The 72,089-nt window shown below is 42.9% G+C and overlaps 1 protein-coding gene, 1 non-coding gene and 1 pseudogene across 3 annotated transcripts; 1 reads left to right on the top strand and 2 right to left on the bottom strand.

The window, feature by feature from the left end:
- Positions 1 to 14,016: 14,016 nt before the first annotated feature.
- NRN1 (neuritin 1) lies at positions 14,017 to 22,129 on the bottom strand. Of its 2 annotated transcripts, XR_006202200.1 has the most exons (5): positions 21,896 to 22,129; positions 17,636 to 17,780; positions 16,349 to 16,449; positions 15,588 to 15,764; positions 14,299 to 14,383 (listed from the first exon to the last, which is right to left on the bottom strand). XR_006202200.1 is itself a non-coding variant. In XM_042937242.1 (3 exons), exons 1-3 carry the CDS (start codon positions 21,948 to 21,950, stop codon positions 14,155 to 14,157), a joined length of 429 nt encoding a protein of 142 aa, XP_042793176.1. In that variant the 5' UTR covers positions 21,951 to 22,129; the 3' UTR covers positions 14,017 to 14,154. The 2 variants fall into 2 exon arrangements, 1 of the variants encoding a protein (XP_042793176.1); XM_042937242.1 differs by lacking the exons at positions 15,588 to 15,764; positions 16,349 to 16,449 and having other exon boundaries at positions 14,017 to 14,383.
- A 4,204-nt stretch (positions 22,130 to 26,333) lies between these two features.
- LOC122220880 lies at positions 26,334 to 26,496 on the top strand. Its single transcript, XR_006203044.1, has one exon. It is a non-coding gene; the product is annotated as a U1 spliceosomal RNA (small nuclear RNA).
- A 10,506-nt stretch (positions 26,497 to 37,002) lies between these two features.
- On the bottom strand, positions 37,003 to 37,434 carry LOC122219118 (annotated as a pseudogene).
- Between the last annotated feature and the right edge of the window lie 34,655 nt (positions 37,435 to 72,089).

Genomic DNA, 72,089 nt, shown 5'->3' with positions numbered 1-72,089 from the left:
TTTCTCCTCTGGCCATGAGTGAGGCAAAAGGAAAATGATTCATTTATTATATGAGTCTGTACATGAGATGACTAAAAAACAATAAACAGCTTTCTCCATAAATTGCATGGAAACTCGTCTCTTAAGTTATAATCACAGCTGTGGAATCCTTTCTAAGTTTCCATGTCAATGTTCTGTTTCAGATGCCCCTCCTGGAGGTCAGGGATTGGGTCCACTTTGGCTAACCAAACACACAAGAATACTCTTAATGGGCCTGGAGACAGCTCTGGGCCATGTGAATCCTGCCCTTCTGCCCTGATAGGCCAATCACATTATTTCAGAAGAAGCATTAATTCTTCTGCAATTAGACTCAGTGGCACTAGGTACTCCGGGTCTGCCATCTAAAATTACTGGAGGGGGCTCCTGGATGGCTCAGTCAGTTGAGCATCTGACTTTGGCTGAGGTCATGATCTTGCATCATGAGTTCATGAGCCCCACATTGGGCTCTGTGCTGACAGCTCTGAGCCTGGAACCTACTTTGGATTCTGTGTCACCCTGTCTCTCTGCCCCTCCCCCACTCGTGCTCTGCCCCTCTGTCTGTCAAAAATAAATAAACATTAAAACATAAATTGTTGGAGAATTATGTCACTACTGTCCTTCTGCTCCTTTTCAAACCTAACAGGCAGGACCCACGTGTGGTCTCCAAGAAAAAAGTAACATCTTCAGAAAATAAGGGTGGTTGGCAGGAGGGTCTGATGCTATTATACAATGAGTCCCATTCCCCCACCCCCTGCCACGTCTCCTTTCTCTTTAGCTTAGTCTCTTTCAAGGTACAACGAGGATGTCACTGATGATTTCTGGGTAATGCAAATCACTGGCTCTTTGAAAACAACATATCATAGACAATAGGGTGCAATTTCTAAAGTACCAATCTCTTCCTCCTCTGTGCCTCTCTACTGAAGGAAAGAACTGAGGCGAGCTTGTCGACATGACCATCTCTAGGTTTTTGTGTGGGTACAGGGGGCAAGAAGCAGCACCACACTTGTGGTGTTCTGCATGGAGTTTCATTAGTGTCCAAGCACACAGCTTTCCCTCTCACAGGCCCACCCAGGATGCCAGTTATCAATCTTCCTCCATACTTGGGTGTGGTATTTCCAGACTAAGAATGCTTTTATAGAGAGCTCCAGATAATTTAGGAACCATGGCCTTTCTAATTCTGAAAGAATTAATAGGTCACATTCTAATAGAGTCAACATTTGGACAAACTGAGTCAAAATTAACCCCATGGCTCAGGGGTTGGGTTTCCGCTGGCTTTGTCTTTCATCCCTTTGAATATTATTAATCTTTTGGAATATTCTAGGCAGAGTTGTAACCAGTGATTAGCTCTCCCTTTCAGGTGGGGTGAGAAGAACACAAGCGGCAGTACAGTGGAGGGGTCAAGCATATGACCTCTGAAGCCAGGCTACTACGTTGGGACCCTGACTTTGCTAGTCACCATCTACGTGACTTAATTCCTCTGGGATTGAATTTGCTCACCTGTAAAATGGATCCCAATAGGACTGACTTCATAGAGATGTGTGAGAGGTAAAGAGTTAATAATTGAAAAGCAGTTACTATAGTGCTGGGTCTATATTGCATGCTTAATGTGTTAGCTCTTCTTATTCCATATGTTCTTCCACAATTAATAACAAGGCCTTTGGTGTGGCAGCTCTTTTGAAGAATTTAGTTTTGAACGTATTGCTACTGAAATGTGTCTTAAAAGATGGATGTGGGGATATTTGAATTTCTCTGACTTTCTCTAATAGCAAATGACTACCTTATGTTGGATATTTTATTTTTGAATAGAACCTCATCAAACATGCACACACTTGTTTCCGTTATCTCTGTTGTTGTTCCCAGTGATAAGTAATGTCTATTGGCTCTCAGCTCCTCAACTGAGATAGGAAAACTTTCTATTGATATCTTTTCTCTAGTACCCATGCGGGAAGCTTGAGAACTACACTTCCCAGACTCCATTGTCTACTGATGTCTCTTAGTTTCTGCCAATGGGAGGCTTTGGCAGGAGACTGGGGGGGGGGGGAAGAAAATTGAAACCAGCTTTTTCCCTCTAACTTCTGGGGTGTCTCCAGCTGTACAACAGCAGCCTTGATGTTGAAGTGGCCATGGGCTCTGGTTAATGCCATTTTCCCTTTTATTCCTTCAGAACTAAGTATTGTGGTGTTTTCCTACTACTAATCTTTGGGTAGCATGACTACTTTTTACTCTTTAAGTTTTTCTTTTTAAAAAAATTTTTTTAATTTAAAAATTTTAATTAAAAATGTTTTTAAACATTTATTTATTTAAAAAATTTTTAAATGTTTATTCATTTTTTGAGAGAGAGAGAGAGACAGAGAGAGCACACAAGTGAGGGAGGGGTAGAGATAGAGGAAGACACAGAATTTGAAGCAGGCTCCAGGCTCTGAGCTGTCAGTACAGAATCCAACATGGGGCTTGAACTCACGAACTGTGAGATCATGACCTGAGCTGAAGCAACCCAGGTATCCCTAATGTTTTATTTTTGAGAGAGGGAGAGAGAGAGAGGAAGAGGGAGAGAGGGAGTGAGAGATGGAGCATGAGTGGGGGAGGGGCAGAGAGAGACGGAGACACAAAATCTGAGCTGTCAGCACAGAGTCTAACATAGGGCTCGAACCCACAAGCAGCGAGATCATGACCTGAGCTGAAGTCAGACGCTTAACCGACTGAGCTACCCAGGTTCTTTCAGTCTTTCTAACACTTTTTAACCAATCTTTTATATTAAGTCACCTCTCTTTGAGATACCTAGATTGTTTTCTGTTTTCCTTTTTGGACATTTCTTGATACATTCCCAAACTGCTTTATGGTACCACAGTCACTCGGCCAAGAATCACTATTTGAAGTATTTAGATACTCAACCCCCCCCCTAAAGTATGTTCCTATTCACTATACAACAGTTCAAAGATAATGTCCTTTCTTTTTTGGGTCCCACCAAAAAGAAGTCTTCCAAAATTCACTTGGATATATGGACAAATGAGCAAACACTGAAGAATAAAATGAAAGGAAATACCAGATGCATTTTATTGGCCATCTAGCGCATCCTCAAACATTGGCTTGACAACAGTAATCATCTGTTATCTCTCCTGGTTTCTGTGCACAAGGAATTTAGAGCAGCTTGACATGCATGGTCCTGGATTCAGGTCTTCGTGAGGTTACAGTCAGATATCAGCTAGGGCTGCAGTCATCTGAGGTTCTAACTATGGCTAGAGAATCTATTTTTCAAGGCGGCTCGCTCACATGGCTGGGAGGTCAGTGACGCTATTGGCAGGTGGATACAGTTCCTTTCTGTTTGGACTTATCCTCAGGACTGCTAAAGCATCCTTATGGCTGGGAAACTGGCTTCCGCTCAAAAAAGTCATCTAAGAAACTAAAGAGGAAGCTGCAATACCTTTTATGACCTAGCTTTGAAACTCACACATCATTACTTCATTTGTATTCTATTGGTCACATGGGGCCAACCCTGGTTTGTTATGCAAAGTGACTTCACACAGGCATGTAGTCATGAGTCAAGGATCATTGGAGGCCATCTTGGAGGCTGGCTACCACATGCATAGTCATTGTGTATATGTGAGGTGCTAAGTGTATAATCCAAGTGAAAATGAGGCATGGAAAGTTCTCTTCTTTAAACAAAAGAGCAGGAAAGTGGTCGATTTCAAGAGTTATTTATTTGTTGAAGTTTATTTACTTATTTTGAGAGAGAGAGAGAGAGAGAATCCCTGCACTAACAGTGCAGAGCCCGATGCGGGGCTCAAACTCACAAACCCTGAGATCATTACCTGAGCTGAAATCAAGTCGGATGCTTAACTGACTGAGCCACCGAGGCACCCCAAGAGTTCTTTAGATAAGAGGGGATGAAGGTCTTCCAGGTTTCTGGGTAGCCTACAAAAAAATACAACAAGCTGATAAAACACTGAGTAAGTTGTTCTGAGAGGCACAGAAAGGGTGTACCAAGGAGTTGCTTCTTTTCTCTTTCCACCCTGTTGTTGTAGCTACCATTCATTAATTCTCTTTTACCCACAGTGCTATGGGCACATCTATTCCTTTGCTTCTAACCACTGGATGGTACAATACTCCATGGCTTACATCCAACAATTTTATGCCTCCCCTCTTCTGGGGGTAAACACCCAGGCCACCACGGAGGAGTTTCTAAGGGAGAAAAGGGATGAATGAGAAGCAGCGTTAACATCAGCAATACTTCTTCCTTTCCTCTCAAAATTAGAATGAACAACTACATATGTGTGAGGCAAGAGGAGCTGGAAATGTTCTTCATTCTGTAAACATCTGTGCTGGCACAGTGCTAAGCATTGTGGGAGATTCAGAGATTAATGAGGCATACTTCCTGACCTGAAGGAACTTATGGTTTTAAGACAAAACAGACCAGTAGACAGCTAATTATAATACAAAATTAAGAACAAGGGGCAACTCAGTAATTCTGACTCAGGGATCAGAGAAGGACTCATGAATGGTTGAGTCTGAACAGAGTCTTGAGGAAGGAGGAGGGTATCCCCAGGTGGAGGGAAGAGAGTAGAAAGAAGTAACAGTGTATTTCATAGCGGAAGAGCTAAATGAGCAAAGATGTGGAGTGGGGGAGAGGATGTGACAGTAAGAGCATGGCTGCTGTGTATGTGGGGCCTGGAGGGCTATGGATGGGGTCGGGGTGGGGAGTCTGGCAAGGTGAGGGGGACCAGATCCTGATAAGTCGTCATTGCCATGCAGGGAGCCTGAATCACTCAGCAATGATTCAGCAATGGGAAGGAAGGGGAACTTCTTGGAAAAGGAAATGACATTATCACACCTATGTAGGAAGGAGAGAATTAATACAAGAGACACAGAGACCAACACGCATACTGCTGGCTGAAGAACTTAGGGCTATCTAAATTTTTCCCTTTTTGGCTCATTACCTTTGATTGATAATTTTCCTACAGTGAGTGTGGATTATTGACAAATTGTAAAATAAAATACATAAAATAATTTTTATATGGTAAAATAGAAATCATGAATGGGGAGAATGGAGGAAGCCAATGAGGGTGAATGTCTGCAGTGGGTAGGAAAGAACCTGGGTTTCCAGGGGCTCCTGAGGCCAGGGATGGGGCAGTGGAGGGAAAGCTGGCAGAGAAGGGAAAGGGAAAATTTCAATCATGTGTCATTCCAAATTCCCTGAGTATCTGCCCTGGCCTGGGCACTACTGCAAGAGCTTGCTGGAGAAATGGGTCAGTGGAAGGTAGAATGGACAAGGGAAGAGGGTTATCTTTCAAGCTATAAGAGCCCTGAGTGTATTTGTAAGCTGAGGGGATGGAAGGCTTGAATGATGAAACACAAGATAACAATGACAATATAGTAGATGAGAGGCAAGATCCAAGAGCAAAACAGAGGGAATAAGGTCAAGGCTGCAGGCGCAGTGTGTGTGTGTGTGTGTGTGTGTGTGTGTGTGTGTGTATCTTAGGGAGAATATATGAAATAGAGAGTATGTAATTATGAGTATCTATATAAGTGGGTATGCATTCATTCAGAAAGAGGAAAAATATACAAAAATCCCATATACAAAACAATTGAGGAAATCCACACCTCCCTCATTCTGTTCAGAAGAGGAGAAAACAGTGTAAGATGAGGGGCAGAAGAATGGTTACACAGGAAAATACACTGCCAACTGGCTGCTCTGTAAAAGGTGGTAGGTGTGCAGGATACAACATGATAGCCCCATGTACTGAGCAGATATAAAGACTCCAGATTGTCACAGCTCTGGACTTGGTGTTGATGGGCGTGCCTCTGACACGCTCTGATCTTTATCCCCTTCAAAGTTGCCTGTTTTGAAGACTTTGTGTTTGGCCGGAGTTAAATGAACCACTTTGCTTGGCCATGTTTCAGGCAAAAGCCTGAGGAGGTGACTGAAGAACATAAGGGTCCCAGAGGCATTTTTCACAGTGACTCCCCAGTCATCAGAAGACCCCTCTGAGAAAATGGCAAGACAGAAGTCGGACCAGGCACAGGAATCTGTGGCAGCTCAGTCCTTCAGTCGGGCTAAAGCTAATTATCCCTGCTTGCCCTCCCCTGCTCCGCTAGTCGGCTTGCTCAGTCTTGCTTTTGTCTTAATCAGGAAGAGAGACTCCTACAGTGGTGTCTTAATGTAAACAAAGCAATTTGTGACTTGATTAACCCAGATGGACAAGTGTGTCCTTTTCTCCCTTCATCTCTTTACCAAGTTTGGACTATTTTAAGAAGTTTCTCTCCATGTGGAAGGCAGTGCCCGCCTGTGGTTGATCTGGCTTTGCTTTTTCCTGTGTTTCTATTATCCACCTCCCTCCTATCACACCCATAGTGAGGGATTCATTCCAGACAATCCAAGGAGATTGAATCGACTTCCTTCTGTGCTCTGTTCGGGTAATGTACAAAGCCAGGAATGCCACCACCATTAAAAATCTACCTAACATATGATTTGTCCAGGTGATAAGTAAGGTTTGTAGTTAATATTAGCTGCTGTGATTTATCAAGAGAATAACTACCTGGTGGTACATTTCACAAATGTACCACCAAACCATCTATCAATGTGACGATGAACTTTTCATATCTGAGGAGGCCTGTGACTGATACAGAACCAAGGAACTTGCCTGCATGTCTATTAAATTGCTGGAGGTCAAGGAAGCAAGTAAGAGGCTCTGGCAGGTAAAAGCACAAAATGGGGGAGAAAATAATAAAAAAGGTTTTATGCCAAAGCATCAGAAAACATCAACATAAATTTTTTGTTGTTTGTCCTTTGAAATTCATTCCCCAATGTCTTCTCTCTCTCATATATTTTTGCCCTAGGCTGAATTGAAGCTCTCATCCCCTCCCCATCCCACCTCCTCTGGAAAACCCCGTTCAGACAAAGAAGGTTCCCTGAGGAGATCCCAGCAAACATACATCCTAAACACTCAGGCTCTCTGGATATATGTAAATGTATAATCTAATCGGTTTGATGCAAATTAGGATTTGTATTATTTCTCTATTCACAACTGTAATAGATTACCACACACTTGGTGGCTTCAACAATGCAAATTTGTTTTCTTACAGTTAGTTCTATAGGTCAGAAGTCTGACACAAGTTTCACTGGGCTGAAATCACTGGGCTGCGTTCCTTCCTGGAGACTAGGGAAGAATCGTATTCTTGTCTTTTCTAGCTTCTAGAGACTACTGGAATTCTTTGGCTTTTGGGCCCTTTCTTCCCATCAAAGCCAACAATGGTGAGTCCAGTCCTCCCAGCACCCCCTTACTCTGACCTCTTCCACTTTTAAGGATCTCTGTGATTACACTGGGACCCTAGGGGGATCCAGGATAATCTCCTGGATTATTTTATTAAACTCAGCGCATTAGCCACCTATTTCCACCTGCAGCCTTATTACTTCCCCTTTGCCATGTAAATAACACATGTTCAGTTTCCCAGGATTAGGACAAAGCATCTTCAGGAAGCGATTATTCTGTCACAGGATTTAAGTTTTGTGGTTGTTGTTTTTAAACTTGTGCCCTCTCTCCCTCTCTCTCTCTCTCTCTCTCTCTCTCTGGCTCAAAATAGTAACAAATACGCAAAGTGAAGTCTTAAAATAGGTTTCCGAAACAGATTACTACTCAAATTTTCATCCGGCCTCTTAACTACCTGCTGATTCCCGGCAAGTTACTAACCTCTTTTCTAAACCTGTTTCTCATCAGTAAAATAATACAATCTCCTACAGAAATGAATGCAGGAAGTGGGATAATGTTTGCAAAGCTTTAGCATAATGCTAAGCATGTACTATGCTTAATAAAAGTAAATTAATTTTTTTTAAGTTTGGCCAGGATGTGGGCAGAGAAGGGACAGTGAGGTCTCTGTACACCGTATCCCTACTGATGGTTCAGTCCTCCCCCCACTGGCTCCAAGTTGGTCCGTCTGTGGAAGCCTCTCCATCTCACTGGGTAGGGAAAAGAAAAGTTCAGCTGTCATCTTTGCTGTCCTTCCTGAGGTCTGCAATTTTCTTTTCTTTTGCTGCCTTTTCCTTCACCCAACTTTCCACTGCCGTTGGAGGTTTGAAGACTGGGTACTGACCCATAGAGCCGGTTTGACCCGGAGAATAGCTCCTGGTGTAAGTGGCAGGAGCTGTGGGGGAGGGGAAGGATCCAGTGCTGAGCTCAACCTCTGCCGGCCCACAATCACTTGCTGAACCTGCTCGAAGCACCTTTGCCCTCAGTTCCCCAGGCCTGTGGGTTAGATTAGCAGGAGAGAGTCATAATTTTCCAGGAGTAATTACACCTGACTTTGCATGAAAGTCACTACTTGCAGGGCAACATGGCTGCCCTGGGGGTACTCCAAGTCTGGGTGTTTTTCTGGCCAGAGCTCTGGAGATTATCAGGGCCCCAGAGGGGCCCAGGCAACCCAATGCGTGTGCCTAGAAAGGCTGGCCTTCCAGAAAGCCACTAGGTTACCTACCGTGTTGACAAAACCAAAAATGTTTTAACATACAGTATTAATGACGATGGCAAATATTCACTCTACACAGTTTGGGAAGATAATCCAACAGCGGTTTTTTTTTTTTTTTCCCAAATGAAAAAAAATATATATATATATAATAAAAAATAAACACACATACATATCTTTTTGCCCAGCAATCCAACTTTGGCAGAATCTATTCTATAGAAGAAACAAAATACTAGTACATAACATTGTTTGAACAAGAATACTTATAACAATATTTGTAGGACAACAAAAAACTGGGAAAACTTAAATGTCCACCAATAGGCAGAGAATTAAATAAACTGTGGTATGGCCATCTAAGAAATATTGTGTAACTATTTAAAAGCAGGAGTTGTTTGTTTAATTATTGATCTTAAAGGATTTGGTATAAGAATACTATATATCATAATTTTGCCCAAATGAAAAAAAAAAACCCTCTACCTTCTGTATGGGTTCATGTCAATATGTTTTCAGATCATGGAGAAAAGTATGAAAGGATACACATCAGTCTGTTAACAGTGCAGGTGGGTTCATTTGTTTTGTTCTATGTATCAATGTATTGCTTTGATGATTACAATAAATTCTTTATGTTTTAATTTGGAAAGAGGAATTTAATATAAATATTAATTTATAATAAATTAACATAATATAAATGGCAGCAGAGAAGATGGAGAATGGAAGTTGCCGAGAAATCTCCAAGGTGAATCTGGCCAGTTCTGGGAAAACCTAGGGATTCCACATTGGGGAATGAAAGCCCCAGCTGGAGGGGTGTGGCTGTAGGGTCTGGGGGCACAGTCAATGCGGAGCAGCTGACTAATTCAAGGAGCTTATCTACAGCATCCTCTGAGAAGGCCAGTTGGTGGGGTGGAGTGCTAAGTAGCCTGCAGCAAGAAGAGTTTAAGCTGCTAGACTATGAAGGAAAACTTCCCCAAGGTATTACAGGTCATAATGAGGTTTTCTACTAGAGGTTATTTTTGAAGAATTCAGTGAGACTCACTGAATTAAGCTGGCATAGAGGCGGGAAGAAACAAAAATAATAGCTAGTAAGAGGCATGTAGTGGAAAAACGCTTTACCTATGTTATTCCATTTGATACAAAATGCAACCCAACGAGGTAGGTAGGATTATCCCCATTTTACAGAGGAGGAAAACAGAGGGGTGATAGAGGAGTTAAGTAACCCACTCACAGTTATGCAGCTGGTAAACAGGTATTTTGGCTCCTTAGTCCTCACTCTAAAGGCCATGTTCTTCCAGGAGGAGAATCTGGATGGAAACATTAACCTCCTCCTCACCCCATGAGGCACAACTGGGGAGACTGCCAGAGCCCAGGCTGGGCAGGGCTGGGCTGGGTTTTTTTATTCTAGCATTGGGGTTTTCAGCTGAGGTTGCCTGGCCCCAACATCAAGGAATTGTCCCTAGGAGATGCTGTTCTTCTCCTTGGGGGAGAGGGGACAGAATATAGCATTACAAAGTTCCCTGATGACCTGTCTTGCAGTGACTTGAGGGGGCAGGGCTTGCCACAGATGAACCCTGGGTCTTGCTCCATCCAGCCACACAGCTGGCATCCTCACTGCCCGCGCCCCCCCCCCCCCCGCCCCGCGCCACTTTATTTTCACAGTAGAAACAAGGGACAAGGGAAGCTTTGGAGCAGTGAGAACATTTCCTCTGGTCCTATGGGACCAGGCAGTAGACTGTTCCAGAGAGTGGACGCCTCCAGGACCACCCTCACCCAGCCTGGAGCTGCCAAGGGTTCAGAGCCTTATGTGTGCGGGGGAGCAGGAGAAAGAGAGAATGGTTGGAGACCTTCCCAGAAGCAGCTCTGCCCTATCTGAAGGAGTTTCAGGAAGGCGGAGAGGGGATAGGCTTCACCTCTTCTCAGCGGTCTGATTTCCCCAGGGTGTGCTCTGGTATGCGGAGGTGGGGGCTGCTGGTGCTCCAGCCCCACAGACACCTCTCTCAGGCCTGCCCAGACCCCAGGCTCCTTGATGACTGTGGCCCTAGCCCTTGAGGCTCCAGCTGGCGTGGAAGCATCTCTGGGGTCACAGGAGAATCTGCATGGTGGTCCTTGCGGGCGTTTGCTTCTCTGAGAGTCCTGAATGAAAATCAGTCCCAATTTCTTCTCTATCCTCCACCCTTCCTCTGAAACTCAACTATCTCCAGCTTAAAGTTTCTTCATCATCTCCTGTGTTTAAGATGATCCCCCCTCTCCCCTCCGCTGACTATTTCTGGACGTTTTCCCAGTTTTCTCTGAGCCCCCTTTTTCAGGTCCTTGTTCCCTCTAACTCCCCTTCCCAAGGGCTCTGGAGCTGACCTCTCTGACATTTTCACGAGGAAAACCAAACGTTACACTCAAGTGAACTGCTGTGACTTGAATCTACTTGGGCAGGCAGTGGAGTGAAAGAGGGAGCTTCTGCAAGCCCAACAAGTTCTCAAAGGCTCAGAGCCAGCGCTGGTGGGCCACGTGGCAATGGGCTGTGCAAGAGCTGGAGATGCTGCTGGGTGAGGTGGAGGTTGGTCTGACGATCTCCTTGGTGCCGGAAACCCACCCGGTCCCCCGCCCCCATCTGGGCAAGGAGTGCGGGCACCCTGGTTAATATCTCCCCGAGCTGGGAACAGGGCTTACTGCGTTGCTGCTTAAAAACAACATCAGCTAACATACGGAGATGTCATCATGATTAAACAGCAAATTATAGTCGAAGACGGCGCGATAATAATCTAAACAATCACCACAACAAGAAGAAATGTTCTCTAACGAGTCAGATGCGGCAGCCTGGGTTTCCGAGACTCGCGGCCCTGCGTTCCTGCGGCTTCTTCCAAGCGCACGTGCTCGTAGTGCCCGGCCCAGGACAGGGCGGAGGAGCCCCCGACACGGCACCGAGCTTTCTCGAGGCACCTCCAGGACAATCAGGGGCAGGGCGGAGTGGGGGCCTGGAAGGACGTGGCGGTGCGGAGCCCTCTCTCTAGGGAGGCAGTTGGAGCCGCAGGAGGACGGGGTTCCTTGGAGAGAATCTTGTTGGAAGAGCTAGCGAGCCTCGTTCCCAATCCTCCCCGCCCCGTCGCGTCTGTCCCCTCCCTCAGCCTCGCCTCCTCCCCGATCTGGAAGGAGACTGCTGTCTAGGTGGGACAGCCTCGCTGCTAGGGGAGGGGCATCCTCCGTGTGTCGCAGGAGTCTCCCTTCCCGCAAAGCCTGGGGAGCACGGTGCGTGCGTTTCCCTTGCCCAGTGGTGTGCACGGGTTCGCCCCCTGTTTTCCTTGGGAAAGATACCAATAGGAGGCGGCGAGCTCTCCAGGCAAAAACGACAGGAGAAGACCCTCCCTCTTTCTCCACTTCTCCTCCCCCTCATTAAATAGATTCGTATTTAAAATAGGCAGAGACATTTTAATCTGAATTCCAGGGATTGAGCTCGGGTTAGTATCATCCTACTTATACTTGGGCCGAAAATAACCACTGAAACGAAATGATCAAAACCAAACTCTATTTTCCAAAACAACCGCCGTTCCCTGTGGGTGACCACTCTGCGCAGGCAACGAGGATCTCCTTTGCTTTTGGCTGAGAACCGGGGATTCACGGAGGCGGGGCTGGGTAGGGGGTGGCGGGTGAAATTATTCCCAGGAGTGGCCCGGCGCGGCGCGTGCGTGAACTGGCCGCGGTAATATATGCTGCCATTAAGAATCCGGGCAGCTTCAAGCGCTCGGGGCTCCGGGACGCATGTGTTGCTGGAATTCAATCCGTGGGGGGAATGCAGATTGGGCTGCGACCTACTGGGTTTGATTTATGAACTGTTACTCTAGCGATTGTTTACACATTGCATTTCAGAGCCCCCGCGCACCCTCCGGGCGGCGGCCGCTCGCTCCGCTGACGCGGGAACCCGCCGCAGCCTCCAAGGCCTCCCTCCACCAGCCCTCCACCCCCCACCCTGGGGGGAGGAGGCCCGCAGCTCCCTCCCACCTTCACCTTCTCCTAGAAATCATATTTCGATTTCCTTGAACCCAGAGGCGGCGAACATTCGTTTCTGTCGCTCCCCCCCGCCCCCCCCCCCCAGCCTGCTCCAGTTTCCGAGGCCTTGGACCCGGTCTCCTCTGCTCGTGTTTACTCTCGAATGTTTACTTCTCCGTAAGGCCATGCGGGGCCTATAAATAGGAGAGGTGGAAGCAGCTCGCCTGCCGGATCAATAGGGCCCCGTCTCCTCGCCATTTCAGCTGAGCTGTCTTATTAATTATGAAAGGATTCACCTGCTCCCTGCCAGGGACCACAGCCTCTAGGCCCCTCTGCTGGAGCCCTTAATGGCGGTTCGTTCAAGCTGCCTCAGGCCACCGCAGAGGAAAAGGCGAATCGTGGTTAGGGCTCGGCCTGCCGGGATGGTGGTTAGGGCTCCGACCCGCCTGGGGCGGGGTCTGCGTGTGTCCTCTCTCGCGCAAGCCCAGTTCCCCCTAAACCTCACCTAGAAAACATCTCTGCTTTTCACTTATCAAAAATACAACTGCCTCCTTCTCTTCTTTCAGTAAACAGAATTTCGGAAAAGTGACAAAGTGACCTAGTTGAGGAGGGTCTGCCTGAAGGTGGTAGGTTACCAACTGGCTTGTGAACAGGTGCATTTATCATCTGGCATCCCGTGTCCCTACAGGGAATCCCGAGAACTGGACCAAGAAAGCAGGCTTGGGGCAGGAAACAAACGACACCCCCGTTTCAAACAATAACTTTTATTTTATACTTCTCTATACTTTGTAGCAAATCTTTTTTTTTTGCTGAATTTAATTTATAATAAACTTTTTAAATTACATCTCTCTCTTTTTTTTTTAAAATCAAGGCTCTTTTATGTCAAAATCTTTTTTAACTATATTTTAGATTAACATTTAACATCCCCCCCTGTGATCTATACCGTTGGATATTCAGGTATTACCGTATGTGTAACAGCTAAAACGAGAGGGAAAATAAAGGCAGTGGACTTGGAAAGATGCATCAACAACACCAGGTAAAGCTTAACCTCTCAGTGACTTTAGCAACGATTCTTCTGGCAGCCTTTACCTATACCCCCGAGATTTCCTCAATCCTTTCCCTCTCTCCCTCCTATCCTTAAAACACAAAGTCAACGATCTGTCCTTTCACTTTCCTCGAGGAGAAATGTGCAGTGGAAATGATCAAAACAAGATACTGTGGAAGAAAGACGTGAGCGTGAGTTATTCACCATATGCCTTCCTCGCGGACATCTCTCTTGAATTCATTCCCCTGGCCTTCTCCTCTCCTCTCTTTGCTATTAGGAGGAGCCCATCATTTGTCATGTATTAACATGATTAATATAGTAGGTGGCCCAGGGCCGTTCCTGAGATTCTTGTGCCAAAAAAATAAAAATTAAAAAAGAAATGGGGTGGTTTTGCCGTTTTCCTTATTTTTGTGTGAAGACGGACTAAAGCTGAGGTCCGGTTTTGGCTGTGCTTGCTTGCTCACTGATTGGTAACATTTGGCAAATAAAACACAAGAAATCGAACGAAATCAAAAGGAGAATCGGAATTTCCCACAATCCTATATGAGTGTTTTCAGCATCACAGAGAATCACAACGTCCCCAAAGAACGAATGGATCTTCCTCTCGATTTCCGGGAGCATGGAGTGAGTGTGGGTGGGCGCGCGGGGGGGAGCCGGCCCCGCGCTCAGAAGGAAAGCCAAGTCGCTAAAGCTGCCGAGAGAGACACCAGAAGCACTGGGAGCGCCGGGAGCAGGGACCCCGCCGCCCCGTTGCCGCTGCCGCAGAGTTCGAATAAGCTGCCTTGGATGTTGAGGTTTTTGGATTCTTTTCTCAGTTTATCCCACATATCTTTCGCCCCTTCCTGGCAATCCGTAAGGGCTGTGACCGTGCAGCTGTGGAAATCCTCCCAGTATCTGGCGAGGAACAGAACAAAACGGAAGAAGCAGGTTGACTTTGGGCTCGGGGAGGACCCGGGCCTGCGCCCCTGTGCCCCTGCGCCTCCCGGGTCGCGGCCTCTCAAACCTCCCGGGGACGCCCTCCCCCCCGGCCCCCCACGCCACCTCTTCTCCACCATCCCGGCGCCTGAGTCGGTCCAGGCGGGCCCTCGCCAGACCTCGGCCCACCCAGGAAGCCGCCGTCCAAGGACAGAGGCCGCCCCCTTCGGCGTCTGGTTTCCCTTTCCCGCTCCCTGGCAGGGACCCGGCAGCCGGGAGCCGGGCCGCACCGGCTGCGCCGCGCTGGCACCTCGGCCTGCTCAAACAGATTGCTCGTCCTCCTCGGGGAAAGCTAGGAAAACAGTGCTAAGCCTTGCAAGCTGCCGCCCATTAATGCCTCTTAGCTTGCAAGATGGGTTACTTGCTCTGAACACGGCCCTCCCCTCTTGGCTTCTCACTTTCTCCTCCCCCTCGTCCCTTCTGTGTCCCTCCTCCCCCCACTCGCTGCGGTACTCTCTCGCCTTCGCCCGCACTCTCCCTCCTCCCTTCCTTTTGTTTCCCGTTCTCCGATTTTCCCATCCTTTCTTCTTCCCTTCTTTGTCTTCCTCCTTTTCCCTCCCCTCGGTTTTCCTCTGTTCAGTTCCTCACTTCCTCTTCCTCCGCCTCTTCCCCTTCCTCTTCGGCCCTCCGTGGCCCCTGGCCTTGCTCTCCACAGTCCCCCGGCTCTGATTCGGTCCGGAGACGCCTGCCTGCCTCTCCCCTCCCCGGGTCGGTGAGTGTCAGTGCCCTAGGGCCAGCTCCGTAGCCACCTTCTGCTTTCGCAAATCCCGGAGCGCCCGGCCTGGGCGCTCTGTCCCTCCTCTTCTCCCCCTCCGCAGTCTTTCATAGGCTTGGAACCCCACGAAGCCCCCTCCCCACGGTCTGCCGGTGTAGTCACAGCCCCCCAGGCCGGGACTCCGGTGCCGCCGCGGTGCCCACCGCTGCCAGCCTTCTTGGGACCCCGCTCCCTGTCCTCGCTCCCCGCCTCTTCCCGGAGCCCCGCGCCTTCTTCCTCAGCCGCTTCCTCCTCCTCGGCTGAGCTCCTAGCCCCGCCCCCACAACCTTCAACCAACCTGTCCTTTTTTATTGTCCCCCTTTCTTCTGAAAACCCAAAATAGATCCCTAGACTAAATATAATTCCAACCCGTGATCGATTCCTGGGGCGCTGTCTCCTTTCGGTGCTCGGTCGATCTGTGCGTCTCGGTAACTCCGGGCTGGCTCCCACTTAGCCCGGGCCTTTAGTGCCAGGTCACTAGCGACTGCCCTCCACGCAATTTGGTTGTATTTTCTCCTATCTCTTCCTTCTGCTCGCTAGCCTGGACTGTAAGTACATTGAAGGCAAGCACCATGTTTGATTTATCCGTGTTTCCACTCCCACCCCATCCCCTGGCTAATAGAAAAGATATAAATGCTTGTTGGATTGCCTTGAGCTCTGGCTGTTTTGTAATGACCTTTATGAGTCTCTAATTTATGAGGACTGCGGATCCTGAACCACAGGGCTTCCAGGTGCCTCAATTCGTAATAAATAGCAAGATTTAGAGAAACTAAGAGGAGCAGGGACAGCTCTCTGCTGTAATTGCACGTCCCAAAGGATATCTAAATCTCTCCTTTTTTATGCATGCCCAGATGAGGACAGGACCCTCTTGGAAGAAGACTATGGTGGAAAGTGGCTGATGTCCACATGCAACTGAGAGGGGGTGGGCTTCAGCAGAGTGTTGAGCAACCAGTGCCACTAAAGAAGTGAGCCCAGACCGCAGCAGGGGTCCCCCTCACTTCGATTCTCTGGGACCAAGCCCTGCTAAAAAATTAAAATAACTTGGAATAACCAAATTCTGGCAAATAATGGAATATTGGGGAGCTGATCTATATTTAACCTTTCATCCAGCTTTATAGATATACTCTTACCTATCATCAGACATTCGGGATTAAAGTAGGTGGGCATGCAACCCAGATCCCGCCTTTTGTCCTTTTCTGGTAGGAAAGTACCAGCCACCGAACTGCTGTGACTGTTGGGGGACACCAGGGTATTTAGGAAAGTGTGTGGCAAAATTGACCCCCATTTAAGTGCTCATAATTTAAACAAATAAACACCCCCCTCCCCAGGAATTAGAGAGAGGACAAGGACTTCACAGTATAAAAAAGGTGGTGCAGAAAATGGTTTCTTCAACCTACAGGGAACAGGGAACACCTCTTGTCTTGGCATTTTTTGGAAGGGTCATTAATGGGCAGGGGGTGGGAGTTACAGCTCTTTCTGAAAAATAAAGTAAAGTGTGTGTGTGTGTGTGTGTGTGTGTGTGTGTGTGTGTGTTGCAGAGGATGGAGGTACTTCAAGGTCTGCAGCAGCTAAAATGTTGCTGGTCTACCACAGCCGGGCTCTCTACTAGTTACTTCCTTTGCCAGTGGGAGCTGTACTTTCCAGTCAAGCTCTGGGAAAAGTCACCCACCCTACCTGACTGTGAACTGGTTCCTAGCCCTTAGCTGCCCTGGCCTGGGGATACCGAGCAGATGCAGAGAGGAGGGGGTGGAGCAAGGACGGTGGCTATCCTACACCTCTAATCTGCCACAGACTCGGCAGATATGGTCACTGGGTGCCCAGGACTTACTTTCTTCGGGCAAAATCATTGGCCCAAAACAAAACATCCCTTCAGTCTCTCTCTTAGAAAGAGGAAGAGGGACCCACGCTCCCTTGCCTACATCTCAATGTTCTTGCTGTGTATTGGAAGGGGGTTTCATCAGGGGAAATGGACCAAACAGGAGAGTGACTTTTCCTTTATGAAAACCTAGTATTTCCTAAAAAGCTCCTCAAACCAGAACCAAACGTTTTTCGGAGAGTACCCAGCAGTCCACTCATGCAGGCAGAAAAAAGAACGATGAAGACTGCCTCAAAGTAGAGCGAGGAACAGCTAGCAGCTCTCCAGGCCCCTCCGGGTTCCAGTGCGCTGAGTGCGCGCGCCTCTGTGGGTGCCGGTGGAGCTGCGCAGGGCTGGGATTGGCCCCCGCGTGGGAGGATCATCCTCTGCCCATCTCAGGCCACAGGGTCCCCTTGGGTAGTGCAGATCCTGGCCAAGGTCCGAGGGCTAGCCCGCACGGATTAGCGCTGGCGGGGAATTCAGAGCTCAGGCGGGTAGGCCCTCTCCGACCTCAGCAGCGCCCCCCAGAATGGAAACCTAGCATGCCAAAGAGAACACTTACGTGCACACGGTCTTGATGTTCGTCTTGTCGTCCAGGCCCTGCGGGTAGTTGGCCATGCTGTCGCCCAGCTTGAGCAAACAGTCCGAAAAGCCCTTAAAGACCGCATCGCACTTGCCCGCTGCTCTCACGGCCTGCACCAGGTACGCTGCGGGGAGGAGGGGACACCGGTCAGCAGCGCCGCGACCCTGCCCTACGGCCCCGCGGCCCACCAGCCCCGTCGAGCCGCCGCGTCCACTAGCTCCCAGCCTCGCGGGACGCCTGTGTTAAAGGTGAATGAAAGATGTGGCCCAAGAATGACTGACCCGCCCCCAGCTAGTGTCCGGTGCCTACGGTCGGGTGGGTGAGCGTGTGCGGGAGGGGGAGTTGAGTCCATTCCTTTCCTGCAGCTCCCTCCAGCATCTCACTCTGCATCTATCTTTTTCTGTTTCCCTCGCCCCCTCTTCTCACCTCCCCCGTCTCTTTTATTTCTCCCTTTCTCCTCACTCCCTCCTTCGTTTCCCAACACTTCCCCAGCAAGTCCGTCCTGGCTCTCGAAGTGCAATCTTGCATTTCTGAGGTGACAGAGGGGGTCACGACAGCAGAGTGCGGGGGAGAGGAAGAGGTGGGCGAGGCGGCAACGCGTGGGGCCCCGCCGCTGAACCCCAGGCCACGACGTGCGAGAAAGCCTCGGGCCGGCGCGCGGTGCTTGGTGGGTTCTCAGCAAACACTGCTGAATGAATAAATTAATAAAGTCTCTGGAACCCGGCAGCAGCCACCGAGGTGGATTGTTTCATTATAAAACAGATTGCCTACCGTGGAGTTTGTGTTCCGAGGGAGATCCTCGCAGGCACCCTCCCCACCCCACTGAGAGGGAGCAGCCTCGGTGTCCCGAGACAGGGCGGGGGTGACGAGTGGTCGGGGCAGTCAGGACCCAGCAGAGTCACGGCTGTGTTTGCGCGGGTGACCCCGGGTTATCTCCGCGAAGGCCAAATCCGTGAGCCTCTGGTTGTGGCTGAGCTCCCCACACACCCGGAAAAACCGGCCACCACTCCCGCCCGCAGCGGGTGGGACCTTTTCTCTCCAGGCCCCAACTCTGAGGGGCACAGGTGGCAGTCGCCTGGGGCTCTGGGCCTCTAGCTCCCGGTTCCCTCCGGAGGGGCGGGAGCCGGGATAGCGGCTGGGACCGTGGGAGGAGGGGAGCGGGGAGGTAACCCAAGAGGCACCTAAGTCCTCGCTCCTGGCTTCGGGGCGGTCAAACCCCAAGGCGCCGGACTGCCGCTGCGAAGGCCATTTCTGTCCACCCCAAGGCCAACAAATGGCTAAACGTTCGATGGCTCTTGGCCAAAAGCACGCCGGGGGCCAGGAGGGGCGCCAGTAGCGTTGATCCGCGCTGTTGGGGCTGGGGGAGCAGAGGGAAGGGGCGAATCTTAGAATCGAAATCGGCCTCCAGTACCCACGACCCTGAGCGCTCGCCCCCTTCCTGGGCAGTGTTTTGACCGCCACCGCTTGCGTAGGAATGTGTCCGGAGAGGATTTTATACCTCACTGCCCCCACCACCCTCAGCCGCTGGTCCCCGAGAGCTGGGCCAGACGCAGACCAGAGGAAGGTGACCGAACCTGCAGCAGCCTCCGAGAGTGCCCCGTTTGCAAATTGCAGCAGGAAGAGCGAGGCGGGCCTTGCGCTTTCTAATCCGGAACGGGAAGCGCCGGGGAAGGGAAGGGACTAAGGTTAACTTCGACCTCCGCTCGGGCAGAGACGTAAACCTTCATAAATCTCCTTCCCCCCACCTCCGAGAAATATTAAAAGGCCTTGCGACTGCAATATTTAATATAACACGGAGAGAGAATAAACGAATCTTTGTTCTGCTAGAATGCGGTCACAATGAAATGAACCCTACGCGTCCTCTTCTATAATGCATGCCACAAATGCTGCTTTGCAGCGTCGAAACGGAATAAAATCCAGTTCATCCTCCCCTCCCCCACCCAGCTCCCGTCTCTCCTTACCCTTTACCTCCACCCCCAAAACTCAGCGGCGAAAAAGTAGCCCCTAAGATGTACAGACAATATTTTAAAGGGGAATTGGGGCTCGCCTGGGGCGGGAAGCGCTCCTGTCACGTTATCTTTGCGGGCGCTGTGGAAGAGAAGACCCTCCCTCCACACCGCGCATGTGTGAGTGTGTGCGTGTGTAAAATAAGAAGTCGTGAAATTTTTTTTTTTTTTTCAACTATGACTGCTTCGTCTCTAGTTCGCTGTGGGAGGACCGGGGCTTGCGCGCGGGACGCGTTTTGAGGCTTATGCATCTGAGCAGGTCATAGCCCGCGCGACCCTCGCTGTCCTTCCTGAACCCCGCTTCAGCGAGGCTCCGGAGGGCGACCCGGGCTCCTTCCCTGTCCTCTCCGATGTCCATGTCCTGTGCCTTTCCTATCCGTTCATTCATTCGTTCGACCTCTCATTCATTTCAAACTTCCTCCCGCGTGTCTTCATTTGTGCTCACCACCCTCTCCATCTCCCCGTCCCCTCCCAACCCCCACTTTTGTTGCCAAATGTCAATGACTTGGGATAGCTCCCAGCCATGAATTAAAGATCGAGGCTCTGGTGCGGGAAAGGGCAGACATTCGGGAACAAACATGCTCAATTTCAAATCCACAGCCAACAAATGGTCATTTTCCGGCCGAGGTTAATGTGTTCCAAGAGTATCCCGCAAGCACAAACGCTCTCTCTCTTTTTTTCTTTAACCCCTCCAAAGTAAGGTTATATCCCTCCAGGAAAACAACCCCAAACCTGCTCCCATGAAAATCCCTGTATCAAAAATAACCGCTGTCTCCTGCTCTCTAAAAATTTGCAGGCTAATTGCTAAATGTCACATTCACTTATTTCCAACATTTAAGGCATTTGCTGCAATTAGCATTTTTAATATTTATTTAATCTCTTTGCACTAATGTCAAAGATTCAAAAGAACCAGATTCAAAATATCAAGTCATTTCTTAAAGGAAAACGCCAACATCCTGCACATAGTCTAAAATCCCTGTAATGTTCATGCAACAAAATACACAAAATCATGTCAAATGCATAAAAACCCACTGCAGAGAATCCATTTTTAATATACAGATAACTCCAAACCCTGTTTCTTCCACATTTCTCACGAAGAAAAATGTACATTTTCTGTTGCCCCATTCCCTAAAGCACCCTCCCACCCAAATACTGCAAGGGTTTGTCTGTAAAGAATGCTACAGCCTGAAATGGTAGGAGGCAACAATTCCCTCAGTCTCCAGAAAACCCGTTTGAAGAGTTTCTATTTTTTCTCTTGTCCATTCTATTAATAATCTACTTCACTTTCACTTTTAGGTCAGGTTAATTAATGCTCCGACCTGCATCGAAGAAGTGGGTTTTCTAGTGCTGGCTTCCATCACGTCTTCCTCATTCTGGATGGAAAACGCGAACTTTTAAAAGCCCCAAACAGTATAACTACGACTCAACATTCCTTAACATAAAATGGGAACTAAATAAATCCGTAATAATTACCCCCAAACAAACAAAAATAAGAATCCCCCCATATGGCATATTGCAAACACTTCTTAACCCTTTCCTAGATATAAAATACAGATGCCTATGTGGAAAGGAACAGGCAAATATTCATAGAATATTATACCCACGTATATTTGGCTGAATTCAACCTCCTTAATGATAAGCCTATTAAAATATATGCTCTGGGGTTCCCTATCGTTCTCAATTTGCTCTCCAGCCGGGTCTGCGGTGCCCGGTGCAAACGCTGCAGCTAGGATATGGGGGGTAGGGGGGCGGGAGAATGACAAAGTTCTAAATGCAGCAGTCTGAGCCCCGAAATATCTTTGCTTTCTGCACATAAACTTTCCATTCTAGCTGCCTAGCCATCTTGTTCCTGCATTCACCTTTCGACCCTTCAAAATAATACCTTGCAGCATCGCAGGGGCCAATGCATTGCCCCAGAGCGCCTGAAACCTGCTTTAACCCGAGAAAGGGAAGCAAAAATGGACGTGCGCTTTGGGGGAAAAAAAGGGGGGAAACCCCCTTCTGAAAACGGCCAGCTGCATACATATCCTGGCGAACGTTTGGAGTGTCTGTCTCTCTCTCTCTCTCAAGAAAAACCAACCCGGGACGCCCGAGTCCCTAGGAGCCGCTGCCCCCACCCTTGGGGTTTGCCGGCTTCTCCGCACCCCCGGGCAGCCAGTAGGTCCCCTCGGCGCCTCGGGCCGGCCGGCTACCGCCTGCCGACAGCCGCAAGCCTGGCCGGGCGGCCACTTACCTATTTGCACCGCGAGGATCAGTGAAATATATCTGCCGTTCAACTTAAGTCCCATCCTACGTTTAGTCAAACCATTTGCGACCGCAGACCTTTAAATAGTTAGTTTAGAGAACGCGGGGGAAAGCTGAAAAATAGGCATTGCCAACAAGTTCCAAGAGCGACGGAGACTTTATGCACGGGGAAGGCAGAGGGAGGAGAGAAAGAGAGGGAGCGAGGAAGAGAGAGAGAGAGAGAAAGAGAGAGAGAGGCTGAGAGAGAGAGGGGGAAGAGCTGGGAATGGTTCACTCCATTAGGAGGGGGCGGAGGAAGTACAGCCTCACGCCCACGAGCAGGCCTGACGTGGGGGATGACACGGAATGATTTTTTTTTTTTTTCAAATAAAGACACCTTGGTAGAGATCGCCATTTATAGTCATCAGAAACTGGAATTAATCAGATATCTCCAATTAATGTACAATCCAAACGAATTCTCGCCTCCTGGGGGTGACCACTTGTCCGTCCCCGCAGCCACCCCCGCCTCCTCGCGGTTCCTGGGGCCCCCCCAACCCCGCCCCCTCCCGGCGCGGAACAGGGGCTCCCTCTCCCCTCCCTGCCTGGAGCCGGGGAGTCCTGGCGCGCCCACTCGATTGTTTCAACTTGTTCCCCCTCCTCCATCAGCACAACTGAGAATCCAGCCCCCTATCCCTACGTTGTAGTGGGGTTTAAACGAGCGAGAACGGGAAAGGGAAAACAGCTAAAGCAGCTCTATTAATTTGACATTCCCCCCCCCCCCCCCCCCCCCCCCCCCCCCCCCGCTCAGCCTCCTGTCCCCTGCACTTGCCTACTCTCTTTCTCTCCAACCCAGCAGCTGAGCTCTGCGCGCAGCCTAGGGCGCGTGAGCACACACTCACGCACACACACGCGCACGCCAACGAGCCGAGCGCCCCCTTGCCCGCCTGCTCACACCGCACGGGAGCGCGCGCACACACCCAGGCCCTGGGGGTTTAGTCTGCACACGTGGGGCCCCTGAAATCTCCACCAAGTGCCCTCGGTGAATCTCATCACTTCGGACGCCCCAGCCGGAGAGAGATGGGTTCACGAGACACAGCGACACCTGTTTTGGGGGACAGGAGAGCACGGAGAAACGAGCCTCTGCAAAGATGATTTTCTGATACTAGAGATTTTGCTAACTCAGTTTAGTTTCAAACTAAGAGCTTTAGGAAATTTCCTAGGCCATCGATAGTATGTGGGGTTCTTTCTGATCCTGATGCGCCTCTTGGGGTTATTTGTTGGGCCACACACACACGTACACACACGCACACACGTACATCACGTACGCACACGCACTCCCGCATCCATATACACCTGCACTGTCTTTTGATGCTCGGGCACAAATCCTGTGTAGACGCAGCGTACTCTGCAACGAAGTGCTTCTGCAGCTGCGTCTGTGCTCAGTGCAAGGTGCTAACGACTACAGCTTGAGTTAAGAATGAAAAATAAACAGGGCTGTTTCCTTTCTAAAGGCCGTTAAGCTTTGGTTTCTTTCCCTTCTGCACGAAAAGATGACTAAATCCCAGTTTTTTAAATCAAAAGCTAAAGAAGGCATCGGCCAACTTTAAGTCCCCTAAGAAAGAACCCTCCCCCCCCCCACACACAAAAAGAAAACGCCCCCTGAAATCTTCCAAAATTACACGAGAAAATATCAAGATATTAAATAAGCAGTAGAAATGCAAACGGATTAAGGAGATATCAAATCGAATTTACTTCCTTCAGGCAGCGTGCCATCTGCGCTCCCATCTCCTGGTCCCCACACTCAGCCATTTGGAGAAGCAGAGTCAGAAAAAGGGGCAAAAAAGGAGGGGTGGGACATGCTGTGGAGAGTGAGGGGCTGAAGGGGAGCGCGGGGGTACTGGCTGCAGCACTTTGTGACGTGGTGCCTCTGCACAGGGCGGCCGCGTCCCCGCGTCCCGCGGGAGCCGCAGACTCAAAGGTGTGGGCACGGGCCCCGGCCCCGGGGGCGGAGCCACGTAGCTCCACCCGGTGACGTCACCAGACCGGTGGGTGGGGTGGCCGGGGGCCCGCCTTTCCAGCGTCCAGGGGCTCTTTGGCAGCCCCGGTGTTTCCTTTCCTGGTGCTCAGAGGCTCCTGGAAGGGCCGAAAGCGTAGGCGGGCAGAAGGCGGGGCGGGGGCCGGTGGCGAGAGGGGGGGTGTCCCTCGGACCCGCCCCCGACGCCCTCCAATGGCAGGGCGGGAGGTTGGTCCGAGGGGCGGGGCCTCGGGGGAGTGGCAGCAGGCCCCGCCCACAGCTCCGCCCCGCCCCTCGGGGTCCCGCGCTTTGCCTGCCCAGTCGTCTGCTCTCCCGCCAGCCATGAGCGGTGGCGCCGGTGTCTCTCTTAGACTTTTGCAGAGACGCAGCTGGGGGCGATTTAAGATTTTTGCCCTTAACGTCCTTGCCTTCCTCCTGCTACCCACCCATTCCGGGTCTTCCAAAACGTCGTTTTCTGAGGATGCCCTGGGATTTCCCCCATCCCAGCCTGGGGCTTTGGGGGTTGGGAGGAGGCAGCGCTAAAGGGCTGAATGAAGCAGAATGAAGCGGGGTGCGGGAGAGCTGCAGCCCGCCGACCCGCGCGCGTGCGCACAGCCGCCCGCGCTGGGGCTCTGGGGCCGGCTCTCGGTGGTCTCTACCCCGCTGTGCGGCGCGGCGCTACCCCCGAGCCTCCGCTGGCCTTCCCCTCTCCGCTTTCCTCCCCTCGCGTCCTGGCCTCCCTCGCCCGCGTGGGTTGCTTTGAAAGTGAGGAAATGAGAGAGCAGAGTTAGTACTACAAAAGGTTGAAAGCAGATGCTAACGGTGTTTTTTGTTTGGGTTTTTAAGCGCTTTTAAAATTGCAGGTCGTTTTGCAGTTAGGACTCCGTGCAGGTTCCGTGGTTGCCAATGCAAGCTAACTGTTTGGGAACCTTGGAGGGCAATATCAGTAGTTGAAGGAGACATGGGACAACATTTCTTCCTTTCTTTCTTTAATCCGATCAGTCCACCCCACATCGTATTAGAGGTGAAGGAGCAGCGAAGGAAAGCGGGGAAACCCAGGCCTTGTGTTGTGGGTATTGGCATGACCCCAACTGGTCCCTACGCTTCTCTAGGTGTCAGTTTTCCTGATCTGAAAAACGGACATAGGACGCGATCTCCAAGATGGTTTCGCCTTTGACTTTTGTGAACCGGAGATTTTCTCCCAACCGTTGATGGGGTTGGGAGTGGGGATGTGCACGCAAAGAACAAAGTCCATGCAAGTGTGCTTGCTGTAGGCCAGCTTCTGGCAAAGGGCATGTTTCCATTAGATAAGCAATTTTGTTTAAAGCTAAAGAAACAAATACGGTGAAGGATAGGGGAAAAAAGCCATTGGTGCTGTTTGGGTCTGCATATCACATTGAGCCAAAGGTACCCCTGAAAGTAGGTCTGCATAATTAAGACAAAAATATGCAAAACTTTTTATCCCTAAAACTGCCAGAAAGAGACCATGTCTAATTTTAAGCCTGGTTGGCATCGACTTCCTCCCTCAGTTCAAGTTTGCTGCCGCCCCAGCCTCAGCAAGTGGGCATGCATATGTTCCACACACACACACACACACACACACACACACACACACACACACACACACAGGAGCGCCTGGTGTGGGCCAGACCTGCGTTCTGTTTTTCCACATTGGCAACAGGGCAAAGCACTGAGCCAGTCCATCCCCCAACTCTCCACCAATCCAACATAAGTGGACTTTCCAGAAGCTGCCATTTCAAAAAACATCCCTTGGAAATTATCTGCAAGAGCAGTTGTCAGGGCCACTAGAAAATTCTACCTCTTTTTGGTCAGAAAGAATGCTTTGCTATATTAAAATGGATTGGTCTAGCAATACCTCTCTCTCATAAATGTAGTCTGTCATTTTTTATAACTTTGTTAAAAAGAAAACCGCAGCCCCAAGGTGGAATTACTAACCCCCAGGACAGCAAACCAAGACTTAATTGCAATTTTAACCTCTCTAGGAATGGAATTTTAAAGCAAATCAATCTGGAATTTTCTGGTCAGCAACAATTAGGTAATCTATCACTTGGACCCTCTCCATCCTTCCCTGCACTACACCACCAAAGGCAGAGGAGATAATCTGTGTGATAAAGCCCCTGCCCTTCTCCCCCAAAGGGAAGGGGAATTTGCCAGAAACAATCCTTTCTTTTCTTTTGCTAATAACTTCTTGTCCCACTCTCCCTCTAAAATCCTTCAATTTTATACAACTCCTCAGAGCTTCTCTAAACTAGCTAGATGGGATGCTACTTGATTCATGAATTGCTTAATAAAGCCAATTAGATCTTCAAATGTACTCAGTTGAATTTTGTTTTTTAACATCTTCAACTGAAACCTTTGATCAAAATATGAATGTAAAGTATGATAGCTCTTTTCTTTAAAATGAGAGCAACTAATACTTATCTGACCAGAGAGATAGCATGATCATGAAGGTGGTTTTCCCATGGCAAGGCTATCCATTGCACTCTGGATGTGCTGACCCCTGCGACTTCCCCAAATGTGGGAAACTCGACTGCATAATTTGTGGTAGTGGGGGACTGTGTTTGTGCTTTCCCCTGGGGGAAAAAAAAAAGAGAAAATGAGAACTATACCATGTTTAAGTAATCGTATAAATTAGGAGGGGAATGATTTTTTTGTAGAGCTATGTAAGTAGGGGTTCCAATAAAAATCCGTTTCGGATCTCTCTTGGTATCTGGTACTTGGTAAGATGATTTTTCACTCTTTTTCTTTAAGTTTATTTATTTATTTTGAGAGAGAGAGAGAGAGGAGAGAACACCAGTAGGGGATTGGGCAGAGAGAGAATCACAAGCGGGCCCTATGAGCCCAATATAGGGTTCCATCCCACTAACTGAGATCATGACCTGAGCCAAGATCAAGAGTTGGTCACTTAACTGACTGAGCCACCCAGGCACCCTGATATTTCACTCTGTAAGCACTGCTTCAAAATTAGTTTAAATTTCTGGGCTTTACAAATGTGACTGAAAAATTATTTATGCAGAAATTTGAATTCTGGGACCAAATACTGTGTTTGAAATACATCAATGTGATTAGCTTTCTATTTAAAACTAATATTTCAATAAAAATTAACATTGTTATGGAATATATACACAGAACAATGCACACAAACCAAAGATGCCCAGGACATTGATTTATCACATAGTGGTTCCCACTCACATTGAAATAGTCAGGACAGACATGCCAACTAAATGCAACCTTTTTTTTGAGATAAGATCCTAAACCAAAAAGGCCAGAGAATTATTAGACAGTTAGCAAAATTTCATTGTGGTCTGTGAATTAGACATTAGTTTGTACCATTGTGGATTACTTAATTGTAGAGTTGCATGCTGATTATAGAGAAGGATGTCCTTGGTTTTTGTTTGGTTGGTTGTTGGTTTTGGGGTTTTTTCTTGAGTAAGGAGAGCATACACTGGAGTATTGAGGGGTAATGAGACATTATAGCTACAGCTTGTTTTCAAAAGCCTCAGAAAAGTAATGGCAACCATGGAGATAAATAAATAGCAATGGAGAAAACACAGTAAAATGTTAATAACTGGGGAATCTTTGGCTGAAGGGTTACTGGAGTTCTTGGACTGTTCTCTCAATTTTTCTTTAAGTCTGCAATTATTTCAAAATAATTATTTACAAAAAAATCTATTCCAGGTGAATTGAGGACTTAAATGTTGAAAATAAAGCCTTAATATAGTAAGTGAAATATATAGACATTTTTAAACCTTAAATAAGCATAAAAAGCATGAACTGGAAAAGATTGATAAATTTGAGCATAATAAATGAAAAACTTCTTTTCATAAAGTAACATCTTAAATAAAATAAAAGAATAAATTATAAACTGTCACAAAACATGAGTATCAAGAACTAAAGAACTCAAACCAAATTTTTAAAAGTGTGTTATGTACACGTACACACACACACACACATATACAATCCCTAAAATAAAAAAAATGGGCAAAATACGTGAAGAGGTGTTTCACAGATGAGAAAGCATATGTGATTTATTCCAGGAATGCAAGCAAACTGGTTTAACATTTAAAAGTCTCAGTGTCTCCATGTCTTTCCAGTCCTGAGGGTTTTAAAGATTACAGGTTGATCTCACTGTGGTCAGTCTCATGTTTCTGATGACCACACCCACACCATACAATCACCATAGTACTACTTCAGAAACAAGTTGTATTCTCCTCAATGCATCTCATTAGGAGTAACACACATTGACCCATTCTATCACAGTTGATGTTAATCTGGGTTACCTGGTTGTGTTGGTGTCTGCCAGGTTTCTCTTCCTGAAATTCACCATTTCCATGTTTTCCTTTGTAAGTGATTAGTATTTTGTAGGGAAGTATTCTGAGACTAGGATGATTCCTAGTCCTCATCATACTTCCACACGACAGTCTTAGTATCCATTAGCCCTCCTGCCTAAATCATGCACCTCTAGGGTGGTTGGCAAATAGTGATTCTCTTTCTCATTTCTTCTAAATTTATTTGGCATTCTACTGTAAAAAAGAGCTTTCTTTTTTCCTCTTTCTTTCTTTCTTTCTTTCTTTCTTTCTTTCTTTCTTTCTTTCTTTCTTTCCTTGTTCTTTCCTTCCTTCCCTCCTTCCTTCCTTCCTTTAAATCAGTGTGCACTGATGGATCCCTATTTTTTTCAATGTGCTGTAATCCCTTCTTATTTTAATGCCCAAATTGTTCCCTATTTAGCCGGTGGGAGGCATTTCAAGCTGAGTTTTGTGTCTTTTCAGTGTATCCTAATGATATATTGAGAATTCTTACGTTCTGCCACAAAAAGGTATTCTGGGCTCGTCATGTCCTGACCTAGCCCTGGACTCAGTCATTTTTCCACAAGCTCTGCTTTTTTAAAAAAAAATTTAAAACAAGATCTAGGCCTTGGTAGTGCTTGTTGTTGCTAGAGTGTGGTTGCTTCTAAGTTCCTCTGAGAAGATAGAAGTAAGGAACATGTGTGTGTACTTCTAGGTACACATACATACCACACACACACATTTCTATTTCTATATCTGTATAGTCTGTACAAACATATTCTATGACTATGATATAGAACTATGAATTTATATTGATACTTCCAATATCAGTCCAATACCCTTTCAATATGCAACTGAACTAATGTGAATTCATTCCCTGGTGAGCTACAGATAGACTACCCCAGGTGGGATTGTCACACAAAGGAAACTGTATTTATAATAAGTAGGAGATCACAGGGAATAACTTCCAAAGTCATGACTCCCCAGATGGGGTGGCCTGAGTAGGTTTCTTGTATTTAGGTCTAGGATACATATTCAGCAAAGGGAGTTCTGTCATCACGTGTAGAGGTGGGCATAAGGTCATGCATGTGTACTTAGGAAACATGCTTATACATGCATTGTATGTTATGTTAATGAGGTTTGACATCCTTAGGTGGAGATCTTAACATTATAAAGAGGTATAACTGTCTAACACTCTGTGGTCCATCTGTGCAGGCCTGAGACGGTGGCCAAGCTCAAAGTGGTTTAGGCCACCTGGAACTCATCCTGTTGTCTTCCTCTAAAAGATAAGGTTAGCATTCCTATGAAGAAGGGAGGGTGGGGGGTGGGTGGGTGTTGCTGGTGAATTTTAATCTCATTCATCCAGTGGGGTGCTGTTTCACATTATGTGTAAATAAACTGAGACTCTGGACTCCCATTATCCTCAGCATGTTATTTTGTTGCTCAATTTACTCAATTGTTCGGTCTAACCAATCTTTAACCACTCTGGCTATCTCCTCCCTCCGCCTGCTCCCATTTCCCCATGCCCTCCGTGGTTCCCCACTGTTCTTCACTGCCCCACATTCTCAGCAGCAAGCCCTGTCAGCGCATGCGCCAGCCCCCCTTGCTTCCTCAGGCGCATGGGTCCATGCGTTCATCCTCTGGGCTACCTGCCTGCACCAACTTGTGGCTCCTCAGGTCTGTCTATTGTCCCGTGTTCTCCACCAACGTGTAATTTCTCCATGCTGGGAAGGAAAACGAAAAGAAGATAGGCTGCCTTGATTTTATATGTGGCTTGAGGAAGGGATCTAATTTCATGTTTTTCTGTATTGTGAGTCATATTTGCCACCAGCTTCCCTTATTGACGAGCCCTTTCCCTCCCAGTGCTATTACAAATGGTCTGTGCACGTACCTGAGTTCTGCACAGGGAAGGATCTGGTTCTGCACTGTTTCATTGGTCCATATGTTTATTCCAAGGTCAGCACCACACTGTTTAATAACTATTCCTTCAGGATAAGTCCTGATATTGGATAGGCAAGCATTCCTTTCTGCCCTTCTTTTTCAGAAGTATCTTGGTTATTCATGGTCATTTTATTTTATTAGATGGATACTCGTTTAGAGTTATTATTTCTCTTTGATGAATTGAATATTTTCATCATTATATAGCAATCCCCTCTGTATCTAACAGTCCTTTTGCTTAAAGTCTGTTTTATAGGATATCGATATAATTAGGCTGGATTTTTTTTTTTTTTAAAGATATGTCTTGTTTTCTTCATGTTTTACTTTTAACCTTGGCTTGTTCTTATGTTTTAGGTGTATCTCTCTCTCTCTCCCCCCATTTCTCTCTCTTTTCTAATTATGTTTTAACTTGAATTCCAGTTAGTTAACATATAGTGCTATTTAGTTTCAGGTGTACAGTATAGTGATTCAACACTTCCATACAATATCCGGTGCTCATTACAAGTGTCCTCTTTAATCACCATCACCTATTTCATCTCTGGCCACCTCCCCTCTGGTAATACAGATTTTTATTTATTTTTTAAAAAAATGTTTATTTATTTTTGAGAGAAAGAGAGAGAGAGAGGGAGGGGCAGAGAGAGAGGGATCCAAGGTGGCTGGACACTGACAGCAGAGAGCCCCATGCAGAGTTGGAGCTCATGAACTGTGAGATCATGACTTGTGCTGAAGTCGCTCGCTCAACAGACTGAGCCAGCCAGGCATCCCTAAAGAGATTTTTCTATCTTTATTTTTTAAATATGAAATTTATTGTCAAATTGGTTTCCATACAACACCAGTGCTCATCCCAGCAAGTGCCCTCCTCAATGCCCATCACCCACTCTCCCCTCCCTCCCACCCCCCATCAACCCTCAGTTTGTTCTCAGTTTTTAAGAGTCTCTTATGTTTTGGCTCCCTCCCTCTCTAACCTTTTTTTTTCTTCCTTCCCCTCCATGGTCTTCTGTTCAGTTTCTCAAGATCCACATAAGAGTGAGAACATATGGTATCTTAAACAGATTTTTTTAAAGCCCGATTTGACAATATTTATCTTTTAACTGGTGTGTTTGATCCATTTATATTAATTGTAATTAGTGACATCTTCAGACTTGTTTCTACTATTTTTATATTTCAGTTTATCTCATTTTCAAGTTATATTTCTTTTTAATTATTTCTTTAATATTTTGAATTGACATAGATATGTTCTCCCAAATAAAGTAAGACATTAGTCTATTCTTTGATCCTTTGGTTTTCTCATACTCCTAACACTATTATATTGATACTATATAGGCTTTTACAAATTTAAAAAAAATTATTTTATTTTTGAGACAAAGAGAGACAGAGTGCGAGTGGGGGAAGGGCAGAGAGAGAGGGAGACACAGAATCCGAAACAGGCTCTAGGCTCCGAGCCATCAGCACAGAGCCTGACTCATCACTCAAACTCAAGAACCGTGAGATCATGACCTGAGCCGAAGTCGGACACTCAACCGACTGAGCCACCCAGGCCCCTAGGCTTTAAAAAAACATTTTATTTTTTAGATTCCTGAAAAGTTCCAAAAGTAGCACAGCAAGTTCTTTATTTTTATTTTTATTTTATTTTACTTTATTTTATTTTATTTTTATTTTTATTTTTGGGATAGTGCAAGTGGAGGGGCAGAGAACGGGGGGGTACAGAGGATCTGAAGCGGGTTCTGCACTGAGAGGCTGACAGCAGTGAGCCTGATGTGGGGCTAGCACTCTTGAACTGCAAGATCATGACCTGAGCCAAAGTCAGGTGCTCAACTGACTGAGCCACCCAGGCGCCCCTGTACAGAGAGTTCTCATATATCCTCACCCAGTTTCCCCTAAGGGTGACATCTTATATAACTGTAGCACATTATGAAAATCAAAATATTAATTGACATGATAAAAGTAGCTAAAGATCTTATTCAGATTTCACCAGTGTTTTTATAGGTACTCAGTTTTTATATGTATATAATCTATGACATTTTATCACATGTACAGATTTGTATACTACCACCACAATTTAGGTACAGTTGTTATTGCAAAGGAAGTAACTTGGGCTCCCCCGCTTTAAAACAAAAAAAAGTCAACCCCCCTGTCCTCTTCCCTAATCTTGGGCAATTACTTATCTGTTTTTCATTTCTATAATTTTCTTTTTTCCAGAATGTCATATAAAATGGATTGTTTTTTTTCATTCAGTTCAATCTCCCCTTCCTTTTTTTTTTTTGAGAGAGACAGAGAGAGCAAGAGCAAGGCGCGGGGTGGAGGGGGAGAGGGGTAGAAAGAGAGAATCTTTTTTTTAATTTTTAGAAGTTTTTATTTATTTTTGAGAGAGAGAGAGAGAACACAAACAGGGGAGCAGAAGCAGAGAGAGAGAGGGAGACACAGAATCTGAAGCGGGCTCCAGGTTCTGAGTTGCCAGAACAGAGCCCGACTCAGGGCTTGAACTCACAAACTGTGAGATCATGACCTGAGCCAAAGTTGGATGTTTGACTGAAACACCCAGGTGCCCTAAGAGAGAGAATCTTAAGCAGGCTCCACGTTCAGCACAGAGCCTGATGTAGGGCTTGATCCCATGACTGTGGGATCATGACCTGAGCTGAAATCAAGGGTTGGATGCTAAACTGACTGAGCCACCCAGGCGTCTCAGTACAATCCTCTTAAGAGCCACCTAAGCTGTTGTACCAATAGCTCATTAAAAAGAAAAAAAAAATTGCTGAATAGTATTCCATGCTATGGATGTACCAAAATTTGCTTAACTATTCACATATGGAAGGACATTTGGGTAGTTTCCAGTTTGGGGAACTTCATTACAAATAAAGTTGATATGAACATTTTTGTACAGATTTTCATGTAAGCATAAATTTTGATTTCTCTAGAATAACTGCCTAGGCATGTGATTACTAGATTGTATGGCAAGTCTGTGTCTGACTTTTAAAAAAATGGCCACACTGATTTCAAGTACTGTACTGCTGTACTATTTTACATCCTCAGTAGCATGTGTGAAAGATCCTGTTTCTTTGCATCCTTACCAACATTTGGTGTCATCGGTCCTTTTACTTTTAGCAGTTCTGATAGATGTGTAGTGATGTATCATCAGCTTTCCATTTGCATTCTCCTCATGTCTAGTGATGGTGAACATGTTTTCATTTGTTTCTTTGCCATGCCTATTTCTTATTTGATGAAGTGTCTGTTCAAGTCACTTTCTCATTTTCTCCTTGGATTGCTTGTTTTCCTGCTGTTAAGTTTAGAGATTTCTTTGCATATGAATTTCTTTGGATATGAGTCCTTTGTTAAATTTGTGATTTGCAAATATTTTTTTTCCACTTGGTGCCTTTTATTTTTATCCTCTGGACACCGTCATTTGTAAACAAAAGTTTTAAATTTCCATGAAATATAATTTATCTTTTTTTCTGTTTTTGCTTTTATGGATAATGGTTTTGGGATTATGTACAAGAACTATTCACTGAACCCTAGGTCACAAAGAATTTCTGTTATGCTCTTTCTAAGAAGTTTACAGTTATACATTTAGATACTATATAGGCTTTAAAAATAGAATTTTGATTTTTGATTAAAATGGGTGCATTATTTTCTTTTACTTTAGTCTTAGCTTTTGTTTTGTTAGTTTTAAAATAGCACAATTAAGTAACCTTTAATTTACCTATGTTTTGAGCATTATTTGCATGATCTTTCCTCTATTTAAATTATTCATCCAAGACACTTTTAACTATGCATCTCAGTGATACCTTTTGATACTTTGTATATTTCAATGTTTTTTATTTATTTGAATGACAATGTGGCTTTTCCTTCAATACTTTAAAAATGTAACTCCATTGTCTGCTTGTATCCAGTATTGCTGTTGGAAAATCTAGTGTCTATCTACCTCCCATACATGAGGCTGTATTATGTTTATACTTTAAGAATTTTTTCTGGGGCGCCTGGGTGGCGCTAGTTAGTTAAGCGTCTGACTCTTGGTTTTAGCTCAGGTTATGCTCTCACAATTCGTGAGTTAGAGCCCCATGTTGGGCTCTGTGCCTACAGCATGGAGTCTGGAGCCTGCTTTGAGTTTTGTCCCCCCCCCTTCTCTGTCCCTCCCCCGTTTGCACTCTGTCTCTGTCTCTCTCTAAAATAAATAAACATTAATATTAAAAAAAAGAATTTTTTCTTTGACCTTGATATTCTCAAATTTCACTAAAATATGTCTAGTTGGACATTTTCCTCATTGCTCTTCTCTGGAACCCTTTTCAGTCCAAAGTCTTTCTTTCCTAGTTTTTTAGTTCCAGGAAATTTAACTTCATTTCCTTCTCTCCATTTAAACTATTTCTCTCTTTTTAGATCTCCAATTATCTGGATATTAGAGATTACTTTTAGATTTTAACTTACTAGCCTTGGGGATTTGGAGGTAGAAGGATGGAAAAATGAATATCCTTGGTTAGTTGGTCCCTGTTTATTTTTCTAGCTCCTCACTAGTATAGGGCTCTATACTGCCTTTACTTTGCTTCAGTGGACACCTGGACCAGAAGTCTGAGTCACAATGGGACAGAAGGAAGATATGTTTGTTCCTTCAGGGAGGGCAAGGGAAAAACAAGACTAGAATGCCAATAGTTTCTTTTTGATTTTATTCTTCCTCAGTCTTGTCAGGATTTCTGGTCCACTGGCCACAGCCACCACTTAATCATCAGGCGTTCAGAACAAACCCTGTCATCTCAAGGTTTCTCCAAGTTTTCTCTCTAATTTCCTCAGTGTTGACCTTGAAGCTGGGGGCCAACAGTCTTGCTTGTTCAGCATCTTCTCAGGACTGGGATAATCTGGTTGCCTTTTGAGTATTGATTTACAGCTGAACTACAACATAGTTAGAGACAATGCTGCATGATTTCAATCATTTTTTGAGAAATTGTGTGTGTGTGTGTGTGTGTATACAAAATAATGATTGGTTTCAGTGTTTTGTAAATGTCCATTAGGCCAAGTTTTCTGATTGTGTTCCTCAAATATTTTATATCCATAGTGACTTTTTATGTGTTCATTTTTTTCATTTCCAAGAGAGATTTGTTGGAAATAGTGATGATTTTCAATTTGTCTATTTTTCCTTTTTTTTTAAAGTTTATTTATTGATTTTGAGAGAGAAGAAAGAGAGAGAGAGAGAGAGAGAGAGAGCACCAGCAGGGGAAGGGCAGAAAGAGAGGGAGAGAGAGAATCCCAAGCAGTCAGTGTGGAGCTGGATTTGGGGCTCCAACCCATAAACCATGAGATCATGACCTGAGTCAAAACCAAGAGTCTAATGCTAAACCGACTGAGCCACCCAGGCACCCCTTATTTTTCCTTTTAATTCAGTCGGCTTTTGCTTTGTAGAAGACTATGCTATTAGACACCTACAATAGGTATCTGATTTTTTAATATCTTCCTAGTAATTTGAACCTTTATTATTGTTAAGTTTCTATCTTTATTAAAATTTTTTTTTGCCTTAAAGCCTACTTTTCCTAGTATCAATATAGCATCTAACATTTTTTAGGAGAATATTTGCATGTGTATTTTTTTCTATTCTTTTACTTTCAAATTACCTGTATCCTTTTATTTTAGACTTCTCTTGTAAACAACACATCCTTTGAAAAAGTCCAGTCTGACAATCTTTGCCTTTGAATTGGAGCCTTAAGTTAATTTACAGTTAGTATAAGTACCAATATATTTGGGTTTAAATTTACCATCTCCTTATATATTTTCTATTTATCTCATCTCTGCCATGTCCCTTTTTAATCTCCTCTGTTGCCTTCTTTTGGATTGATTATGCTTCATTACTTCATCTCCTCCCTTTATTATCCTGGAAGTTATATACTATTTATTATGGTTCTAGATCCCCTAGAAATTACCAAATGTGTGTTAAATTTATCCAAGTCCCATATAAATTATGCTGTTCTTTGAGAACACAAATATTTTTGAAACTTTAACTGAATTGCTGCTTATCTCAATTTACGTAGCATCATTTTTGTACATCTTAATTCTCTTTATGTTTAAAACTTAATAGGACATTATTATTGTTCTATACATCCAGAATTTATTCATATTTGTCTACATATTTACCATTTTCATTGTTCTTCATTCCTTCCTGGGATCATTTTTGGGATCAGATCCTCTGACCTTCCATCTGGGATCATTTTTGTTTAGTGCAAGTCTTCAAATGACAAATTATTTCAGATTTTGTTTGTCTGAAAGTGGCTTTATTTCACTTTTATTCTTTTTTTAATGTTTATTTTTGAGAGACAGAGAAAGAGAGACAGAGAACAAGCAGGAGAAGGATAGAGAGAGAGGGAGACACAGAATCTGAAGCAGGCTTGAGGCTCTGAGCTGTCAGCACAGAGCCAGATGTGGGGCTCGAACCCACAAACTGTCATGACTTGAGCTGAAGTCAGATGCTTAACAGACTGAGCCATTCAGGCACCCTTATTTCACTTTTATTCTTGAAGGATATTTTCCTCCAATATACAATTCTAGCTTGTCAGTTTATTTCCGAGTTTTATAAATACCTCATTACCTGCTGACTTGTTTCTGTTGAGAGTCATTATTCTTAACTGTTATTCTTTTGATCACCATTAGTGTTTATTTTCTAGCTGTGTTAGCTACTTTTTTCTTTGTCTTTGTTTTTTGGATTTTCATCATGCACTTTGGTTTGAATTTATTTATTTATTTATTTATTTATTTATTTATTTATTTATTTCTGAAAAAACATTTTATTATTGTCTTGCTACATAACAGTGAACATAACAGCATTTTGTCATATGGCAAATGAGATACAAGATAACATCCTTTCAATTCCTGAAAATCTCAATATCATCTGTCTTTTGGCGGATCCAGTTTCCTATGACTGAATCTATGATACAGACTATGAGGATACCGATGGTGCTAAGTAGTGAAGAACATTTCGCTAAGTTGTTCTATCATTGGTCCTTGCTCAAAGTGTTCATTTTTTTCTTCTAATATGGTTTTCAGCACTTGATCATGTGTTTCTTCATTATTATGCACAGGATCTGGCTGAGGGATAGGTTTTATAGGTTCATATGGAATGTCCACGGAAGGGTGGTATCATACTATTGTCCTGCCATCAGATGTCAAAGCAAGCTCTACTTTGCAATTATAGTCAACTGGAAGAGGAGAATATGTAGATTTATGACAAACACAATATAAATCTCTGTTTTGAATTGGAAATAACTGTTTCTAGATAGTTATAGTTGATATCACCCATTTTACTGATGCTAATGCCATGGTGAATCAAGATGCTTATCAAGTGGCATGAAAGAAGATGATTTGAAGAGAAACTGCTTTTCCAGGCCACCTGTTTTCATCCCTGATAGCCACTCACTGCAAGCCTGCCATCTTATGCATTTTTAAACTGTTCTGCTTGGGCTCCTTAAGACGTCTGTGTTTTAATGCCACTATCTCTTCAATTATTGCTTCTTTTCTAAGTATACATATATTGCCCTCCCACCCTTCCCCAAATGTTCTATGGGTTACTCTTTCATATTTCCATCCTTTTGTTTTACCATGTCTCATTTTATATATTTTCTTCTATTTTCCATTTCATAAATTCTATCTTTATCTGTATCTATATTGTTGTTAAACTAATCCAGTAAATTTTTAATTTTAACCATTATTCTTTTTAAAGTTTATTTATTTAGAGAAAGAGCACAAGTGGGGGAAAGGGAAGAGAGAGAGGGAGAGACAGAATCCCAAGCAGGCTCTGTGCTGTCAGCACAGAACCCAACTCGGGGCTTGATCCCGTGAACCACAAGATCATGACCTGAACCGAAATCAAGAGTCAGATGCTTAACCAACTGACTCATCCTGGTACCCCATTGATCATTATTCTTAAAAACAATTGTAGAAGAATTTCTAGCAGGGTCTTCTTTTTAATAAACTTTTACTTTTATTTTATTTTTTTCCTTTTATAAATTTAAATTTTAGTTAACATATAGTGCAGTATTGGTTTCAGGGGTAGAATTCAGTGATTCATCACTTACATACAACATCCAGTGCTCATCACAAGTGCCCTCCTTAGTACCCATTACCCAACTAGCCCATCCCCCACTCTCTTCCCTCCATCAACCCTCAGTTTGTTCTCTATCATTAAAGGTCTTTTGTGGTTTGTTTCCTTCTCTTCTCTTTTTGTCCCGCTTCCCATATGTTCACCTGTTTTGTTTTTTAAATTCCACATGTGAGTGAAATCATATAGTATTTGTCTTTCTCTGATTGACTTATTTTGCTTAGCTCCATTCTCATCAAAGTTTAACTTTTAGAAATGTTTAGTTTTGAACAGATTTACAGAAAAAATTGTTCAGGCAGTACAGAGAATTACCATAGACCACACACCCACTTTCTCCTATTGTTAACATCTTACATAGATATGGTATATTTCTTATAATTATTAAAGGTCATATTTTATTCAGATTTCCTTTGTCTTTACCTCATGTTCTTTTGCTGTTCTAGAACCCCATTTAGGATACCACATTACGTTTAGTTGTTATAGCTCTTTGGATCATCATGGCTATGGCTGTTTCTCAAACTTTCTTTGTTTTTGATGACCATGACAGGTTTGAGGATTGATTACTGGTCAGGTGTTTTATATACTCTCCTTAAATTGAGATTTGTCTTATGTTTTCCTTATGACTAGTCTGTAGTTAAGAGGTTTTGAGAATAAGACCATGGAGGTAAAGTGCCATTCTTATCACTTACTATCAACATGTATGCAATGGACTGAATGTTGTGTCCCCCTCAAACTCATATGTCAAAGCCCTAACTCCCAATGTGATAGTATTTGGAGATGGGATTTTTGGGAAGTAATTAGGGTTAGATGAGATCAAGAGGGAAAGACCCTCATTATAGTATTAATGTCTTAATAAAGAGGCACCAGAGATTTTACTCTTTCTTTCTCCCCAACTGTGCACAAACACTTGGGGAGGAAGAATGAGTAAAATGAGCACTGAGTAAGAAAGTAGCTACCTACAAGGTAAGAGAAAAGACCTCAGAATGAAATATACCTTTCTGGAATCTTGACCTTGGACTTCCCAACATCCAGAACTTTGAGAAACAAATTTCGGTTGTTTAAGCCATTGGTCTATGGTATTTCATTATGGCAGCCTGAACTAAGATGATGACTTAATCACTGTCCATGTTAACCTTGATCATCTGGCAGAGGTAGTGTTTTTGAGGTTTCTCCACTATAAAATGACTCATTTTGTATCCTTTTCCCTTCATCCTCTTTGTCAAGAAGCCATTATACACAGCCCACACTTGAGGAGTGTGGATTATGCTCGACCTCTTTGACAGTATCTACATAAATTATTTGGAATTTTTCTGCATAGAATATTTGTATTTTGTTGTTCACTTATTCACTTATGAAAGCCTTTTTCCCCCCCATTAGTGAGGACTCACTGATATTTAACTTATGATTTCACAGTGTTAAATACTACTTTACTTATTTTATTGCTCAAATTGTTAAACTTTCACTGCTGTGAACTGTTTCAGTTGGGTCTTGTGTGCCTTTAAATACCCCATAGTTGTTGACCTTTTTTTTTTTTTTTTTTTTTTATTGGAGCACTTCTTTGCTTTCTGGCATACAAACGCTCCAGGATCATCTTATCTATTTTCCACCCCTGTCCTAGAATCAACTATTTCTTTAAGGAATTCTGGTTCCTTTTATTGTAGAATGGTGTTAGAAACCAAAATCTAAACACTTGGTGTGCTTGCTGCAACTGAGGTGTTAATTTTTCCAGGCTCTTTCATCTGATTTAGCAATAAAATACATATAAAATATATGTGTATATGCACAGATGTATAAATATTTGGCTATGTAACCATTTGTGTTAAGTCATTAAGTCAAATGTGAGTTCATACTAATGTCTACAACTCTAATCCATTACCATATAGATCTTTTTGACCTCCTCCCCATGCTTCTCTGTAACCTCTCACTCCAACAATGAGAAACATTACTCCTACCATCTCTAACCCAGTTACTTAATTGTTCAGTTCTAGTATACATGTATAGTGGCCTCAGAATGGTCAGCCTGCAGGGGTGCCTGGGTGGCTCAGTTGGTCAAGCATCTGACTCTTGATCTCAGCTCAGATCTTGATCTCAGGGTCATGAGTTCAAGCCCCACAGTGGGCTCTATGCTGGGAGTGAATCTACTTTAAAAAGTTAGACCTTTCTTTTGAGACACCTGGGTGGCTCAGTTGATTGAGTGTCTGACTTTTGATTTTAGCTCAGGTCATGGTGCCAGGGTCATGGGATTGAGCCTTGTATTGGGCTCTGTGCTGAGCATGGAACCAGCTTGAGATTCTCTCTCTCTCTCTCTCTCTCTTTCTGCCCTCTTTCCTACTCATACTCTCTCTTGCTTTCTCTCGCTCTCTCTCTCAAAAAAAGAAAGAAATGTTAACGTGTACTCCCATGGGAAACACCCTGAGTACTGTGCTTATGTAGAGTTCTTATTGCTTTTAGTCTCACAGACTCCACTCAGTTCAAAGTTACTGAGATCAACGTCTTTTTGCACCATTTCCTTCAGTGAGATTATTTCATAGATTTGTAATACAGTTAGACTCTTTTGTCATATTCTGTATTCCATCTTGGATTCCTCAACCTCCTAAATGATTTTTTAAAAGATTTTATTTTTAAGTAATCTCTATACCCAACATGGGTTCTAACTCACAACCCTGAGATCAAGAGTTGCATGCTCCACCAACTGAGCAATCAGGCACCCCATAAAGGATTTTTAAAAAATTTTTTACACATTAAGGCTCACTTTTTGTACCATAAAGTTCTATGCATCTTGACAAATGAAAATTGAAATGGACTGACTTCTGTGCTGCTTTACAATTCTTGTGAAAAGAATAAGTTCAGTTAGCTAATTCTTAACTCAGGGATCACCGTGAAAGCCTGAGGGCCCCCATGGAATCATTCTGTACAATGGAAATATAACATGAACTACATATATTATTTTATATCTTCTAGTAGCCTCAAATTAAAAAATAGAAACAGGTGAAATTAATTTCCGTAATATATTTTATTTAACCCAGTGTATCCAAAATATTGTAATTTCAACATGTACATATAAAATAAGCTACTTTACATTTTTGGACTAAGTTTTCAAAATCAAGTATGTATTTTACACTTCTAGAATATCTCAGTTTGTAATAACAACATTTCAAGTCCTCATTAGATACTTGTGGCTAATGACTACTGTACTAGACAGTTGAATATTTAAAGAGAACCTTTTATTCAATAACCTTATTTCAGAATGTGCTGAAAATGGGACCCAGAATTTAATTTTAAGGATATCGGAGCTACCAGAGTGAATGCATAGGCTTGAATAATCTCAAATGTGAAAGTTAGGACCTTGATAGGAAAAGAGTGGTGCATTTCACCTGAGATGAGACATTTGGGTAGATGAATCTGATAATATTTAACCTGGAATTATCTGGAACCTTCCAGGCCAGCAGAAACATTTCCCTCCCCATGCAACCTCCCTTTGAAGATGTTAGAGACTGCAAAAACCCCATCCAAGGCAGGTGTATTATTCTCAACCTTTAGACCTGCCTCACCTCACTGCCTTCGGAACAATAAATTAGGGTCAAGATGCATACAACCTCAGTAAGAAATATAGTCCCTACTCCAGGGCAAAAAATGCACTCACCCAAGGAATTACAAGACGTGGAAAATATATAACAGTGTGAACTGGCAATACACAAGTGGAAGTGGGTGTTGAAAGTGGTAGATGAGGGAGGGTGGAATAAAGTCGATGAGGGTGACTTTACTGCCATGGGACTCCTGTGGCTAGGGATTTAAGATCCTAGGAAAGAGTCCCAGAGCCTGTGCTGACATGCACTGGGGTGGCTCTGTGAAGCTTGCACACAATGCTGGTATAATCAATCCAGCTGGAGATACCTGAACTTCCTTGACAGAGCAGCACAGAAGAAATCAGAAGGCTCAAGGAGGTGTGTGTATTAGAAGGCATTTGTTGCATGAGACCAAATGCCTTACCACTTGGATGTATTCTCCAGGAGAGCCCAGCTGACCTGGTCTTCACTAAGGCAAATGCACTTTGGATATAAATTTTGTCTTTTCTGTACACATTTCAAATATTTCCCCATAACTATTATTTTCTTTTTTGACTTTGTCTGTGATGTCTTCTGCTATGAAAAGTCTATAATTTTCAAGTACTCAGGTTTGTCCATATCTTCATGTTTGGCTTCTGGATTTTGTATCTTATAAATAACCTCACCACCTATTGCTTATGAAACTATTAATTTTTTAGCATTGAAAATGGATTTGTATCTGATATGATTACTAATAACAGCTATGCTTACTCAGGAGCTTTTTATCCTGCCATCCACTTATTCAAAAGTCAAGAATTGTCATCTTGGTTCTCTTTTCTAAAGCTGACCTGATTCCATGGAAGACACAGGTATCTCTCCCTTTTTGCTGCTTTGCATTTTGTTGATGCATACAGTCAATATGTCCTAATAGAGACACATATAGTGTGGGCTATATTATACTTTTCTCCATCTTTGCTTGAGCATCTAATGGTCTTCCCTGGTGATTCTGATCATGTCTGGATAATGAAGATGACAGAACATGTTTGGTCCATGTATAGTCTTCATAGAGGCAGGCTTTTGTTCTATGAATCACTACAGAAACACATTTTACCCCCCCAAAAAATGGGACTGTTTGAGCATAGTTTAGTATTCTAATATTTAAGTTTTTGTATGCTTGGAATCTTTGATGCTGTATGGAAGGTGACTTTACCCAGAAGGTACTTGAGAATCACATGCTTTACTGACTGAGTCAACCCGGCGCCCCAACTTTAAGGGAATGTGATTTCTGGCCACAAGTTTGTGTGAGGTCTGGCTTGGAGATCTCAAGATCTCTGACCATAGATTCTCTGAGGATGTCATTTTCTCTTCCATCCAACCTTCCTTGCATTTGAAGAAACAAGTATATGCCTATGTTGTAAGAAAATTATAAACAGCATGTTTCAGTGATCAAAGGGAATGTGACATTTATGTCACTGATATAACCGTGAGATCGCAGGGCACATTCACTGTGGGTTGTACAGTTTCTCAGTGCATCAAGGATCTTCTAGTGGGACCCTGCCTCTGCAATCGAACTTTCTATCATGCAGAGTTAAAATATCGTTGAGCTCATAGTGCATCTTTTAAGTAGGGCTTTTTTTTTTTTTTTGAGAGAGAGAGAGAGGGAGGGAGAGAGAGAGAGAGAATGAGCAGTGGTGGGTCAGAGAGAGAGGCAGACACAGAATCTGAAGCAGGCTCCAGGCTCTGAGCTGTCAGCACAGAGCCCAATGCGGGGCTCGAATTCAGGAGCCGTGAGATCATGACTTGAGCCGAGGTCGGATGCTTAACCGACTGAGCCACCTAGTTGCCCCAAGTAGGACTTTTTTTAAAAACTAAAAAATAAAGCATTGCCATAATAAAATAAATATTCATTAAATGAGAATTATCTACTTTTACATATTTGGATAAAATTGTTTTCTTTCTTTCTTTCTTTCTTTCTTTCTTTCTTTCTTTCTTTCTTTCATTTATTTATTTTAAGAGGGTGAGTGAGAGAGACAGCAAGCATGTGAGCAGGGGAGGGGCAGAGAGAGAATCCCAAGCAAGCTTCACTTTCAGCACAAAGCCAGATGTGGAGCTCAATCTCACCACTGTGAGATCATGACCTGAGCTGAAATCAAGAGTTGGACGCTTAACCAACTGAGCCACCCACGTGACCCTGGAATAAGATTTAAATACAAAGCATTTGGGATAAGATTTAAAGAAAAATAACAAGACAAATGAGTGGATTTTTCTTAAACTCAGTTCTAAATAATTTCTCAGACTTCTTCCCCAGGACGGCCTCTGAAAGGTTGAAAGTATTGTAGATTACTTTTATATACTTTTAGAATTGGAGGCTTTTTTGCTTTCAATGAATTGTTCACAACGATTTCTTAGACATTAGGCTAATGTTGAATTATGAAACATTATGCTGCTACTAAAGTTTTTCATTTTTGCTTCATTTTAATGGTACCCTCTTGTCCTCTGGTTTCAGCAGGGGTGAAATCTTCCCCTGACCATCAGCGTCCTGTGGCCACACAGGAAAGAGAATCTACTTCTTTCAACACTGCGTGTTTTCTTCCTGCTCCTAAAGATTGTGTAATTTTTTAAATAGTTCAACTGATACATCTGTTTGAAGTGTCATTTTATCAGATAAATATTTTTTCCAACTGTAATTTTGAAAAAAATGTGATTATATCTTCAAGAGTTTATGGTGCTCTGGTACTGAGACAGTCCTGATATGGAAGCCAGGCTGGTCACAAATGCCACCAATTATTTTGTGAGAAGGGTGGGAGGTGAGCTTGGTTGGCAGCACAGCAGCCACCACAAGAGAATTCTCTCTCTTCCTCTCTATCCTGGTGTGAGGCTTGGCTCCAGAATAATCTTTTTTAAAATGTTTATTTATTTTTTATAGACATAGTGTGAGCAGGAGAGGAGCAGAGAGATGGGGACAAATGATCCAAAGCGGGCTCTGCACTGACAGTAGTTTGTGGGACTTGAACTCATGAACTGTGAGATCATGAACTGAGCCAAAGTCAGATGCTCAACTGACGAAGCTACCCAGGTAGCTCCAGGACAATTTTTTTTTAAATATGAAATTTATTGTCAAATTGGTTTCCATACAACACCCCGTGCTCATCCCAACAGGTGCCCTCCTCAATACCCATCACCCATCCTCCCCTCCCTCCCACCCCCCATCAACCCTCAGTTTATTCTCAGTTTTTAAGAGTCTCTTATGGTTTGCCTCCCTCCCTCTCTAACTTTTCTTTCCCTTCCCCTCCCCCCATGGTCTTCTGTTAAGTTTCTCAAGATCCACATATGAGTGAAAACATATGGTATCTGTCTTTCTCTGACTGACTTATTTCACTTAGTGTAATACCCTCCAGTTCCATCCGCGTTGCTGCAAATTGCAGGATTTCATTCTTTCTCATTGCCAAGTAGTATTTCATTGTATATATAAACCACATCTTCTTTATCCATTCATCTGTTGATGGACATTTAGGCTCTTTCCATAATTTGGCGATTGTTGAAAGTGTTGCTATAAACATTGGGGTACATGTGCCACTATGCATCAGCACTCCTGTATCCCTTTGGTAGATTCCTAGCAGTGCTATTGCTGGGTCATACGGTAGATCTATTTTTAATTTTTTGAGGAACCTCCACACTGTTTTCCAGAGTGGCTGCACCAGTTTGCATTCCCACCAACAGTGCAAGAGGGTTCCCGTTGGTCCACATCCTTGCCAGCATCTATAGTCTCCTGATTTGTTCATTTTAGCCACTCTGACTGGCGTGAGGTGGTATCTGAGTGTGGTTTTGATTTGTATTTCCCTGATGAGGAGCGACAATCTTTAAGATAACTTTTTGCATAGACTTCTTTTCTGTTTATGGGTATAAAGAAGCTCTTGGTAAAAATCTCCCTATAGGGTATAGAATCGGTAAGGCAGTAACCTTCTCTGCCTTCTATTTTCAGACCGTGGAACCTTCTTACCCTCCTCACTCAGGGGAGAATTGGTACAACACTTTTGGCTGCTCTGCCTGATTCCTGGTTCCTTAGAGCCTGGTTTTTTCGAGTCACCTCTCCAGTGTGGGTCAGGTCATTGTGCTACGGGTCAGTTCTGATTCTGGGTGATGGTCTTTTTTCTGTTTCCAGGAGCCTCTGACAGGGTTTGCCTGTAGTCCACCTCTGGACAACCTGCTATATATGTGAACTTGGAATCCACTCTACAGCCTGCATACACTGCCTTCTAGAGACAGGTGGGTATGGTACACTGCCCTGAAGGCCTAAATTTGGGGGTGTTAGTAGGAAGCCCATTAGGCCTCAAATTAAGCCATCTTCTCTTCACTACTTCAGTTTTTATTAGAGCTTTGCTATGAGTTGTCTAGTGTTTGCCCAGATTAATGGAGCTCTTCTCTTCTCTGTTTTCCATCAGCTTTGTGTTTCTGTGCGTACTCTGCTCAGAACCTTATGTCCTTCCTTATTTCCTTGAGTGAGGTAGGTTTTGGGTGAGAAAGCAGTTTTTGGCAAATCTTAACTATAAGCAAAATTCTTTTGGTGATTAACATGCCTGAGTGCTGGGCTAAGCAGAAGTTCCTAAGCTACTTTTCCCACTGCATCCGTAGAAGCAAACCTGGAGTCAGACATGCTTAGTTTCCCCCTATTACAAAAGGTTTCTGGTAAACCACCAGAAGCTAGGACAGAGGCATGAGACAGATTCTCCCTCACAGCACTCCGAGGGAATCGACCCACTGACACCTTGATCTCGTACTTACAGCCTTCAGAAGTTGGAGACAATACATTTCTGACTTTTTAAAAAAGTTTTTATTTATCTTGAGAGAGAGAGAGAAAGAGAGGGGGGGTGAGGGGCATAGAGAGGCGGGTAGAGAGAGAATCCCAAGCAGGCTCCGCGTTGTCAGCGCAAAGCTGGATGTGGGGCTCGAACTCACGAACCATGAGATCACGAACTGAGCCAAAATCAAGAGTTGGATGCTTAACCCACTGAACCACCCAGATACCCAATAAATTTCTGTCTTTGAAGACACCCAGTTTGTGTCACTCTGTTAAGGCAGCCCTCGCAAGTAGTCCAAGGGGCAAATGACACCACTGAGGGTGGTGCTTCATGGAAGGGAATCAGTCTTGGTGCAGGAAGTGAGCTGGCCAGGGAACTGAGCTGAAGGAAGGGCTTCTCACCTTGCCTGTGGCCACAGGGCCACTGGGATGAGGCTCTGAGGCCTGGGGAATCCGGACCTGCTTCCACTTGTGGTAGAAACTCATATTCTCCTCTGACCACAGAAGGCGGGCTGAAGTTGTGGGCTGGGGCTGTAGCTGTATATTGTTTTCTGGGCTGAATATGGCATTTCCCTTCTATTACTTCATTATTTCTTTCCAGAAAGTCTCACTAAAACTTTATAGCACAGAATCTGTGTAATGTGAGAAATGGTGCCCCACATTTGGGATGCAGGGGCTCAACAGAAAGCAAGAGAAGAGGCCCCTGAGTTTTGTGTGAGCAGCGGGGGAATCTGAGGGCCATGGTAATGGCCTGTTTGAGGTAGCCCTTAGGGAAATGCTCAGAAATAGCCAAGGGAACTCTTTGGGAGTTGTTATTTGGTAATTCACACCAATAAATATTGCTAAATTTAACAATGTATATAACCAAGACATAGTCAATTAGATGAGGGGACGGTGTTGCTCATATGATGTGTAAAGAGGTTGCTTCCAGGCTTAAATTTCTATTATTGCAATTAAATAAAAATGTTACCAAGCAGTGAAGAGCTGTCATGTGCCACAGCCTTTCTTCTGCAGGTGAGGGAAAGCCGCCTTGGGACCCTTAGGGGAGGCAGTTGCAGGCAATCTAGTGCTGCTCTTCAGAAGCAGGGGTAGACTGACATCTGTAAGAAGTGACAGCTGGTATCATCTGCAGAAGACACAGTTTTCACATATGAAAAACCAGTGAGGGCCTCTGGTGGGGGCGGGGGGAGCTGGTGGATTCCTAAGATTCTTTCCAGCACTACAAATCCATGATTCTGGACCAGTAGGCATCAGTCTGGCAATGTGGGACTATTTAGTTTTAAGACAGTCCACCCCACACATCTCAAGAGCCCAAGAGAGTGTGAAGTATTAAAGTGCCATGAGTAGAACTAAAGAAGCCTTCAATGAGCATCTTCTAGAAGACAGGTGCCATCTGGAGGTGTATAGTATATGGAGGTGAACAAAATGCACCCAGATTCAACCTCATGCCTCCTTTGGTATAGTGGGAGAGACACGGGTAAACACACTGATGAATGATTCTGATCTATGAAAGGTGCTCTCAGTTTCTCAAAGCATAAGAAGGAAGAACCTGGAACCTATGTGACATTGGGGGATTGTATCAGCTTTCCTAGGGCTGCTGTAACAGATTACCATAAACTGGGTGGATTAAAACAACAGAAACTCATTGTCCCACAATTCTGGGTGCTAGAAGCCTAAAATCAAGGTGTCCTACAGCCGTGCTCCCTCTGATGGCTTTTGAGATGACTCCTTTGCTCTCTTCCAGCCTCTGGTGGTTGCCTGGCTATCCTTGGCCTTCTCTGGTTTGTAGTTGCCTTCAACATCAACCTGCCTCATGTGGCATGTATGTCTGTGTCATTGAATCTTTCTCTTATGGCACTGGTCATTGGGTTTAGGGGACATCCTACTCCAGCATGACCTCACCTTAACTTGGTTACATCTGCAAAGGCCCTATTTCCAAATAAGGCCACATTCACAGGTATCTGGGGTTAAGACCTTTATGGGGACACAATTCAACCCACCCTAGTGATTGTGGATGTTTTCTCCTAGGAGATGGCACTTAAGTTGGGACCTTAAAGAAAAAAATGAGAAAGGTGGGCAAAGAACCAGGGGAAGACCATTCCAGGAAAAAAATTAAAGCTGTAAACTTGAGGTCTGTTTATTACTTGAGGGAAAGATCTTGCATGTGTGAGAGTCTAAAACAGCATGGCCTGTGAAGGTGGAGTATAGTGAAAGGGACAGTGGTACCAGATGAGTTTGGAAAGTAGCTGGGATCAGATTAGTCAGGGCCTTGCAGTTCATCATAAGGAATTTGGATTTTATTCCAAGGGCTATGGGATGCCACTTAAAGGTTCCAATGGAAGGCAGTGTTATGTGTTAATGGTAGAGGTAGCGACATGATCTGATCTGGTCTGGATATAGCACTGAATCTCTATAGGGCATAGACTGAGTGGGGCCAGGGAGGAGGCAAGGAGGCCATGCAAGAACTATTGAAGTGGCAGGTGGGGAAAGACAGTGGTGGCTATGAAAATGGAAAGAAGTAGATGGATTCCTGAGACATTAAGACACTGAATCATTAGGATTGATTTGGATTGATTGATTGATTGATTTTTTTAATGCTTATTTATTTTTGAGAGAGAGAGAGAGAAAGCAGGGGAGGGGCAAAGAGAGAGGTAGACACAGAATCCAAAGCAGGCTTCGGGCTCTGAGTTGTCAGCACAGAGCCTGATGCGGGGCTCGAAATCATGAACTGCGAGATCATGACCTGAGCCGAAGTTGGAAGCTCAACTGACTGAGCCACCCAGGCACTCTTGGATTGATTGACTTTTAATATAGGTCTTGACCTAAGGACGGTTGTTTATGCTCATTGTATTTTGTTTAAGAAAGCAGGCAAATGTATAATATGTTTTTTAAAAGTTTATTTATTTATTTTGAGAGAGAGTGCGCCCACACACATGCACAAGTTGGGGAGGGGCAGAGAGAGAGAGCGGTGTCGGGGGTGGTGGTGTGGACAGAGGATCCGAAGTGGGCTCATGCTGACAACAGAGAGCCCAATGCGGGTCTTGGATTCATGAACTGAACTATGAGATCATGACCTAAGTCTAAGTTGGGCGCTCAACCAACAGCCAACCAGATGCCCCTGTTTAATATGTTTTTAAAGGAATTTTCACAAACATGAAAAAATCCTAAAAAAATAAAGCTTGTGTTCAACTCCCATTTTCAGAGAAGTTAATAATTGTAGAATACTGTATTTCCTCATATTGTTGGAAAGACAAGGCATTTTGTTAATTAAAAGTGCCTTAGAAAATTGATTTGAATATTTTCCCATGAACTGATCTCTAAATTATGAAACCATGAAGAACCATAAATTGCAGAAAACTTTAGCTATGGAAACAAGTATTTTCTTCACAAAGGCTTCCCAGTCTAATATTTATTTCTTTAGATACATGACCAAAGCTAGCGTGAGATCATCTCTCGCCCAGTCTTTTAGGAGCATACTGGCTGCATAGTTAAGTGAAGTTTTAGTCACAGGCAAGTACCTAAAAGGAAATTCTTGTTTCCACTCATCAAGAAGTAACTACCATTTCTAGGATAGTCACAGAAAGGAAATTGCTATCTCCACTTACATGTTCTCCAAACAACAATAAAATATTTATTAGCCGCAAACTAAAAGGACAGACTACTCTTTAGACCTCTAGAGCTTTATTGAGCTCTACTCCCTGTACCCTGTGGCCTAATTGTTTGGTGTTTTGTCACAAAACAGGATAAAATGTACCAAAAATTTGTGACAGATTGTTCCTAGTCATAATCTGCCTTGAATTGAGCCTGAAGTTGAAGTGACATTTATATTCCCCATTAAATGATGGTGGTGATGGCATTTTAATGGAAAAGTTGGAAGATGGTTTTATTAATATATATATTTTATTGGTTTAAAGTAGAACTCCTTAATAATATTGGTATTGGAAAATAGGGTCTGTCTTATTGGAGCGCCTTATGTTTCTTAAGGAATAGAGACAAGGTGGGCATGACATGACTGACCAGTAGTTTATCCAACTTTCTGTCATTCTGTGGCATCCAATGAATTGTTGATAATGCTCCTTCAGCCTGACGTTGGTGGTGAAGAAACATCTTTCTTCTTTCCCTCCCTTCTTTTTTTAATATGATGCTTGAGTTTTATTATATGCATATATGAGTAAATAACTATTAGCCTCAAGAAACTGGCTGTGTCCTAGAAATATGTCTTAGGTAATATGTCATGAAATTGAGTGCCCAAGAAGCAATTTTATAATGGAGATGACCAGATAGTGAAAGCTCCACCTCAGGTCAGGCAGGTGAGAGAAAATTTTTGTACTCATCGGCAAAAAGTCAATGTTAGCCTGACATTCAAATCCAAAGACCCACGTTGGTCAGCCTAGGTTCCCTTCCCTGCCTGTGGCTTTCCTGTCTGAGTCCAGACCTTCATGACAACATACTTCATCAGGTTTTTTCAACACCCTCCAACACCACCTGCACTGGGGAGGGCCCAAAGAGGTGACTTTGCAGCAAAGTGCTCCCCCACCTGCCAGAAAGTTGCTTGTATCCCAAGTCTGTCTTGTGTTCATCACACTGAATTGAAGTGAACAAGAGATATCAGCCATTTTTTTTCTCAAAACTTGCCTATTGGTTGCAGAAGAGTGTTTGAAATTCTTTACTCAAGAATCTGTTGGAGCAGCAGATGTGGATGGAGGGAGGAAGGTTGTGGTGAGTGTAATAGACATTTTTCTTTTTCAGAGCTGGAGACAAAGAAAGTTTACCTCTGCTTGGCAATGTAGGTGTATAAATGTGATGGACTCTTAAGTGACGTTTTGGAATGTTGGGGAAGCTTGGTAAATGAGACTCTAGTTCACTCTCTTCTCTATTAATCCAAGATAGAAATGTTGGCCTGCTTGCCTGTAAATATTGACATTACCCTTTCTGCCCCACTGCTGATGTTGCTCTAAGGCCATTACAAAACACTTGGAAAATGGGTACACATCCCCCAGTCTAGGGGAATAAGATTGCTCAAACAGCATGTATTTATCGTGACCCCCCCTTTTTTTTTATCTCCTACACTTCCCAGCCTTGTGAGAGATATAGAAGAATGTTGTTCTTTTCTTGTCTCCTTTTGATGGTATAAAAGACTGATGTCTCCCCCCACCTTTTTTTTTTTATTCTTTGTGAACATTAGAAAAAATTAGCAAATGGTAAGAGACAGGATGTAACTCAGGTGATTCAGGCTGGGTTTAATTCAGAAAAGAGGAAGTTCACTACAGACCCATGTTGTTGGAAAGATTTTTTTCTTCTCTCTCTTGCCACATACTAGATGAAATACTAATCTTTTGGGCCCCAGGGATTTCCTGGGCACATCTCATGCCCTCCCTTGCCACATTTTATAATGATGATAACTAGGGCGACTGGACATCCTGGTTTCACCAGCACATTCCTGATGTATATCTCTTATTCCAGAATAATTATTAATAGTTCCCCTTTTAACTCCCCAAGGTCACAGTTTAGATTATAAATATAACTCAAATATGAACTGAGGACCATGTGGCCCAGGCTTTATTTTTTTATACTTTTGCATTCAAATAAGCACAATCTAGTAACTAAAAATAATTAAAAATATTTCTTGTGTCTCAGGAAGAACATTAAAGGTGATCTATGTCATAACCTTCAGTGACATTCTTCAGAAGTTTATTTCCCCTCGTCCCTAAGTGCTCTTGATAGCAGTGGCTGCTCTAAAGCTTTTCAAACAAAACACTCCTAACTTTCCTAACACCCAAACCACACCTTTTGGTTTTGTCCGTCTTGCTTCTCTTAGCTTTTTAAAGTTTTTTTTTGGGGGGGGGTTGTCTATGTGGCTTCTCTTTTCTCTATCCATTCCCTTAATCCTGCTTCACAACACTGCTGAAGCCAGTCAGGCAAAGATAGAACTCTTTCCAGAGGGTGATGGAGGGAAAGAATCTGAACTGGACAGACAAAATTGTTTTGAGTAGGCTGGATGTGGGGGGGAGGGAAGCCTGGGAAGTCTCACTGATGGCTAAATCTGATGTCTGTCGCAAGGTGCCTGAGAGTGAGGCTTTGAGTTCTGCATCAGAGTGGGTGGCACAATGCTTGGCACCAAGAGGTATTCAAAAATGTGAGTGAATGGAAGTGAATTGAAGAGGATTTTTACCTGGCCTAGAAGGAAGAGGAATATCTGAGTAGGTGTAGAGGCAGTAGGAGAACATCCCATGGAAATAAGAATCAGAGTGTGGGTAGTTGTGGGTTTATATGTGTGTGGTGGGCTGTGAAGAAGACTAGAGAGATGGCATTGGAGCCTCTCAGAGGGGAAAGGAGAAGAATTTTATTGCCTTCCAAAAGGAGAGACAGCTCAAGAGGAGCCCTGGAAGTCTGGGAGAGGACTGTGTAGTAGAAAGCCAAGGTGAGTTCGTGAAGTAGGGAATGACCTGGTAGAAGTCATATTTATTTTATTTTATTTTATTTTATTTTATTTTATTTTATTTTATTTATTGTATTTATTTTTAAGTTTATTTATTTATGTGTGTGTGTGAGAGAGAGAGAGAGAGAGAGAGGGAGTGAGAGAGAGAGAGAGGGAGAACGTGTGCACATGCAAACAGGGGAAGGGCAGAAAGAGAGAGACAGAGAGAATCCCAAGCAGGCTCTGTGCTGTTAGCACAGAGTCCAAAGTGGGGCTTGATCCCACAAACTATGAGATCATGACCTGAGCCGAAATCAAGAGTTGCCTAACTGACTGAGCCACCCAAGTGTCCTGAAGTTATAATTTAGATTAATTTGCCAACTTCATTTTGGGTAGTTAATATGCTTGGTATATTGGATTGCATTGTGATGGGTGAAGAGCATATAGTACATGGAGGGAGCTCAGCAAATTATGGCTAACATCATCACCCCCACCACCATCACTGTCATCTTCATCACTGCCACCACCATCATCACCACAACTGTCACTACCACCATCATCAACCCCATCCCCATCATCATCTTTATCACTGCCACCATCATCATCATCACCATCCCCATCATCACCATCATCATCACCACCATCATATCCTCACTGCCACCACCATCATCACCACCACAACTGCCACTACCACCACCATCATCATCTTCATCCTCATCATCAACACCATCATTATCATCCTCACTCTCATATCATCTTGATCATTTGGAAAGTCTTGAGGCAGAGAGATAAACTGGTGAGTTGCTTAAGGGAAGTATTTAATAGAAAAACTTCTCTGGGAAGAAAGGAAGGGCTGTGTGGAGAGGGAGGAGGGAGAGGAAGAGGGAGGAGACACCTTCTATGGGGTTCCCTTGGGTAAAGTTAGGATGAGAGAGGTAATCACAGGCAAACTGATTTTGGCTCAGCATTAATACACTTCCTCATATTCAAAATGCCTAAGCATTAAATAGATTATCTCATGAGGAAGTGAGCTCCCTGATGCTGGGAGAGCCAACCAGAATCTTGGTGATTATGTTCCAGGATGTTACAGATGCTTTAACAAACATGTGGAAGAGAGGATTTATTTCCTCTGAGATCTTTTTCAGCTGAATGTTGCAAGGATCTGTAGACCTTCAGGGCATGGGGCAACTTAGTAGCAGGTATAATGGCAAAGAAAAAAGGTCATGGTATATACCAGTGGATCTCAAATATGGGTGATTTTGTCCTCTAGGGAGCACTTGGCAATGTTTGGAGACATTTTGGTTGTCAAAACTAGAGGGATACTGGTATTGACATCTAGGGAGTAGAAGCCAAGAATGCTGTTAAGCATCTTACAATGCACAGGTCCCCCACCCCCCAAAGAATTATTTGGTGCCAAATGTTAATAGTGGTGAGGTTGAGAAATTTTGGTATGTAGTTTCACAAATCCAGTGACTTCTTTATGGAAGAGTGTAGAGAGTTGCTGGATGGATAAATGTTGACTCACAGTCAGTGGGTAGTATTTTCCTAAGCTATGAGCTAGAAATACTGCTGAATATGCCCTTTATGTTGTAGTTTTCACACACATATTAAAGATTTCTTCTTTTTTCTTCAAAGCTCCTTTGAAGCCAGTAAAACTGGTTAAGAAATGCAGTAGGTGATAAGGACAAACTTACTGTTCGAACTTGTTTGAAACCTAACTCTGGCTGCTGTCCAGGAGGCTCTGTGGAATGTAGTCTTGTATTTATCATACTTCCTGGAGGATAATTGACTTTCTTGAAGGCTGAAGATGAATAAAGAGGATTCAAGTTTCACACATTTTTTTTGATAACCCGGCCATTTCCCCATTTTGTACCTGGCTCTAGGTTTGCCTGAAACAGTAATGGTTTGCCCATATTGTACTGGATTATTAATAGTACCTCTTTTTAACATCAAAAGTGTCCTGGCTTAGACAATAAATTGTATGGTCACCCTACTATTTATTGGCCAGTGGGTATTTTGGTGACACATTGACACCATTTAAAATAATATATATTGGGGTGCCTGGGTGGCTCAGTCGGTTAAGTGTCCGACTTCGGCTTAGGTCATGATCTCACAGCTTGTGGGTTCGAGCCCCGCGTTGGGCTCTGTGCTGACTGCTCAGAGCCTGGAGCCTGTTTCAGATTCTGTGTCTCCCTCTCTCTCTGACCCTCCCCCGTTCATGCTCTGTCTCTCTCTGTCTCAAAAATAAATAAACGTTAAAAAAAATAATATATATTACCTAACTTTAGTGTTATCAGTTTAAAAATAACTCCTCAATAATAGTTAATTTGACTTATTATCATCACTGCAGTAGCTAATTTGAATAACTTGTCCAGAATAGTGATGACCTCTGTCCCTCAAGCCTCAGTGTGGGCAATTTCGTCTTGTGATCCACAGCCCACATTTGTGACTTGCTTTTGTAGACCATGGAGATTGAATCTGTGGCCCCAGATAAAACTAAATAACTTGCATCAAGCCATATCGACCTTATCCAATTCATTGCCCAACCCACAAACACATTTCTATGAGACAAACAGAACTTCTCTAACCTTTTATGCAAAATGTTTCTAAATCATATCTATTAATCATGATATTAACTTCTACATCCTAATTTGTCTTTTTAAAAATATAAACTTTTGATTTTAGAATAGTTATAGATACACAGAAAAATTGTGAATATGGTACAGGAAGTTCCCACATACTCTTGGCCAGGCTTCCTTCCCTATTATTGACATCTTTCACTAGTATGGTTCAGTTGTCACAATTACTAGAGCAGTGTTGATACACTATGCTTCTTTTGAAGTATAATTGACATACAATGTCCTATTAGTTTCAGGTGCACATCGTAGTGATTCCATATTTTTAAACACTGTGAAATGATCCCCACAATGTCTAGTTACCATCTGTCATGATACAAGATTATTATGATATAATTGACTATATTTCCTATGCTGTACATTATATCCCCTGACTTACTTACTTTATAACTGGAGGTTGGTACCGCTTAATCCCTTTCACCTGTTTCGCTGTCCGCACCACCCCCCCCCCCCCGCCATGCCCCTTTGGCAACCAACAGTTTGTTCCCCTGTGATTATTAGTCTGTGTTTTGTTTTGTTTGTTTTGCTTTTTAGATTCCACATACAAGTGAAATCATATGGTATTTCTCTTTCTCTGTCTGACTTATTTCACTTAGCGTAATACTCTAGGTCCATCCATATTGTCACAAATGACAAGATTTCATTCTTTTTTTATGGCTGAGTAATATTCTGTTGTGTATAATATCCATTCATCTATTGATGCACACTTACATTGCTTCCATATCTTGGCTATTGTAAATAATTCAGTGAACATAGGGGTGCATATATCTCTTTGAGTTGGTGTTTTTCTTTCCTTCAGATAAATACCCAGAAGTGGAATTGCTGAATTGTATGGTAGTTATATTTTTAAATTTTTGAGGAACCTCAAGATATAGTGGCTGTACTGGTTTACATTCCCACTAATAATGAGGGTTCCCTTTTTGCTACATCCTCACCATCATTTGTGTGTGTGTATGTGTGTGTGTGTGTGTGTGTGTGTGTGTATTTGATAACAGCCAATCTGCCAGGTGTGAGGTGATATCTAATTATGGTTTTGATTTGTATTTCCCTGATAATCAGTGATGTTGACTGAACACCTTCTTCATGTACCCACTGGCCATCTGTATGGCTTCGTTGGAAAAATGTCTACTCAAGTCCTCTGCCCATTTATTAACCTGGCTGTTTTTTTTTAATATTAAGTTGTGTAAGTTCTTTATATATTTTGAATACTAACCCCTTATCCGATGTATGCTTTGCAAATATCTTCCCCCATTCAGCAAGTTGCCTTTTCGTTTTGTTGATGGTTTCCTTTGCTATCCAGAAGCTCTGTGGTTTGATGTAGTCCCACTTGTTTATTTTAGCTTTTGCACATTTTGTCTTTTTATCCACAACTCAACTACATTTCCCTAAACCATTGCCATTTCTTTGACTTTGATTCTCAATGAACTTATTTTGAAACATAGTTTCATTGGTTTCCTGAGGTCCATAAAAATGATAGATCTGATAAGACAAATGCATATTTTACAAATACAATGCATAAGGTCTCATCACTGAATATTTTAAACAGAGAATGGTATCTGTTCTATGAAGCTTTCTGCTCATAAAGACCACAAACTACTTTCTGTTGCCTACATTATGTTTTTCCTGCATTGTGTTCTTCTATATTGTACTTTTCTCAGCAGTTTGGGGATGCAGTTGTTTGTTCAGCAGGTGCTATGTATAGTCAATTGCTGCATGCATTTATGTTGCTATATAAATAATGAGCATTTCTGCATTCACAGACACTTTGATAGCCGTAGTGATAATATATCTCTCTTATTTTAGAGAAAAATGTAGATAAGAGTTTTACCTTGCCTCAGCAGATAAGACATATCAAGTTGGCACATGACCTTATTTTTCTTCTTCAAAACCATAGTGTAGCAGTTCATGAGATTAGTCATAAAATATACCAATTGCTTGGAATGCAAAAAAAAAAAAAGTGATGTTCAATGTACTCAGTCCCAGAAATCATCCCATTTTCTCTTCCCAGTTGACTCTCTAAATTTGGTATTTATAGGTTAAATTATTAGGAGATTCTTTTCCTACTTCTCTCTGCCTCCCAACTTGATAGGCATTGCACATGGGGTAGTCAGAAGCAGGGGCTTGAGAATCCATCAGGAGTTAGAAAAATCAGACCTGTCCTTATCTCTAGATGGTGAGCAGCCTAAGGGCAGGAGCAAGGCATATTCATCTAGATAGCTCTGAAGTTTAGCTTAGCAAACATTAAGCATTCAATACACATTTTCGAAATCAATAAACCAATGGAAGAATTCAACATTTTGTAAGGGTGGTAATTTATTGTTACTCAGTCTTCCTACAACCAAAACATTCCCTCTAAAAATTCCAAACTATGAAGTATTCCAGCTCTCCCATGACTCTGCATACAATATTTGATTCAGCTTTGGGAATAATTGTCTCTCTATTACCCCAGCACTGGAAGTAGTTGTTGGTTGCATCTGCGGAGTAGATGCTGGTGGTGCTCTGCCCACATCATCTCTACTTGGGCTGGTGCCTCCAACCTGTGTTGTCTGCTAACAGCACACAGCTGCAGCTTTTTCTGGAGCTTTCTCCTTCATTAACAGGAGCCCCTTGTCCACAGATGTTGGGAGGTTATACCTATCCTCCCTGCTACATAACCTTCTGCAGTCAATGACTGACTGATACAGGTATAGAAAAGCCTGGCCTCTCTGGGATCAGACTTATACTAAAACCAAGTAAGATAGATAGTATTGTGGATCTGGTCAATTATGAGGCCATAATTTACTAGAATATGAATATGAATATGGTCAATGCCCACATATGGGACAAAGCCAAGACCTCTCTGCAGAGCTCTTCTTATAAGGGCCCCATCCGACATGAGTCTTCAGACCCATTATAAGCTTGGCAGGTTTTCTTTCCCTGCTTTTTGTACTTTGTTCACATTTGGAAAAGACAGGTCTTATTTTAGTATTTTAGATTTTAAGGTTATTAGACTTATCAAGATTTAACAGTTTATAAGGATCAAAATGAGTTTCTCATGAATGTTTAATTGTTCCTCACATTTGACTAAGGAAAAGAATATTAACAAAAAGTAGCCTTCAAAACATAAGTCCAGAATGCCAGAGTGTTCTAACTATATCACTGGCGAAGTACAAGTTTAACTTATGTGCGGTAAATGATCTATTTTCCATAATGTTTGGAATATGATATTCTGGTGGCATAGGGAGAGATGACAGAACTGATTTTCCAAAGACTATATTCAGGTTGATTAAACTAAACTGAATGTATTTTCCCTCTGACAATATCAAGATTTTGTAGTGCTTCAGGTTGGAAATTATGAACATCTGTTAGCATGAAAGATATGTAGCAAAAAAAATTGAACAATAGAGATTGTTTACTTATTACAAAGTATTAGAGAGTTTGGAATCAATGCAGAAACTGAGTTGACTTGATCAGTTTGCATGACGGCCAATAGGTTCCTCCAAATGGGTCCTGTTACCACATGCAGTATCTCCACTCAGAACCTTCCAGTATGGTTGGTGCTGGAAATGATATCAAAGCATTCCTTCTAATTCACCTCTTTTATTTTGCAGATGAAGAACCTGAAGACTGGGAAATAGAGTGGCTGAAACTATACACTTTTTTAAAAACCAGGCAATAGCTCCACTCACTGTACCCTTCAGATGGAAAGATTGCAAGGGGCTCTTGCCAAGTCGTCCTGCACTGGTGAGGGTATGAATGAGCCAGGGTTGTGGAGGTAATGTTTTCTTCCATCTTCTGCAGTTTACAGGAAACAGGTTGTTCTTTGTTGCCACTGCCAAAGACACAAGAGGGGAAGTGAACTGTGACCCAGGCCGATTCTAGATATGCTCAGATCATTGTGGCAGTGCTAGTCCAGACAGTGCATAGGAGGCTGAAAGTAGGCTGGAGTGAGGGAGAGATTTGTGTTTTGGCTGTTGCCATGAACACCTCTGGGAGGGTATGCTGATGGTAGAATTTCCCCTCCTTTCAGTCTCAGAGGAACCTATCATATTTCAGAGATCAGGAGATGTGGGAAATGTTCAGAATTTGGATTTTTAAGGGTCTGTGTACAAGGAGACTGAATATTTCCAGTGGCTCCATATGGAGAAGAGGACTTCTTGAAGATGTGGCAAGCTGCAGCTGGGTAGGATTCACAGGATCCCGTGGGTGGGTGCTGAGCAGAGTTCCGGGGCTGGAACATCACTGCACTGTGCATCAGACCATGCCATGCTACCTCAGACCTGCTTGTGCCCAGCCTACCCCAACGATCAAAATATTTTGGAGTGTTCAGAGGTCATTAAAAGAGAGCTGAGTCAGGCAGGGAGTGGAGACTGAGGAAGATAAAAATGAAGTCTAGAATTGGACTATGTGTAGACTGAGTACTAACTTTCGGGATCCCTTATTTGCATTTGCCACAGGGTGCTGCAGACTGGAGTCCATATATTAGCAGATTTGAGAGAGCTGCAGGGGGGTGCTAACTGTTCATACACATCACGCATGTTGAAGGCGAGCTGAGAGAGGGCACAAGAGTAACCCATAAATGAATAACCCGCCAAGCAAACAAACAACCCCCCCCACCATCGCCGCTTGAAATGGCCTCATTTTTAAAAACAACCACACACAAGTAAACAAAATATATTCTCCCTGTGCCGTTCTCTCTCAGGAGTTACAAGCAGCTAGAGGAGATAGGAAATAGATTGTGTTGGTAACAAAACAATTGCCCATGACATTTTTGGGAGGAATGGAGTATTAGCTGAGAAATGACACAGACAGCTGTGAGAAAACACATGCTTAATGTTTATGTTTATTTCATAAACTTATTTTTAATACCAGCAGATATTTTTAAAAATGACTGTGCCCTTCCTAAGCTCTGAAGTCACATCACTTAAGATTTATGGTAATTAGCAATCAGGACAATCATTGTCATCACTGTGGATGTTCTGACAGGTGGACAAATGATCTCAGAATCTGGAGCATGAGATATTTATGGTGCCTTTTCTACTCGGTCTATAAGGAGCTGTCCAACACCAGGTGCCTCACTAAGGTTGGATCCAGGGACCCTCTCTGAGAACAACCCTTTTACCTCTCTGTAGGTAATTTTCTGACCTGTCTTCTTTTTGAAGATCTTTGAAGTGACTGCTTTGATGTAGCAATGTTGGCATTATAACTATATTTGGATAGAGGCAAATGGGCTATAGAATTTTGGCTTTCCAGAAGTCAGCGATGGCATGGCTACTAAGACTAAGATGCTAAATGCATAGCTCTGACCTCTGTTAGACCAGCAGCATCCTAAACTCCTCTCCCCATCTTGCTGTGCTCACGTGCTGGCTAGTGTTCACAGGCACCACACACTGCCATGAGTATTTCTGGATTTTGATGTATCCCTGGCATGCGTGGCAGAGAAATAAAGCAAATAACATTACAATTTTTATGGCATTCATAAAATATATTGTATAATCACGTGAATAATGAATCAGCCTTTTGGAGATGTCAAAACTTGTCCTTTTACAAAGAAAATATGGCTTACTTAATTTTGGAAAAACAATTGAACTTTTAAAAAGAGGCTTGATGCTTTTAGGTTGTCACTCTGTAAGTAATATTAACAAGCTAGAAAGTATGTGCTGTTACAGAATAAGAACAAACAAAATTGTTTCATGCAAAAATCACAACATGTAGATGTAGCAGTTTTTCAACATACTCTTATTCCTATGAATAATTTTATTGCTAATCATTTTGTCTATCTTTGACTGAAATGACTGTTGGCATGTGACTACCAAGCATGTTCACAGCATCGCTCTCCCTCACGTGCCCAGAAGACCTAAATGCATCCGACATTGTGTTTTTTTTTTTTTTTTTTACTTATTGCTGTGTTCTTCCTTAGGTCAACAGATAAAACAAACAATGGGCTACAAAATCACAACTTAGAATCCCAAAGTAAATTTTTAAGTGGAATTAAGTGTTTTGTTTTTATTAGAAAAAGTAGTACATATGTATGGCATCATCTAAAGACAAAGTGTATGATGAAGAAAGTTGACTTCTCTACACAAGCACAGCCTACAAATAAAGCAATTTGGAGGCTCTCATTCCAGATGTATATGTATGTAAGTATGTATGTATATATATGTATCTAAGTAGACATTTAGGGGTGCCTTTGTGGTTCAGTCAGTTGAGCCTCTGACTCTTGATATCAGTTCATGTCATAATCCCAGAGTCATGGGATTGAGCCCTGTATTGGGCTCTGAGGTGGGTGTGGAGCCTGCTCAAGATTCTCTCTCTCTCTCTCTCTCTCTCTCCCTCCCTCTGCCCCTCTCCCTCCCTTGTGCATGCTCTCTAAAATAAAAAAATAAAAAAGAAGACTCTGAGGCCTTTTAAAAAATACACATTTATATATAGATACATATATACATACATATGAATAATATTTATATATATTTGTATATGTATATAAATTTTTAAAAATAGGATCAGCCTGTAACCTACTTTAAAAAATGTTTATTATTGACATATAGTTGGCAGAATGTTATATTAGTTTCAGGTGTACAACATAATGATTCGACAATTCTATACATTATACAGTGCCCACCAATGGTGAGCATAGTGAACATAGATAATTCTCCCTGTCAATACATACAGATCTACCATATCCTTTCAATCACGGCCATGCAAGAGTAGTTTTGAGAGGAGGCCACTGAGGCAGGCAGGGGCCAGTTCCAGAGCCTGGTGGTTAGTCTGGATTTTACCCTAGGAGCAGTGAGAAGCCATTGGAGGAATGTAATCTGAGGAGTGACATGATCAAACCTGCATTCCAAAGACCACTGTGGCTGCGGTGCAAAGAATAGATGAGATGGAAAGGGGCAAGAACAGATCTGGGAAGGCTCAAGACTATTGCTAGTTTCACTGTGGGGATGATGGTTCCTTAAACCAGGGAGATGGCGTGGAGGAGGAGAGAAGTGGATGGATTCAAGATCCGTTTACAAGGCGGAGTAGGAACAATCTGACTCTTGATTGATCATGGGTTTGAGGAAGAGGCGGGTGTGGAGAATGTCTTGGAGGCGGGCATGGTGGGCTAAATTTAGGGAGTTCTGTTTGCTGAGCGAGGGAGTATTGGCAGATCACACTGGAGGAGGCAGTAAATCATGAGTTCATTTTGACTGTCAAATTTGTGGTGCCTGTGGAACATCCAAGTGAAAATTCACGAATCTAGAGTACAGAGAAGTGGCTGAGTACAGTAGTCCCCTGTTATCCACAGGGTGTATGTTCCAAGACCAACAGTGGATGTCTGAGACCATGGATAGGACCAAAGTCTATACTATGTTTTTTTCCCATACATACATACTTATGATAAAGTTTAATTTATTTAGGCACAAGAGATTAACAACAGTCACTAATAATAAAATAGAAGAATGATAACAATAGACTGTGATGAAAGTTATATGAATGTGATCTCTCTCTCTCAAAATATCTCACCTTTCTTCTTGTGATGCTGTGACATGATAAAAGACCCATGTAAGGACGTGAAGTTAGGGGAATGACGTAGGCATGTGACATAGTGTCGGCTCGTATTGACCTTCTGACATATTGTGATGACTTGAAAATCATCTGCTTCTGGACTGCAGCAAAAGAGGGTAACAAACTGAAAAATGAAACCAGGAAGAAGGGGGGGGTCTGTGTTAGGCAGAATGGGCACTGGATACTAAGGAAGTAGACACCCCCAGCAGAGACACTAGATGAGAGGAGAAGGCTTAGGCCAGAGAAACTCTAGAATTTAAAGGCTAGTGGAGGCCTCTGTAGGCAGCTGAGAAGGAGCCAGGGCATGGAGAAAACGTGTAGACAGGAAGCTCCCTGTGGTTATGGGCCAGGTTTGGTTTGGGTCACTTTTTTGTTTCTAGGGATCTCCACAACTCCTGGAAATATGTAAATATTTTTTAAAAGTTTATTTCTTTATTTTGAGAGAGGAAGTGTGCACATATGTGTGAGTGGGGGAGGGACAGAAAGAGAGGGAGAGAGAACCCCAAGCAGACCCCACACTGTCAGTGTGGTGCCTGATGTAGGGGCTTGATCTCATCAACCGCAAGATCATGACCTGAGCTGAAATCAAGAGTGGGGTGCTGAATCAACTGAGCCACCCAGAGGCCCCAATATATCAATATTTTTAATGAATAAATGAGTGGAACCATGGTGTCTTGCATGCCAAAGACAGAAAGGTGTGGCAGGAAATACACGTACTGAAAAGTGGTCCTGAATTTAGTGTGTGGGAGTTATTAGCAGCTTTAGCAGGGGCAGCTTAAGTGGAGAGTTGTGATATAGACAGATCCGAGCAGATTCTCTCACTACCAACATAGCCACCACTGCTTTTTCACATCCTCACCAATGTTAGGTGTCACCAATCCTGCTGACTTGAAAGGCAGAAATATTTTAGCATCATTTCTCTAGCAAAATCTTAGCAACATTTTTTCTAAGGCTTTGAGCATTTGGGGGGGTTGTCTTTTGGGGGGAGTCAATTGCTTTTATTTATTTTTTAACTTTTTTTAATTTTAATTTAATTTTTTTTAATTTTTAAAAATTTTTAAATTTTTTTATTTTTATTTTTTTTTCAATATATGAAATTTATTGTCAAATTGGTTTCCATACAACACCCAGTGCTCATCCCAAAAGGTGCCCTCCTCAATACCCATCACCCACTCTCCCCTCCCTCCCACCCCCCATCAACCCTTAACTTCTTTTTTTTTTAAATGTTTATTTTGAGAAAGAGTGCATAAGAAGGGGGAGAGACAAAGAGAGGGAGAGAATCCCAAGCTGTCAGCATAGAGCCCAACCTGGGGCTTGATCCCAGGAACCCCAAATCATGACCTGAGCTGAAATCAAGAGTTAAGGCTTAAACGACTGACCCATCCATACCCCACCCCACTTGTTTATATATTTTGTTTGTTTTTTCTATCCAGGTGTTTCCTTTTCCCCCTTCTTTAAGTTTAAAGAGCTTTATATCTATTAAGGAGTTTAACACTTGGTCATCCAGAGGACAAACAGTTCCTCCTCTGTATTTGTCTATCCAGTTTTTTTATGATATCTGTTGTGAAAATACCTTAGTTCCTCACTGTATTTACTTCTCTCACTTTTGAAATAAGTGCAAGAGGCATTCACATAATTCAAAAATTAAAGAAAATGAAAAAAAATGAAAAGAAAATAAAGGAAACGAAGTTGTGGAGTGAAAAATCTTCCTATTCCAGGGCTCTTCCCCCCCCACCCCGCATTCAGTTCCTGTACTCTGCAGCTGTGACAGGAGCTTCTGTTATTAGTGCCTTATTGTGTATTTTGTGTGTATTGTGTATATTGTGTATTATTGTGTATTTTTCCAGAGTTTATTTTTGAGTATAGAAACAAATGCAAATGTAGATGTCTGTCCTTTCTTATTTTATATACAAAAGGTAGAAAATTATACACACTATTCTGGGTCTTTTTTTTTAAAAAAAATTAGCATTACATTTTGGGAGTTCTTTCCCTACTTACACCTAGAAACTATGACTCTACTGAAGTGGTTGTGTCCTAATTAAGAAAGGCTCTCCATATTTTAAAAGTAGAAAAGTAATTTCTCGTGTTTCTTATATTTTGATAGTTTTAATTCTTACATTTGTATATTAACGTCTGAAAATTATTTTCATGAGGTTTCATCTGAACATTGCTTCTGTTTCTGTTTCCAAAAAGAGATTCAATTGTCCTAGCAGGTGCTTATTGAATACTCCATCTTTTCCCCACTGATTTGAAATGCCATCTTACTCTATAATAAATTCTTATAAATGCCTATGTCTGTTTCCAAAATCTCTATTCTGTTTCAGTGATTGATTTGTTTGGGCTGCAACAGCATAGCACTGTTCTAATTTCTCCAGTATTGGGGCATGTTTTATTAACTGGGAATGTAAAGATCCTCTCTTCTGAACTCCTCTACAAAATTTCCTCATTGCTTTCTAATGTTTTCTTATTTGGGGGAACTTTATAACTAATTAGTCAAGTTAAAACCTTGTTGAAAGATTGGTGTTGCATTAAATTTATAGATAAAATGTGGGAAAGTGACATTTCTAAATGTTGGCATTTGGAGCATATAATGTCTATTGATTAAGTTCTTCTATGATTTTCAGTCAAGTTTTGTAATTTCTCTTTTTTCTCTATAGAGTCTTTTATATTTTATAAGCAACTTTTTGGTATTTTAGGCATTTTGTGTTGTTATTAAGTAGGACATCTCCCTCTCACATTATATTACCTGTTATTTGTGGATTAAAGTTTGCCACTGATTTTTTTTTATTATTTTTAAGTTTATTTAGTTATTTTGTGTGTGTGTGTGTGTGTGTGTGTGTGTGTGAGAGAGAGAGAGAGAGAGAGAGAGAGAGAGAGAGAGAGAGAATCCCAAGCAGGATCTGCACCATCAGCAAGAGCCCAATGTGGGGCTCAAACTCACAAACCATGAGATCATGACCCGAGCTGAGATCAAGAGTAGGACACTTAACTGACTGCATCATCCAGGTACCCTTTGCCACTGATTTTTATAAATTCATCTATTTTTATTTGTTTTAGCTTTTAGTATGGAAAATTCCAAACATGCACCGAACTAAAGGCAACATACAACACATTTTTGTGCTCCCCCCACCCAGAGCCAATAGCCTTCCTCTGTCAGCCAACCCCTGTGCATGTGTAGCATGCATATGCTCTCCACCAACTCCAACTTATTTGGAAGCAACTACCAGACATCACATTTCACTATACATTTCTTAAAAAAAAAATTTTTTTTAATGTTTATTGTTTTTGAGAGACAGAGAGATACAGAGAGCAAGCAGGGAAGGGGCAGAGAGAGAGGGAGACACAGAATGGGAAGCAGGCTCCAGGCTCCGCACTGTCAGCACAGAGCCTGAGGTGGGGCTCCAACTCACCTACCACGAGATCATGACCTGAGCCGTAGCCAGCCGCCCAACCGACTGAGCAACCTAGGTGCCCCTCAGTATACATTTCTAAAATATATAGACTCTTTTTAAAAAAGAAGTATAGCTATAATACCATTATTGTACCTAAATAATATGAACAACAATCCCTTAACATCATTAACTATCTAATATTTCCATTTCCCTATTGTCTTTAAATTATTCTTAAAGTTTGTTTGAATCAGGATACAAATCAGTTCCAGCACGCTAATTATTTGATATGTCTTATAAGTGTCTTTTAACCTATGGGTTTACCCCCATCCATTTTTTTTTGTTTGTTGATGAACTCAAGTCTTTTGTTGCGCATATTCTGATTTTTTTTTTTTTCTGTTTGAATTCAGTGGTGTCATTTACTATGTTCCTTTGTTGCCTGTATTCCTTCCAGTGCTATCATTGGGTATCTTGAGTCATTTGGTGGATCTCAGCTCATTCCTGTGGATTTCCAGGAAGGGCTTCTGGGAACACATGCCCTAAGCTCTTCCTGCATGTCCAAAACAGCTTATGTTTGAAGGTCAGTATAGTTGATGTAAAATTCTTGGTGGTTGTGGGGCTCTTCTGTTCTGAGGCTGACAGATACCCTATTGTCTCCCCCTCTTTCCTGCCCAGTTGCTAATACCACATGGATCTTGTGGCCCTAATTGTCCTTGACTGCTCCTGCTTTAGGTTTCTGGGAATTTAGTATTGTCTCGTTTTGTTCTAGATATTATCTGTGGCTTTTTGGTTTTGTGATTCTATTTTCTGTTTTTTTTTTTTTTTTTTTTTTTTTTTATGGTGGGGCAGGGGGTGGATTCAGGGAGATTAAAAAACTCCATAATTATCTTTTAACAACTTGCCAAAATGTATGACTTTAAAAGGTCTTTCAGCCCTCATGGATTTTTCTAGGTGGAAAAACCACACCATCTGTTTTTTATTTTGTATTCCCAAGAGTTTTTTCTTTATCTCATATTGTTCCTCTGATGGTCTTGTTTTGTCTCCCCAAACTCTCAAATCTCACTGGTGTCCAATCTGGAATAGTTGAGAAGTTTTGTCCTTTTTTGCTTTAATTCAGTGTTGGTGGGAGTCAAGTGTTTTGGTGACTCAGATATCTTATGTTTGTATTTCTAAAATTAAAATCTAGGTTTGTAAGTTTTGGAAAATAGAGTGGTCCCCATCAATAATTAGATGAATGACTGTCTGGCTTCCTGGTGGGCTTTTTTCTCCTCTCTCTGCTCTGCAGTGGCTAGAAGCTTCTGGAGTCCGCTGTCTGACTCTCCCTCAGTCATGGTGGGCTGTGAGAGCAGTTCCACAGCTGGGTTTCCTTCGGGATGAACCAGCTGGGAACAGACTAGCAGGAGAGTCCCTCATGAATGAAATGGGTAATTAGAAGAGCCCATTTAAACATAATTATTGATGGCATTTACAATGCTTGCTTACTATTGCTCAGTTTTGACTCAACAGTTATTTCTCTAGTATCACCTTTTTTTCTCTCTCTCTCTCCCCAACAATTCAGAAGGAATAGTCATGTGAATGACATATTGGGAGTCATCTTGAATCTGTTCCCACCCACACACACATGACAATTTATAAATGTGGCCACTATAAAAGGCAAATTATTTAAAAGTCCAAGTACTTTCATAATTAAATATCACAAATGATGCATGATACACCTCAGAATTGATATTGACATGCTAGGAGTCTCAAAGTGACAACATCTTGGGTGAAAATCAATGATTTCATATATCACAATGAATTTCATAAAACACATTTTATTTATTTATTTATTTATTTATGTTTATTTATTTTGAGACAGAGAGAGCATGCATAAGTGAGAGAGAGGGGAGAGAGAGAGAGAAGGAGAGAGAGACAATCCCAAGCTGACTCCATGCTGTCAATGCAGAGCCCAACGTGGGACTCAGTCTCATGAACCATGAGGTCATGACTTGAGCTGAATCCAAGAGTTAGTCGCTTAATTGACTGAGCCATCCAAGTGCCCCCATACCCCATAATTTATATTTTGTGTCTTAATGACATAAATGCCATAAATTCAACAACCTTTGAGATTTTGCTGTTGAACTTGGGTCTAGTCAACAATTAATCAAAAGTTGTTCCTTATATAACCAAACTCAGTAGTTGGTTTTCTTTGAGTTTGAGTCAACTGGATAATCACTAAGTCTTCTTCTTTATTCATACTATGTACACAAAGCTGAACTATGAAAAAAACATCTTCAAATGCCTCATTTAATGACTTTTGTGGTGAGGAACTTTTAAGGATAGAGCTCATTTTAAACGAATATGTTACAATTGTTGGTAGTGAAGTTTGTTCACTGTTCAAATAAGAAAGTCTTGGTTAAGACTATTGGCTATGAAAATTCTCTCAGCTGTAACGTGGTATTATATCCTCAAATTAGGATCCAGATTATTTCAAGTATTTAGATGTTATGGTAGAATTAGGATCTAAAAATATCTTATCATATGTTCTCAAAGTAAACCAGGAAATTATTTCACAGGCAAAGTGGTCCTTCCAGGTAACAAACCATTATTCAGGTGTTACATGAGAAGGACACATTTTGACCATTATCTCTTCCTCTCCAGTGTTTCAAATGCCCCTTCTCTGGGAAAGCCAGATGAAATGAGGACATTTTATTTGCCTTTAAAGCAGACAGCATGCCAAGTGTCGTTAAAGATGGCTCTGCTCCTGAATCATTAAAGGGCAATAGAGAAGCTGCAATGAAATATGCTGTTTTTTGACATTCCGTAACATTGCCCTTCACTGCAGCTGCCAAAAGTGAACAGCTGCTTCTTCCAATCCCCTGCCATTTCCTAGCTTTGCTGAAAGAGGTCAGCTCTGTTTTCTCATTACCCATCTTTCCATCGGCTGGACATCTGGATTCACAGTCCTCTTATATTCTAGTTCAATATTTTCTTTACTTCAAAAATGACATGGTGGACAGATCAGATAGCCTATGGCAACAAGCGTCTTCAGTTTGGCCCCAGTGACTCAGCCCCAGCGATTTAACCCAAGAAACCCAGCCCGAGTGATACAAGAATCATTGTACTTTTCCACTGAGCTGAGACAGAGGAGTGTTCTTTAGGACACAGAGAGGGAAGGGAAGCGAGGGAACAGGGGTTTGCCATTTGTTCCTGCTTCCCCCAACTTGACAAATGTAATACACCTAAAGATGAAGAATAAATAGAGGGATCCCCTTTCAATCATAGCAAATCTGATATTGTATAGCAGTTAGATTTCAACTCAGAGGGGTTTTAACTCCATCCATTGCCTCTGTAAACATAAGTAAATACATGTAAGATTAAAAACTCCCTTTTAGATAATTTGAGTTAAAGAACAGGAATATAATACCCAACAGGGCATCAAATGCCTTCATAAAGCCAATCTTGAGGTGTTGCCCATGAACCTGCTTAAACTATGGTGGCCCAAAGCCAGGCCCACTGGTTGGGGATAGAAGCTTCTACAGGGGTAGAGGTGAGCGATCCTAGGCCAGAGGAGGGTCTGGAAGTGGACTCAGGCCAACCTGGGATGGACTTTCAATTCAGCCACAGACCACTGCTGGAAAGGTCTTAATGCTCCCAAGTATTGTTTCCTCCCGTCTGGATTGTACTTGGAATTCTACCACTGGAGGGTCCTTCTTTTGGATTAGGCTAACACCTCATTAAGCTGACAGTCAGATTTTCCTCCTAAAGGAATGCTTTTATGGGGAGGAGGATTCGGAAACAGGATTGAGAAGTACTTAATTCAGATGAAGGTGAGGTGGGATAGGGGGAAAGGGATGATGAAGAGGAAGGAGAATGGGTACCACGGAATGGGAAACACATACCAAATATGAACACTTATAGGACTATAAATAAGCCCCTTTTGTCATCAGTTTGCTTATGAGTAGCCTTGGTGAGGACCCAAAATAAGATTCACCTGAACAATTGTGTAAGAAATTGTGATTGTAATCCACATATGGTTCTAAGAGTTATTGGGTACAAAGAGGATAACCGCACGCCTCAGATATTCTGGAATGATTCAACATCTTGATTTTTCTGGCTAGATATCTCTGTCACCACTGACATATCTCAGAAACACTGCTGTTTTAGTTTCTGAATATGTTCTAGACCTTGGTACTGACAGTGTGGTCCGTGGACCTGCAGCATAGGCGTCATCTAGAAGCTTGTTAGCAATATAGAATCTCAGGTCCCACCCCAGACCTAATTAATGCAAATGAACAAGATCCCCAGTTTGTGAATCACTGTTCTGGAGCACCTCTTATAATCAGCCTTACAAAACGTATTTGTCAAAGCAGGACCAAGTGACCTCTATAGAGAGAACCGGAGGAGGTCGTATTTTCTCATTACCAGAGCTGAACTCCTCCTTGACACGACCCTGAGTGGGATCTGGCTAATGTCATTCATTTAGTGTACATCTGGCCTCGCTGGCAAAAAGGATTAAGAGCTTGAAAAGGGAAACATCACAATATGTCTGCTACCAGGACTCTTTAGTCCTCGGATAAAGATATTTCACTCTAAATCCCGGAGCAATACCAAATACTTGCTTAATTTGTTATTTTGTTGTTGTTCATAAGCAGAAAAATGACTGAGCCCACATGGCAGCTGGAAGGTCCCATGCGCCATTCTAGTTCAAGAATGACTCACAGCCTCTGCAGCCTCGTCAGCAGATCTAGGAACTGACTCTTCCATAGGCTCTCATGATGATATTGATAATATTAGGTAAGAACCATTAGAGCCCCAATGTAATATGTTATAGAACCTTTGATTTAATATGAAATGAAGAACCTATAAAAAACATACAAGGAATTCGTTGTTCTTATGAAACCACATACCTTGTACCTCTTAGATCATGTAGTAACTCAATCCTTATTGTTTATTATTAAAAAACTGGAAAAAGAAAGATTGATTCAGTAAGTTATATTGTGGTCAATATCACTAACAATATGTCAAAAAATTCTATCCCTCCTTTTAAGAAGCCGCTATTTTTTAAATGGAAAAAATGCCTAGGAGACCTTTCCTTTGTGAAGAGAAAAGAATTTAAAGGCAGCTGTGCATGACATGAGGGTTTTGCCCCCATGTAGATCTACTAGTGGTGTTTAGATACTAAAGTTGGTAAAAATCCTTAAGATGAAGACATTCTCACCGATGTGAGGAAGACATGAGTCAAGGGACTTTGTCACTTGAGCCAGGACATCCTGTGGGTAAAGTGGCCATATGAGTTGCCCTGGACAGCCCAGATTTATGTATGCTATCCCACTGTAATAATTACTAGACCTGCCTTTTCTTTTCCCTCCACTTGGTTTGGACCTTAAATTAGCAGATTTATAAAATTGCCAACTTTGTAGGTTGTAAAAGTCACTATGTGGTCATTTATACATGGTTTATAAAATAAAAACCTTGCTCACTATTGTGGTCTATGTGGCCCTTCATGAGTTGACCCCTCTGACTATTTCACTCCAATTTCCAACACTGTGTTCCAGCTCTACTGAACTATTGGGTTCTCAGAA

This window comes from Panthera leo, chromosome B2, assembly GCF_018350215.1.
Source record: "Panthera leo isolate Ple1 chromosome B2, P.leo_Ple1_pat1.1, whole genome shotgun sequence".
Taxonomy (NCBI): domain Eukaryota; kingdom Metazoa; phylum Chordata; class Mammalia; order Carnivora; family Felidae; genus Panthera; species Panthera leo.
This window is presented reverse-complemented; position numbering and strand designations above follow the sequence as displayed.

What these genes read in the sequence shown, in the direction of transcription:
- NRN1 (XM_042937242.1), bottom strand. Translation starts at nt 21,950, where the DNA reads ATGGGACTTAAGTTGAACGGCAGATATATTTCACTGATCCTCGCGGTG. An exon ending in GATCCTCGCGGTGCAAATAG is followed by an intron (nt 17,781 to 21,895) that starts GTAAGTGGCCGC and finishes TCCTCCCCGCAG; the next exon opens with CGTACCTGGTGCAGGCCGTG. An exon ending in AACATCAAGACCGTGTGCAC is followed by an intron (nt 14,384 to 17,635) that starts GTAAGTGTTCTC and finishes GTTCCTCGCCAG; the next exon opens with ATACTGGGAGGATTTCCACA.